Source organism: Helianthus annuus, chromosome 4 (assembly GCF_002127325.2).
Source record: "Helianthus annuus cultivar XRQ/B chromosome 4, HanXRQr2.0-SUNRISE, whole genome shotgun sequence".
Taxonomy (NCBI): domain Eukaryota; kingdom Viridiplantae; phylum Streptophyta; class Magnoliopsida; order Asterales; family Asteraceae; genus Helianthus; species Helianthus annuus.
In genome coordinates this window covers 183,208,285-183,280,373 of record NC_035436.2, presented here as the reverse complement: position 1 = coordinate 183,280,373, position 72,089 = coordinate 183,208,285, and the positions used below count along the sequence as shown (strand labels likewise).

The 72,089-nt window shown below is 38.4% G+C and overlaps 4 protein-coding genes, 1 long non-coding RNA gene and 1 other non-coding gene across 8 annotated transcripts in view; 4 read left to right on the top strand and 2 right to left on the bottom strand.

Annotated features, from left to right (window-relative positions):
- The window catches only part of LOC110933912 (protein FAR1-RELATED SEQUENCE 5-like), a 4,267-nt gene extending 2,826 nt beyond the window's left edge, over positions 1-1,441 (top strand). Inside the window, exons 4-6 of the mRNA XM_022177112.1 lie at positions 34-603; positions 655-1,132; positions 1,263-1,441. Coding sequence (XP_022032804.1) covers positions 34-603; positions 655-1,132; positions 1,263-1,441 — 1,227 coding nt within the window. The remainder of the gene's footprint in view (positions 1-33; positions 604-654; positions 1,133-1,262) is intronic.
- A 23,332-nt stretch (positions 1,442-24,773) lies between these two features.
- LOC110937294 (E3 ubiquitin-protein ligase RING1-like) lies at positions 24,774-27,429 on the bottom strand. Of its 2 annotated transcripts, none has more exons than XM_022179690.2 (2): positions 26,630-27,429; positions 24,774-25,120 (listed from the first exon to the last, which is right to left on the bottom strand). In XM_022179690.2, the coding sequence occupies exon 1, from the start codon at positions 27,348-27,350 to the stop codon at positions 26,649-26,651; it is 702 nt and encodes a 233-aa protein (XP_022035382.1). In that variant the 5' UTR covers positions 27,351-27,429; the 3' UTR covers positions 24,774-25,120; positions 26,630-26,648. The 2 variants fall into 2 exon arrangements, with proteins under 2 accessions (XP_022035382.1, XP_022035383.1); XM_022179691.2 differs by having other exon boundaries at positions 26,644-27,429.
- Positions 27,430-27,513: 84 nt separating this feature from the next.
- On the top strand, positions 27,514-27,595 carry TRNAS-GCU. Its single transcript has one exon. It is a non-coding gene; the product is annotated as a tRNA-Ser (tRNA).
- Positions 27,596-33,929: 6,334 nt separating this feature from the next.
- Positions 33,930-34,940, top strand: LOC110937295 (protein YLS3). The gene is made up of 2 exons (XM_022179692.2): positions 33,930-34,477; positions 34,582-34,940. The coding sequence occupies exons 1-2, from the start codon at positions 34,129-34,131 to the stop codon at positions 34,827-34,829; spliced, it is 597 nt and encodes a 198-aa protein (XP_022035384.1). The 5' UTR covers positions 33,930-34,128; the 3' UTR covers positions 34,830-34,940.
- A 1,349-nt stretch (positions 34,941-36,289) lies between these two features.
- LOC110937296 lies at positions 36,290-36,962 on the bottom strand. The gene is made up of 2 exons (XR_004890635.1): positions 36,617-36,962; positions 36,290-36,531 (listed from the first exon to the last, which is right to left on the bottom strand). It is a non-coding gene; the product is annotated as an uncharacterized LOC110937296 (long non-coding RNA).
- Positions 36,963-48,226: 11,264 nt separating this feature from the next.
- On the top strand, positions 48,227-51,710 carry LOC110937297 (vacuolar protein sorting-associated protein 32 homolog 2). Of its 2 annotated transcripts, none has more exons than XM_022179694.2 (8): positions 48,227-48,378; positions 48,519-48,635; positions 49,337-49,436; positions 49,912-49,997; positions 50,103-50,194; positions 50,713-50,827; positions 50,902-51,096; positions 51,496-51,710. In XM_022179694.2, exons 2-7 carry the CDS (start codon positions 48,564-48,566, stop codon positions 51,091-51,093), a joined length of 657 nt encoding a protein of 218 aa, XP_022035386.1. In that variant the 5' UTR covers positions 48,227-48,378; positions 48,519-48,563; the 3' UTR covers positions 51,094-51,096; positions 51,496-51,710. The 2 variants fall into 2 exon arrangements, with proteins under 2 accessions (XP_022035386.1, XP_022035385.1); XM_022179693.2 differs by having other exon boundaries at positions 48,237-48,378; positions 48,470-48,635.
- The last annotated feature ends 20,379 nt before the right edge of the window (positions 51,711-72,089 follow it).

Below are 72,089 nucleotides of genomic sequence, written 5' to 3'. Positions count from 1 at the left end.
ATAGTGATATCGTTTTTTTTCTTTATTTTCTAGATCAAGGGTAACGACAAAAGGAACGCGGAAATCAAGAAAAAATTCCACAAACTAGTATGGAATGTTTACATCAAACCAGAAACATTTGAAAAGAGATGGCATTTACTTATTGCTGAGTACGGTTTGCAAGAGCATTCTTGGTTGACTGAGATGTATTTGATTCGTGAACAGTGGATCCCAGGATATTTTCGCGAAATACCTATGTGTACGTTAATGAAGACTACTTCTAGGTGCGAAAGCACTAACCACTTGTTCAAATCAAACTCTAGTCCACACAATACGTTGGTACAGTTTATGTTGTGCTACGATACGTCCGTCGATGGGTTACGAAATGACCAACGTGAACTCTCTTATCAAACAGACACCACTAATCCAGAATACAAAACTAAATGGCCGATCGAACGTCATGCAAACGCAATTTATACTAGAAAGGTATTCTTCGATGTCCAAAAGGAAATTGTCAATGGTAAGGAGAATAGCTACATTGCTGAACGATCAATCTCAGATGGAGTAAACTGTTTCCTGATTGCTCACCAAGATCAAACATCAGAAGTTTTAAATGAGTTCAAGGTTAGCAACTAACACTTACAATATACTTTTTATTTAATACATTTTTTCCAGCAATTCACCCTTAAATTGCAGGTCACGTTTAACAAAGAAGATCTATCAGTTACCTGCAAGTGTATGGGATTTACCCGAAATGGATATCTATGTCGTCATGTGTTCTGCGTACTTGGCCATCATAACATACATAAGATTCCAACTCAATATATTCACCCAAGATGGAGGAGAGATGCTATTCCTAGCAGTGTGTATAGCATTGACAACAGGTTATCTATTGATCAAAGCAGTAGCGGAAGATTATGGCGCAACATATTAGATAATTTGGAAATGTGTAGAGACAGAGTGAGAGGCAAGATTGATAAATTAGAGGAACTCGATGCAGAAGTACAAGCATTAAAAGATAGGATCTTTGCAGAAGTTCCATATGATCCGGAAATTAATAAGAAGGATGTCGTCTACCAGGAAATTCTGTCGCATGCCATACCAGAGGCGCTCTCGTGTACTGCACCGAAGAAAATCCGTAACAAAGGCTGTGGTAAGCATAAACGACAGGTTGGCGCAAAGGAAATAGCAATAAAGAAATTCAAAAAAAAAGAGAAGAAAATGTAGTATTTGTGGGAAACGGGTAAGGAAGCATGATAAAAGGAATTGTCCAACTAAAAAAGGTAAACCAACGAAGGATGATTCATCTACCGAAGAAGTTGACGAGGAAGAAGACGATGACCATTATGAGTACGACGAAGAAAATGAAAACAGTACTGACGGTGAAGGAAACGAAACCGGTACTGATAGCGAAGGAAACGAAACCGGTACTAATGGTGAAGATAACGATAGCGACAGCTAGAAATTTTCTTGAACTTACAAACATTTTTGAAAACAATTTGTTAAACCTTTTATTTGTATTGTTTTTTTATTTTTATTTTAGTGTTTGATAATTTGTTATTGCGCTCGATGCAAACTTGTTATTGACTTTGTTTGATGCATAATAAGTGTTTTCGTGTTTGTTTGATGCATATTTGTTATTGACTTTCTTTTGATGCATAATACCACCTGCAATCACTTACAGTAACATTCCTGTTTGTTAGAAAAAAAAAACGTCCAAACAGACTTGATCAACATTCATGTTTGTTGGAAAAATCATAAGATGAAAAACGTACACTTGTGTACTGGTATGCTATTATGTATGTACACATGTGTATTGTATGTTTACATCACAAGTACACATATGTAACTGGTTTATCATGTTACAACTCTGCTCATTTTTTTACTATGTCAAATCGTTTAACCACATCCAAGAAAATTACACACCCTATACGTACATAACCAACCTTTCAAAGAGTTTGACAACCCAAATAACTTTCCTGATGTCTGATAAAATATTATTACAATGTTTCATAAAAGTAACAAACTACCAAACCATCATACGCTTCTACTATAGCAATCACCACATTTGGAGCTAAAGACAGATCACGAAAAATTCAAACCAAAAAACGTTAACTATTGTTAACCGATCTAGACGTGCTAAAAGCAACCTATTCCGTGCGTCCATTCATGTTTGGCTGCTTCATCCAACACGCGACTACGGTGCTTGTTAGCCTCTGAAGTAACTAGCTTTATTGCGTACTTTTTCCTCAAATTTGTCAAGCACGCCTTCTTCTCCCTATGGGTTAGTGGGAACCCACTATCCCACTTATCGGTGGTTACCCCAAACCACGTCTCCATATGCCTCCTGACAAACACTCCGCAGTCCACGGAGTTGTTGACTATCTTCCATTCAAACTCCAACCTTACCACGTCCGCAATCTGAATTTCTGCACTCTTAGGATGATTCACCATTTTCAAATACTTACAGAAAATGTCTTTCTGAAACCAAAACATAATGTAAAAACCAGTTAAATTGTGTTCACTAACAACTGACCTAGTTTAAGTATTTAACTGATACATACCACTTTGAAAGGCGTACTCTTTTGGAAGTAGTTGTCGCTGTTGATCAGGTGAATGGGGCTTTCGCTTGCGTCCATGTTGTCAATTACCGTTATCGCGTTGTTTTCCATATCAAAGCTCACCAAGTAAAAATGGTTATACTCGAGGATCGGAAAGCATATGACACAATACTCGGACAAACTCATTAACGATTCTTTTTTGTCAACAACCAAGAACAAGGCACTTTTGAATTTCTCAACACGCCCAGCTTCTTCGTGCTTCTTGTTCAATAACATATCCTCGTCCTGAACGCACAAAAAAAAACCAATTTATGTTTCAATATTCTGTCACGCAGACTATACCATAAACTACAAACTTATAATACACAGTTTCACTTACAAAACAATTTGTATGGCCGAACAATCGCGGCTTTATTCCTTTGACTTTATCAGCATCCCCGAAAATATTAGATCCGCTGATTCGCTCCTTTTCCTCATAATTTAGCATTGACGCAAAGCCATTTATTACTCCATCATTAATCCACTTACTTGGTTGTAAATCCAACATTTGAAAATGGTACAACCCAACGCCACTTTCAGTTTCGAAAACCAATTTTCTGCAAAAGATAACAGTATTATCAACAATGCGGTCAGTTAACCGTATCTACCACAAATAACAAGCTTACGAGTACAATTGTCTAACAAACCCCATACACATGTCTAACAGGTGTAAGAATGCAGTACGCGCTCACATAAATAACAACTTTTCACAGTGAACACATGTGTACTTCTAGTTAGTGTTTTATAGAACTATAGTACACATGTGTACAATATACAAATCTATTTTGTGCACATGTGTACTTCTACTTAGTGTTTTATAGTACACATGTGTACAATATACAAACCTATTTTGTGCACATGTGTACATCTAGTTAGTATATACCAACATATACCAACATATGCACGTGTGCACATTAAGTACTCATTCAGTTTTCTAAAACAAGAATCGGCCTTACGCATTCGTCCTCGCAACCTCGTTCAGTTCCGTTTCAACCGCATTTTTTCCCCATTCTTTTTCCCTGTCTTTTTTTTTTTGGTTGGGCGACCCTATCATACAAAAACAACTTCATTAAAAATATCTTAAAATATGAAAAATTTAACAATTCTCCCAGATGAAAAATATACATACTCGGTGTCGTTCGCGCAACTTGACAAATATCTCCATAAGACCTTTTCGTTTTTGTCCAACCAGGTGTTGATATTCACGGATCTGTGCAAGAACGGAGACTGCCCGTATTTCGATATCTTTTTCTTCCGCTTTCCCTTCCCTTCAGCCTCATTGACTTCCGCCTGCTTTTGTATGATTTGAATTTTTTCAGTCACAGCATTTTGCGAGCACGGGTCGTCTTGCGTGATACCAAGACTGAACGACGGAATGTCATTCAGCTTCTGCGTATCATACGCACCTTCCATAACGTCCTCCAAAACATCCACTGATTTCATCATAATCTGCGTGAACGTTGATGCTATATGTGGCGTCCCAAGACCATCTACCTCTTTCATCATTTCTATATATATATAGTAAATGATATATTTAGGGCATGTTTGGCTAATTTTATTTAACCTAAAAGGACTTTTTATGAAAAGGACTTATTGACTTATGACTTTTTGAAAAATGAGTTTTTAAAAAAGTGTTTGGATTAGCTTATAGAGTGGGAAAAACCAATAAGTCAATAAGTTGTTTTTTAAAAAGTGTTTGGTTTAGCTTATTGATGTAAAATGACTAAAAGAGCTCAAAAAGTTATAAGCTGCTCAAAAAGTCACACCATCCTAACTTCTCAAAAATGACTTTTTCTCCTTTACAAAAAGTCATTTTGAAAAGTTCTTTTAGGTTTGCCAAACACAAAATCTCCTTATTATCTATTTGAAAGAGCTAATAAGTCAATAAGTTGCAAAAAGCTTAGCCAAAGATACCCTTAATATATGCATTCATTTATTATACATAAAAGTTTTGGTGGTGGAGTGGAAAAAGACCACCTTAAGATAATGTTGAGGTCTCAAGTTCAAGTCTTGGCTACACCATCAAGGTCGTATAATTTTGGGCACAATTTTTTATTTCGCCCGAGACCTAAATTATTTTGAGAGTTTTCGAATACGGCTCTATTTAAGATCCCCCATTACCATCGTCTGGCCCACATGTAACTCACTCAGATCTACCTTGATAAACGGAGGGATTATGTCCGCAAGGCAAATGAACTTCATCGTTCTCTAGATGATTCCAAGAACTGATCAAGATTGAATTTGAGATATATACCCACTAAGTGAAATGGTGTGTAGATGAAGACCCAGAAGCTAGAATTTGATAAAGATTGAAAATTTGGTGTTATTTTGGGTACGGTGGAATTGAAGATGGAGATGATTGTGGTGGGTTAACAGTGGAGTTGGAGGTGGAGGTGGTGGTGGGTTTGAGGTGGAGGTGGATTTTACAGAGAAAGAGAGGGGGGAGAGAGGAAGAAGATGAGGGGCCCCACCCATTTTTATATCTTTTTTTTATTTTTTTAATTAATCAGGGGTAATTTAGTCATTTTGCACACACTTAACTGATAAATTTAACATAGGTTAGTGATAAGGATCACCTGAGTGCAAAAAATGACAACCACTAGGACCAAGTGTGTAATTATTGAATCACTGGGATCAAGTCTGCAATATTTGCAAACCACAAAGACAACCAGACATTTAACTCTATTATAAAAGATAAATCCTTTTAAGATTTAGGTTATATAAGTTAAGATAAGAGTTAATTACACAGATGGACCTTGTAGTTTATAGCTAGTTTCTCCTTTGGTTACTAACTTTTTTTTAACAGGTTCAGGTTTTATGGTTTCAATTTTGTAACACATTTGGGTACTAATACCAAACTTGGTTAATTTTTATGTTAAATTTTAGTAAAATGACTAAAATACCCTTCCATCTTAAAAAGGACCATTTATGTCATTACTCTATTATTAATTCCAAGGACCAGTTATGTCATTACTCTATTATTAGAAGGACCATTTATGTACATATCTCTCTTCTTTTCTGTTGTGTGATTCATGTAACGTTTTTTATATTACAGTACCGGATACAACGATTGAAGGAGGAGATCCTAATATTAATAACCTAAGTCAACTGCATATGCTTCAATGCTACAATCGAACATGTGATTCAACCTTTAGGTAAAACATATTTCAGCTTACTACATGAAAAAAAAAACACTAAAATGGTTAAACATATGTTTATAATCACTTTTATTCTTGTGGTATCATTACTGCACCTCTAGATCCCAATTTCTTCTTGTGTTTCATCTCTTGGAAGTTGAATAATCATTTGGTTTTTTCGAGAGTTGTTCCAACATTTTTGGAGGCCCTAAGCGAACTAAAAAGTCAGGGTCCTATTAAATTGGTATAAAGGAATTGAGATTGAGATTTGAGACATTGAATAACCATAGCGATGATTTTTCCCAATCTTGGCCCTAATTTCGCTCAATCCGCAATCAGTTTCACATTGGTTACTCAAAAGACGCCGCAAGTAACGAGGGTTGATGTGTTGTGTGAGTGGACAATGCAGACTCCTAGTGTAAATCCTAAATCTTGGGCCTAGAAACGTTGTTTAAATGGCAAAAAACAAGTCTAATATATGAAAGGAAATAAAATTGGAGATCCTTGTTTTTTGGTGGCTCTAAGTCTTAGCCTAGATTGATAAGCCTTACGGGCCGGCCCTGGTTTTTCCTTTTAAAGATATGGAGATGCATAACTCTACCATCATGATTGGATGCATAACCCTTTGAAGGAGCATCGTTCAATTGAAAAGACAACCAAGATTTTATAACATGGCTACCGATAGAATTTTGGCATTAAATTATGGGGGACAAACAAGTCGTAGTCTCCATAATAATCATATGCGACACAACGGAAAAGAAGAGAGATATGTACATAAATGGTCCTTTCAATAATAGAGTAATGACATAAACGGTCCTTGAAATTAATAATAGAGTAATGACATAAATGGTTCTTTTAAGATGGAAGGGTATTTTAGTCATTTTATTGAAATTTAACATAAAAATTAACTAAGTTTGGTGTTAATAACCAAAGGTGTTACAAAATTGAAACCATAAAATCTGAACCTGTTAAAAAAAGTTAGTACACAAATACAAAACTAGCTATAAACCATATGATCCATCTTGTAATTAACTCTTAAATAATATTTTTAAAAGCCATAGAATGAATTAAATATCAATCGTTCTTACCATTCTGTCAATACATTCCATCACTGAAGTCTAACAAGTAGGCCTTAACATTCAACATAAATCCACAAATAGAAGATTTCAACTTTGCCCGGTAAGGTAGTAAGCCGCCACATAGCCCTCCCTAGGCCACTAGGCCATAAAAATCGCATACTATATACTAAAGAGTAAATTACACTATTCCTCCGAAATTACATAACATCAATCTTTATTATTATTATTATTATTATTTTTATTATTATTATTATTATTATTATTATTATTATTATTATTTATACCTTTTATAGGAAGAATCTTATTTATTCACAAAATGTTATGAATTTACATCGATATAGATCGTAAACGGACAACAAGGTACGTCGCTACCCTTTTTAATAGTAAAACTAAATCTTTTAAAAACAATGTCCACAAATCTCGCAGTCATAACATTACTATGCATGACCCTTTGAACTCGACTAAGTAAGTCCACAGCCTCTGGCGGAAGGAAACCAAAAGTATCAAAAGAAAATGGGATAAACACGTGCTGGTTGTCAAGACACGATTTCTCGTGTTTCATCACTTTGCCCAAAGTCGTCTTTAAAGCAGCATGACCCACCGTGAAAGCACTACCCCCTAAGCGCACTTTCGTCACTTTGCCCAAAGCCGTCTTTAAAGCAGCATGACCCACCGTGAAAGCACTACCCCCTAAGCGCACAAGCGGGGAAACCCTTGTTAGATTTACACATGCATGTTTTCCTCCTACCCATCCAAAGACCAAAATGTCAGTTGGTCTAAGGGTAGATCTCCCTTCCAGTCGGTCAGTTAAGAAATTACCGGGTGTCTCTTTCTTAGCAGAAATACCAACGTGCTTGAATATTATTATTATTATTAGGGTAAATTACAATTTTCGTCCTTTATCTTTGTATCAGATTGCAATAGATAGCCTTTACCTTCAATAATTACAGCCACGGTCTTTTATACGTAAAACCCATTATATCTTAGGTCCTTTATCAGTAATCCGATTAAAATTTTCAGTTAAATCTAGTCATGTGACTTGCACATAAGAGTAGATCAGTAATTTTACTCATTTCTTTAAAATATATTTAACAAAAAAAAAACAATTAAAATACATTTATCTTTCAATGTTTTTATCAGTTACACCTTCAACTCACCTCCACCAAGATGTAACAACAATAATTCACAAATCTCATAACATTCAACAAAAAATCCGCCACAGTCAAAATCAGGTACCTTTATTGGTGAGGAATTGTTTGTAGAACCTCCTTTAATGGAAGATGACTTCATTGTTAAAGAAAAGCTGAACATCTACACATTTGTTGATTTGTTACTAAACGACGAACAAAACCCCTCCACTCGTATGCTCTCCCAGTCTACAAAACCCCTGCAATTACCCCTACCCACCGCTGTCCGAACGCCAAAACCACCGTAACAACATAAACCATATCCCTTGCCACATACATGTCACCCATCTACACGCCACCACCGTCGTTACCTTTAAACCCGAATCCCTAACCACCACTGTAACACCCCGTGTTACGAAAGTCAAAGTCAAGATTGAAGTCAAAGGAAGAAAAGATTGCTAATTGCACTCTGTCACTCCTTGCTTAATTATTGATTTGACTTCTTTGACTTGTAATCAAATCTTTATTTTGTTTGCTTTAGTTGTATTATGTGGAGTATCTGTGAATAATAGAGGTATAATCGAAGTTTATTGCATGTTAATCTATCGCTTTATCGTTAATCGCATCGCAATCGCATTCGCAACACGAATTATGCGTTCTAGATATTGTTTTACGTGTGTGTGCTATTTATGTGTTACTTGTGCATGTTTACTTTATGTTTGTGGTGATTAATCGAAATGCAAATCGCAACTCTATCGCAACGCAATTGAATCGCAAACGCTAAACGCAAGTTATTGATGATGATTGTATGCTAGATATAGAAATTGTGTGTTTAATGTTAATCTATCGCTTCGAACCTCGCTTAAAACGCATCGTAACGCTCAACACGCGAAATGAAACGCCAAAACATAACTCGTCGGAGCCACTCGATCGAAAGGCCAATCGATCGAATGGCCATCCGATCGGATTGCCATCCGATCGAGGTGCTATCCGATCGAGGTGCACCCTTTCCCTTTTTGGCAACCTATAAATACCCCTCCTGTCACATCATTTGATGTGACAGCTCCTCCACTCGACCAGCATGCTCAAGACCTTCTTTCTCTCGATTTCTCACGATTCTTGTAAGTTTTCAACTCAAATCTTGTACTTCTATGATCTACACACACTTCTTCATCTTTTTCACCTTTGAATCGTAACTTTTAACCGTGAAATCAGTGTATTTGAGGTGTTCTAGGGTGATGTCATCATGGAGTACTTATGAATTTCAAGTTTTGGCCTCATTACACCAAGAACAACTTAGATCTGAAAGATTTCCACATGAATAAACAATGTTTTCGCATAGATCTAAACATTTTCAAGGTTAAAAGGATTGAAAGAATTTTTCCAACTTTCTTTCAACTCTTTTACACTCAATGCACTCAAAACCGATAGAATCGGAGCTCGTTCTGACCATCTACTCTTACTTAGTGACGTGTTGGTTCAAGATCTGGTTTCTATCACAGAGACGACCGATCTCGGGCTAAACATGAACAACCGTCTCGAACAGTTAACTGATCGGACTAGGGTGATTCCTGTTCGATCGGATCACTTGGGTCATGATGGGGTTACTGTTGTTTAGCACGATGTCATACCGTCTTGATCAAACCGCAAAATCTTCAAAATTAACAACTTTCAAGATTGCAAAAAGATCAGATCGCGGGACGGATTGCCGTCCGATCGGATTGCCATCCGATCGAACCGCAATCCGATCGGATTGCACTTGAGGATTCAACACTTAACAATTTTTAACATATTCAATGCATAGTCAGTTCTAGCGGATTGCCACCCGATCGGTAGACCATCTGATTGGATGATAATCCTGCTATGAACTTGTTCTCTGAGAACTACCTTGCCGGACGGATTGCCATCCGATCGGACTGCCGTTCGATCGAACGACCTGAAAGGTAGAGATACTTCTCTGTTTTCAAAATGCTACAACGAAAACTTCAAAGCCATCATACACAAACACATCCTTACCAAACGAATTTCAATCCGACCGAATGGCCATCCGATCGGATGACCATCCGAACGGATTGACATCCGATCAAATGGCAAACCGATCGGATTACCATCTGATCGGATTACCGTTCGACACCTGGTTCTTTTGCATCGTTCTTCGCTTGTGCTATCGTTAACTGATCAGGCTAACCTTTCTCAGCGCTCCCTTCAATCCAAGAGAGTGTTTACTTGTTAAACACAATCTGTGAGTATACTCGATCCCTTTTTGCTTTACGCACTTTTGGGTGTTACATAGGTTATCTATATTCAAATCACAAACGATCACACAACGCAAACACTATTTATACGCTGACCATTAATGCGTGTTAGGTGTTATTCGATGAATGTTGTATGTTATGTTAACACAGTTATTGTTGCCTGACACCTTTGCAACGATAGTACTATAGTTTGGACTCAGCACTTGTCGTGGATAGGGGTTGTTAAGTGCTTTACTTCACGTGTCCCAGTGGGGATATGTGTTGCGCATTCTACAACTCGCACTCACGTCTGTACATATTTCTCTGTTGATAACCTACTAGCTTTCACTTTGCTACATGTTACATGCTGGTTATGCGTAAATGATTTCGAACTCTATTATTCTATTAAACTTGTATGCTCACCTTTACACTATGTGTATTGACCTTATTTTAACATATGTGGCAGGTGTTTGAGATGCTAGGATGTTGCTTTCTTTCATGGAATCAAGTAGGAGAGTCTAGAAACAAAGACAATTTATTTAAATCTGAGTTGTCGGAACATGCTTTGTTTTTAGAATATCGATGTCTGTAATAATTGATTGCTTGAAATGGTTATGGTATGGGACATAATATTAACTATTCAGTAATTTAGTTGTTATGGAATTTCTCTTGACAATCTGTTTCGCTCAGTGTCGCGCCCCGATGTTTCCGCCATCGGTTGGGGTGTGACAACCACCATTAAGTTTCAGATCCGCGAAGAACCACGATGCTGTAAGGGGTTTGGTTATGTTCTAGGGTTTCTGAAGGTTTTGCAACGTTGTGAAAGGTTTTTTCCAGATCCAAAGTCCGGCCACACCATCGCAATCGGAAAGGCCGGAAACTAAAGAGATAGAGAGATGGTGGTAGTTAGAGGCTTTCAGGTGGTGGATTGTGATGGTTGTCGGGGTTTGTGCATGTGGCGGAGAGCGGCTGTGGTGGTGGTTGAACTAAAGACTACAGATGATGGTTTTGGGAGATGGTGGTGGTGCTGGTTGTCGGGGATGGTGCTGATGGATGTTGCCCGAGATGATGGTGCTGAGGGATGTTGCCGGAGATGATGGTGATGGTTGTTACCAGAGGACTGGTCGTATTAATTTGTAGAGAGAATTTAAAGAGGAGGAAATAAGTTGTGGTATTTATTTATTTATTTTTTATTTATCAAGAAACATTTAAATAAAAGCATGAAATGACCAAAATACTTTGGTGTGTCTAGACTTAACTGAAATTTTTAACCTTGTTAGTGCTAAAGGACGTAAAGTGTAATGAGTTTTACATATAAAGGACTGTGACTGTAATTATTTAATTTAAAGGCTATCCATTCAATCTGATACAAACATAAAGGACGAAAATGTAATTTACCCTTATTATTATTATTTACACGAATTATTATATGTTTTCCTTATGTCTGTCACACATTTTGTTCTTTTAACTAGATTTTGCCCCACCCGTGTTGTGGGGCACTAAGCCGAATATCTGTCTTTCGTAACATCTACATCTGTGTTTTGGTTACTTGTACATAGTACTCATAACACGATCTCAAAAAAATTACATTGATTCAACCAATTAAAATAAAATATTGTAATACTTTTGCTTAAAAAACAAAAACAATGGAAAACTCTAATTTTAAACTGGGGGCAAAATTGTAATTTTTTTGGACAAATGAACGTGTGCCAGTCAGCCGTCTAGCATGAATAAAAATTACATCGAGTCAACTAAATAAAACAAAATACTACCACAATTTTGTCAAAAAAAAAAAACTAAAACGATGGCATGACTGTAATTTGACACTGGAGGCAAAATCATAATTTGACTGGGAAAACAAACAAAAACGATGGAAAATGTAAATTTAAATTGAGGGCAAAATCGTAATTTAGCTGAGAGAAAAAAAACAAAACTAATGGCAAAACTGTAAATTTAAACGGGGCAAAATCGTATTTTTGAACTGACGATAAAATTGTAATTTTTAGCTAGGGGCAGAAGCATAATATTATTTTGAACTGGGGCAAAAACGTACTTTTGAACTGATGGTAAAATCGTAATTTTAAAGCGGGACTAAAATCGTAAATTTGTTGGACCAATTGGGGAGTGCCAGGCAGCTGCCTGGCACTATTCCCCCATCTTGTGTTTGTAGTTATAGGTAATTTTAAACTGATGACAAAATCGTAATTATAAAGTAAGGAAAAAATCATAAATTGGTTGGACCGATGAAGGAGTGTCAAACAGCTGCCTGACACTATTCCCCATCTATATTCAAATCACAAACGATCATACAACGCAAACATTATTTATACGCTGACCATTAATGCATGTTACGTGTTATTTCATGAATGTTGTATGTTATGTTAACACAGTGATTGTTGCCTGACACCTTAGCAACGATAGTACTATGGTTTGGACTTAGTACCTGTCGTGGACAGGGGTTGTTAAGGGCTTTACTTCACGTGTCCCAATGGGGATATGTGTTGCGCATTCTACAACTCGCAGTCATGTCTGTGCATATTTCTCTGTCGATAACCTACTAGCTTTCACTTTGCTACATGTTACATGCTGGTTATGCGTAAACGATTTCGAACTTTATTATACTATTAAACTTGTATGCTCACCTTTACACTATGTGTATTGACCTTATTTTAACGTATGTGGCAGGTGTTTGAGATGCTAGGATGTTGCTTGCTTTCATGGAATCAAGTAGGAGAGTCTAGAAACAAAGACAATTTATTTAAATCTGAGTTGTCGGAACATGTTTTGTTTTGAGAATATCGATGTCTGTAATAATTGATTGCATGAATGGGTTATGGTATGGGACATAATATTAACTATTCGGTAATTTAGTTGTTATGGAATTTCTATTGACAATCTGTTTCGCTCAGTGTCGCGCCCCGATGTGTCCGCCATCGGTTGGGGTGTGACAGATTAGTATCAGAGCCATAACTATAGGGAATTAGGCAAGACTCGACCTAGTCCGGGCCGATGTCTTAGAAACGGCCTAGTCTATAGTCTAAGTACCAACAGACCGACTTGTACATGCCCTGTAGGGGTTTTTGTACGAGCATACTCGCTATTCTCGCTTGCACTCGCTAAACACTACGATGTCACTGCACGCTAATTTTCGAAAGATGAACGAGTGATTAGGTCGAGATTAGGTGTGAAAACCGCAAACTCTCGACTAAATCGCTTGTTCGACCCGCATTTTTACCTATAAACAGGAAAATTTGCGTTGAATCAGGAGTGAAATCCGTACTTTAATGCAGATTTCCCTCTCTATTTTATCAAAACAGGAACGAACTCGTTAAGTTAGGGGTGAAACCCGAACCTCGACGACTTGTTCCATACTCATTTGTGGTTTTACAAAACTCTCACCAAAGTCTCGACGGACTCCAACGACTTGAAGACACACTGTAACTGAAAGGATGCGTGCCGATCGCCCAAATCGAGGCGAGAACACATTCCCAAAAGCCAAAGTGTGCCCCAAAAGTCCTTGTGAATAGTCGAATCACTTTGGGTAGTCGACGTCTATCAAGCCTTAGACAATCTATACTCGATTTCAAGCTCGCAATCGCTGATTTTATGTGTTTCGATTCTGAGCCCGCAACTGCTGACTCTGATATTTGCCGCTTTAATAAGGATTTTATGTGAATTATGTGGTTTTAGTTGTTTATGTGTTTCGATTTTTGGTGATTTATACGATTTTCGCTGTTCGCTTTGTCCACACACACAATTCGCACTACACATCTATCTCAAAACGTTAACAAATCGCTACTTGTGGATGATCGCATGCTATGCTACTCGCTATCTCGCTATTCGCACTCGCAACTCTCGAACGCCTTACGCAGTTTTGAAGGATAGGTGAATACGTGTAATATGTGAAGGTGAATATGTGCAAAATATAGTGGATTGTTTGCCTCTGTGCTTATGTGAACTATGTGCTTCTGTGCTCTATGTGCTTATGCGGTTCTGTGGTTTATGTGCCTACGTGCCTATGTGTTTACATGGTTGTTGTGTTCCTGTGCTTTATAGAGTAGCTTCGGGTGATGCGCTAGACTATGCTAGGATTAATCGAAATTGTGTTTGAGTCCTACGGCGATGTCTATTACAGACAATGTCGTCATTTGGATCATTTCACTCCCGATCTGCTCGCCGCAATCATGAGGATAAGTGCATCGCTTCTTTGGTGGCTAAGCAAAATGCAAAAGTCATTCAGCAGATCGTTAGTGAGCTGAATGAAAACGGTAGCAAGTCTTCTGAAGAGTCCCGGACCGATTCGCCTAAAGCTACTTTTAGCTTCAAGCAGTTCAAAGCCTGCGGCCCGAAAGAATTTACCGGCGAAGATGGGCCTACGGCCATGTTCCAATGGTTTGATTCGATCGAGGTCACCCTGCGCCAGAGTGGCTGCCCTAATAATCTTCGTACTCTCAATGCCACTGGCGTCTTCCAATCCCGAGCTCTAGATTGGTGGACGGCCGAGAGAAACAAGCGCGGAAATGATGCAGCTTATGGGCTGACGTGGGATGAGTTGAAGGACGTTATGATGCAAGAGTTCTGCCCTCCCCACGAGCGCCAAAAGCTGAAGGACGAGTTCTGGCATATCAAGCAGAAGGATGGTGACAACACTGGTTTAACTGCTCGCTTCAGGCAGCCAAGCATAATCTGTTCAGGTCAAGTTACTACGCCCGAAATCACCATCAAGAAGTATATCCGTGCTCTTCCGGATTGCGTAGCTGATTTCGTTCAAGCTGCAAAGACGAAAACTATTGAGGAAACCTACTTGCTCACTGCTGAGATCAACGACAAGCGAGTCAAGTCTGGTTACTGGGATAAAGCCTCCAAGAATCTGCATCAAGCTACCCCTGTTCCATCCACTGTAACCACCGCCGCACCGAAGTCTTCAAAGTCCTCCCGTCGCAAGAGAAAGAACAACAACAGTAGCAAGAATTGCGCTATCACGGCTGTCGCTCCTCTCCAAGCAGTACCTGCCCCACCGCAGCCTCAACACCGCCAAGTAGCAGCACCGGTCACCAACGCACCACCGGCTAAGCGTGCGTACAATGGTCCTCACCCGGCTTGCCTTACTAGTACTTACCACCATCCAGTGGGAATCGCTTGCAGATACTGTGTGCATTGCAACATGTACGGCCACTTCACCACTAACTGCCGTACGGGTCCACGTCAAGCTCCAGCTCCAACTCAAGGTCAAGCTCCTACTCAACAAGCTCTACTTCCTGCTCCTCAAGGCCAAAAAGCGGCTCCTGCACCCGCGATCCATGCTAGAGCTTGCTTTGCGTGTGGTGATCCCAACCACGTCGCAAACATGTGCCCAAATCGAGTGGTGAAGCAAGAGCCACAATAGCAGCAGCCCCAGCAACAGCAACAACAGCAGCAGCCAGCAGCCCGCGGACGCACTTTCAACATCAATGTCCTCCAGGCTCAAGCAGACAACAACGTGGTTAATGGTACGTTCCTTGTGAATGGTATATATGCTTCGTGTTTATTTGATACTGGAGCCGATAACTGTTTTGTATCGTTTGAATTCGAAAAGCTCCTAAATCGTAAGCGCGCCCATCTTCCCTCGACGTTCGATGTTGAAATTGCCACCGGAAAAACCATCGCTGTCAATTCTGTTCTTCGTGATTGTACTCTCGAACTCAACAATCACATCTTCCCTATCGATCTTATTCCGATGCAGCTCGGTAGTTTTGACGTCATAGTAGGCATGGACTTTCTTCGCGAAAACCATGCTGAAGTTGTTTGCTTCGATAAGATGATTCGATTCTCGCTCGCTAATGGTGATCAATTGTGTGTTTACGGTGAAGTCGCGTCGAAGAAACTCCAACTCATGTCGTGTGTCCAGGCTAGCAAGTATCTCCGCAAGGAATACCAAGCTTTCTTGGCACATATTGTAGTCGCGGATAAAAAGGAAGTTAAGGAGGTAGACAAGGTGCCTGTAGTTCGAGATTTTCCCCTTGTATTCCCTGACGATCTTCCGGGATTACCTCCAAGTCATGATATCGACTTTCGTATCGACCTCATTCCTGGAGCCAACCCTGTTGCTAAATCTCCTTATCACCTCGCTCCGTCCGAAATGCGCGAACTCTCGAATCAACTCCAGGAATTACTTGACAAAGGCTTTATTCGCCCTAGCACCTCTCCTTGGGGCGCACCAGTCCTTTTCGTCAAAAAGAAGGATGGGTCATTCCGGATGTGCATCGACTATAGGGAGTTGAATAAGCTGACAATCAAGAATCGTTATCCCCTGCCTCGCATCGATGATTTGTTTGATCAATTGCAAGGTGCTTCATGTTTTTCGAAGATCGATTTACGCTCAGGCTATCACTAGTTACGCATTCAGAAGGAAGATATTCCGAAGACCGCTTTTCGCACCCGCTACGGCCATTATGAATTCGTCATAATGCCCTTTGGTTTAACCAATGCACCTGCGGTTTTCATGGATTTGATGAACCGTGTGTGCAAACTGTTTCTTGACCGCTTCGTCATCGTATTCATCGACGATATCTTATCTATTCGAAGTCGAAAACCGAACACGCGCAATATCTACGTTTGGTTCTCGAGCTACTTCAGGGGATTCGACTCTATGCCAAATTCTCCAAGTGTGAATTTTGGCTGGAGGAGGTTCAATTCCTCGGTCATATTATCAATAGTTAAGGTATTCACGTCGACCCCGCAAAGATCGAAGTTGTTAAGAGTTGGGTTACACCTAAGAACCCATCTGAAGTCCGTTCTTTTCTCGGACTAGCGGGCTATTACCGCCGATTTATCGAAGGATTCTCTAAAATCGCTGTGCCGCTTATCTCTCTCACGCATAAGGACAAGCCTTTTGTTTGGGGAACTAAACAAGAGACTGCCTTTCAAACTCTCAAGCATATGCTCTGCAATGCTCCCGTCCTCACTTTACCCGACGAAAACGATGACTTCATTGTCTATTGCGATGCCTCGAACCTTGGTCTTGGTTGTGTTCTCATGCAACGAGACAAGGTTATCGCTTACTCATCTCGTCAGCCCAAGATCCACGAGAAGAACTATACAACCCATGATCTCGAGCTAGGTGCAGTTATCTTTGCGTTGAAGATTTGGCGATACTACCTTTATGGTACCAAGTGTACGATCTTCACAGATCACAAGAGCCTACAACACATCCTCAGCCAAAAGGAACTGAATATGCGCCAACGCCGCTGGATTAAACATCTTAATGATTACGATTGTGAGATTTGTTATCATCCTTGCAAAGCAAATGTCGTTGCCGATGCTCTAAGCTGACGAAGCTATTTGCATAATATTCGTTATATCCAAGCGCAACATAATCTCAAAGCTCTTATCCGTGAAGCCCAACATGCTTGTTTCACCGAACGCACTTTGAAGAAGGAAAGGATTCTGAACGATGGAGCCCAGTTAGTGAATAAGTTGAACGGGATATTCCATTATCTGGATCGGATTTGGATTCCCAAGCGCACCGACTTACGACAGATTCTGATGGACGAAGCCCACAAATCCCGATATTCTATTCATCCCGGTGCCGATAATATGTACCAGGACCTTCGCTACAAGTATTGGTGGTCGGGCATGAAGAAAGATATCACTCTCTATGTTTCGAAGTGCCTGACTTGCTCGAAAATCAAGGCCGAACATCAAAGACCCTCTGGCTTGTCCAACCCGAGATTCCCATGTGGAAGTGGGAGAGTATAGCTACGGACTTCATAACGAAACTTCCACGCACGCCATCAAGTTACGACAGCATCTGGGTTGTCATTGACCATTTGACTAAATCTGCTCATTTTCTGCTGATACAAGAAGACTATAAGGTAGAGAAATTGGCCCGAATCTACACCGATGGGATCATTTGTCGACATGGGACGCCTCGCGACATCATCTCTGACCGCAATGGTCGGTTTACTTCGTGTCTATGGGAAACGTTTCAATCTGTTCTCGGTACTGCGCTTAATCTAAGTACTGCTTTTCATCCCCAACCCGATGGTCAGACTGAAAGAACAATTCATACCCTTGAAGACATGCTTCGCTCGTGTGTCATAGATTTCAGTGGTAATTGGGATGCCTACTTACCTTTAGTCGAATTCTCATATAATAACAGTTATCACTCTAGCATCCAAATGGCACCATTTGAGGCATTATACATAAGAATATGTCGATCGCCTATTGTATGGCACGAGATCGGAGACTCGCAAATAACCGGTCCTGAGCTGTTGCAAGAAACGACTGACAAAATCCTCCAAATTCGAGACAATCTGCTGAAAGCTCGGAGTCGTCAGAAAAGTTACGCCGATAGACGACGCAAGCCCCTTGAATTTGACGTTGGCGATCACGTACTCCTAAAGGTATCACCTTGGAAGGTGTGATCAGATTTGGCAAGAAAGGAAAGCTCGCGCCTCAATATGTTGGACCCTTTAAGGTTCTGGAAAGGATAGGAAAAGTGGCCTACAGACTCGAACTACCGGAGGAACTTAGCAACGTCCACCCGACTTTCCACGTTTCGAACCTTAGAAAGTGTCTGGCTGGGCATGATTTACAAGTTCCACTTGAGGATCTACAAGTGGACGAAACATTACACTTCGTGGAGAAGCCTGTCGAGATCATGGACCGAGAAACCAAGAAGCTCAGGCGCTCGCGCATTCCCATTGTGAAGGTTCGCTGGGAAGGCAAACGCGGCGCAGAGTTCACCTGGGAACTCGAAAGCGACATGAAGGCGAAGTACCCGCAGTTGTTTGTTACGGCCAAGGCCTAATTTCGGGATGAAATTCCCTAAGTGGGGGAGGCTGTAACACCCCGTGTTACGAAAGTCAAAGTTAAAGTCAAGATTGAAGTCAAAGGAAGAAAAGATTGCTAATTGGGCTCTATCACTCCTTGCTTAATTACTGATTTGACTTCTTTGACTTTAATCGAATCTTTATTTTGTTTGCTTTAGTTGTATTATGTGGAGTATCTGTGAATAATCGAGGTTTAATCGATGTTTATCGCATGTTAATCTATCGCTTTATCGTTAATCGCATCGCAATCGCATTCGCAACACGAATTATGCGTTCTGGATATTGTTTTACGTGTGTGTGCTATTTATGTGTTACTTGTGCATGTTTACTTTATGTTTGTGGTGATTAATCGAAACGCAAATCGCAACTCTATCGCAACGCAATTGAATCGCAAACGCTAAACGCAAGTTATTGATGATGATTGTATGTTAGATATAGAAATTGTGTGTTTAATGTTAATCTATCGCTTCGAACCTCACTTAAAACGCATCGCAACGCTCAACACGTGAAACGAAACGCCAAAACACAACTCATCGGAGCCACTTGATCGAAAGGCCAATCGATCGAATGGCCATCCGATCGGATTGCCATTCGATCGAGGTGCTATCCGATCGAGGTGCACCCTTTCCATTTTTGGCAACCTATAAACACCCCTCCTGTCACATCATTTGATGTGACAGCTCCTCCACTCGACCAGCACGCTCAAGACCTTCTTTCTCTCGATTTCTCACGATTCCTGTAAGTTTTCAACTCAAATCTTCTACTTCTATGATCTACACACACTTCTTCCTCTTTTTCACCTTTGAATCTTAACTTTTAACCATGAAATCAGTTATTTGAGGTGTTCTAGGGTGATGTCATCATGGAGTTCTTATGAACTTCAAGTTTTGGCCTCATTCCACCATGAACAACTTAGATCTGAAAGATTTCCACATGAATAAACAATGTTTTCGCATAGATCTAAACATTTTCAAGGTTAAAAGGATTGAAAGAAGTTTTTCCAACTTTCTTTCAACTCTTTTACACTCAATGCACTCAAAACCGATAGAATCGGAGCTCGTTCTGACCATCTACTCTTACTTAGTGACGTGTTGGTTCAAGATCTGATTTCTATCACAGAGACGACCGATCTCGGGCTAAACATGAACAACCGTCTCGAACAGTTAACTGATCGGACTAGGGTGATTCCTGTTCGATCGGATCACTTGGGTCATGATGGGGTTATTGTTGTTTAGCACGGTGTCATACCGTCTCGATCAAACCGCAAAACCTTCAAAACTTAATGACTTTCAAGTTTGCAAAAAGATCAGATCGCGGGACGGATTGTCGTCCGATCGGATTGCCGTCCGATCGGATTGCACTTGAGGATTCAACACTTAACAATTTTTAACATATTCAATGCATAGTCAGTTCTAGCGGATTGCCACCCGATCGGTAGACCATCTGATTGGATGATAATCCTGCTGTGAACTTGTTCTCTGAGAACTACCTCGCCGGACGGATCGCCATCTGATCGGACTACCGTTTGATCAAACGGTAGAGATACTTCTCTATTTTCAAAATGCTACAACGAAAACTTCAAAGCCATCATACACAAACACATCCTTACCAAACGATTGTCAATCCGACCGAATGGTCATCCGATCGGATTACCGTTCGACACCTGGTTCTTTTGCATCGTTTTACGCGCCGTTCTTCGCTTATGCTATCGTTAACTGATCAGGCTAACCTCTCTCAGTGCTCCCTTCAATCCAAGAGAGTGTTTACTTGTTAAACACAATCTGTGAGTATACTCGATCCCTTTTTGCTTTACGCACTTTTGGGTGTTACATACGTTATCTATATTCAAATCACAAACGATCACACAACGCAAACACTATTTATACGCTGACCATTAATGCATGTTATGTGTTATTCGATGAATGTTGTATGTTATGTTAACACAGTGATTGTTGCCTGACACCTTAGCAACGATAGTACTATAGTTTGGACTCAACACCTGCCGTGGACAGAGGTTGTTAAGGGCTTTACTTCATGTGTCCTAATGGGGATATGTGATGCGCATTCTACTACTCGCAGTCACGTCTGTGCATATTTCTCTGTCGATAACCTACTAGCTTTCACTTTGCTACATGTTACATGCTGGTTATGCGTAAACGATTTCGAACTCTATTATACTATTAAACTTGTATGCTCACCTTTACACTATGTGTATTGACCTTATTTTAACGTATGTGGCAGGTGTTTGAGATGCTAGGATATTGCTTGCTTTCATGGAATCAAGTAGGAGAGTCTAGAAACAAAGACAATTTATTTAAATCTGAGTTGTCAGAACATGTTTTGTTTTTAGAATATCGATGTCTGTAATAATTGATTGCTTGAATGGGTTATGGTATGGGACATAATATTAAGTATTCGGTAATTTAGTTGTTATGGAATTTTTCTTGACAATCTGTTTCGCTCAGTGTCGCGCCCCGATGTTTCCGCCATCGGTTGGGGTGTGACAACCACCATTAAGTTTTAGATCCGCGAAGAACCACAATGATGTAAGGGGTTTGGTTATGTTCTAGGGTTTCTGAAGGTTTTGCAACGTTGTGAGGGGTTTTTTTTCCAGATCCAAAGTCCGGCCACACCATCGCAATCGGATAGGCCGGAAACTAAAGAGATAGAGAGATGGTGGTAGTTAGAGGCTTTCAGGTGGTGGATTCTGATGGTTGTTGGGGTTTGTGCATGTGGCAGATGGCGGCTGTGGTGGTGGTGGTTGAACTAAAGACTACAGATGATGGTTTTTGGAGATGGTGGTGGTGTTGGTTGTCGGGGATGGTACTGATGGATGTTGCCGGAGATGATGGTGCTGAGGGATGTTGCCGAAGATGATGGTGATGGTTGTTACCAGAGGACTGGTGGTTTTAATTTGTAAAGAGAGTTTAAAGAGGAGGAAATAAGTTGTGGTATTTATGTTTTTTTTTATTTATCAAGAAACATTTAAATAAAAGCATGAAATGACCAAAATACCTTGGTGTGTCTAGACTTAACTGAAATTTTTAACCTTGTTAGTGCTAAATGACGTAAAGTGTAATGAGTTTTACATATAAAGGACTGTGACTGTAATTATTGAAGTTAAAGGCTATCCATTGCAATCCGTTACAAACATAAAGGACGAAAAATGTAATTTACCCTTATTATTATTATTTACACGAATTATTATATGTTTTCCTTATGTCTGTCACACATTTTGTTCTTTTAACTAGATTTTCCCCGCCCGTGTTGTGGGGCACTAAGCCGAATATTTGTCTTTCATAACATCTACATCTGTGTTTCGGTTACTTGTACATAGTACTAATAACACGATCTCAAAAAAATTACATTGAGTCAACCAATTAAAATAAAATATTATCATACTTTTGCTTAAAAAACAAAAACAATGGAAAACTCTAATTTTAAACTGGGGGCAAAATTGTAAATTTTCAGGACAAATGAGCGTGTGCCAGTCAGCCGTCTAGCACGAATAAAAATTACACCGAGTCAACTAATTAAAACAAAATACTACCACAATTTTGTCAAAAAAAAACTAAAACGATGGCATGACTGTAATTTGACACTGGAGGCAAAATCGTAATTTGACTGGGGAAACAAACAAAAACGATGGAAAAAATGTAAATTTAAATTGAGGGCAAAATCGTAATTTAGCTGAGAGAAAAAAAAACAAAACTAATGGCAAAACTGTAAATTTAAACGGGGCAAAATCGTAATTTTGAACTGACGGTAAAATTGTAATTTTTAGCTAGGCAGAAGCATAATTTTATTTTGAACTGGGGCAAAAACGTACTTTTGAACTGATGGTAAAATCGTAATTTTAAAACGGGAATAAAATCGTAAATTGGTTGGACCAATTGGGGAGTGCCAGGCAGCTGCCTGACACTATTCCCCCATCTTGTGTTTGTAGTTATAGGTAATTTTAAACTGATGACAAAATCGTAATTCTAAAGTAATGATAAAATCATAAATTGACTGGACCGATGAAGGAGTGTCAAACAGCTACCTGACACTATTCTCCATCTTGTTATGTAGTTACAGGTAATGTGTGTGGACGCTAAATGCATTTTGCTGGCTGTTTTTGAGTCTAACATCACTGCCCTTTACAATTTTACATTTCTGATTATTTAAAATCACCCTTTATTGACTTCATATTTTCTTCAAGCATTTCACCAGATAACTTGGGGGCAGTTAAAGTTTTTTGTTGATTTAGAAGGAGGGTTGGCCCAAGCTTTTGGGGGCCCAACAAAAAAAGAGGCCATTTTTCCAAAATTTTGATGTCTTCATAAAGGCAAATGGGTTAAGTATATGCCATCGTAATGAACAATAAGTACACGGCCTTTTAACACATCAAGCAACAATGATAGAATGACGAGAATTCAAATGATTTGGTGTAATTAAACATGAGAGAATTACAAGTTACAGAAAGTTAAGAAAAGGAACATAGCGAACAAAAGAACATTACAACAATCTAACTGAAATAATTTTTACTCAAATGTCCACATCAACATATGCTACGTTTAACATCAATTTTCATAGCACAAAAGTCTCATTTACAATAGAGGATGATAAATCTCACTGGCAATGGAAGAATAGGTGATGATGATAATCGAACAATTATAGATGAAACATCCATATTCGTATGCAGTAGCTACTCATCCGCGTTTTACAAACCTAAGCCCAACTTCATATTTAATACACAAAAAAAAATTGAAAAATGAGGCCCTTGGCACAAGCCTCACCTCATTCTACTATAGGGTTGGCCCTGTTTAGAAGAATAGGAATCTAATTTGTTGATCATTACTTCCAATTTTTTTTAAAGAATCTCTAATTCCACTTTCTTGGTTCTTGGTGCAGAATGTCGATTGTCCTTCCTGTAAATCGCTTTCTGAGTTTAATTCATTCCTATAAGGCTGGAGGGTGTGGGGCGCCACCCTTCGCCACCTGGACACCTATAGCGCCCCCCTCCGCCATCCACCACACCCCCGGCGCCATAGCCGGGGCGCCATTGAAGCTCCGCCACCGCTATGGCGAGCGGCAACACCCATATGCACATATTCAGGTGGGGCCCACTAGTTTTAAACCAATCAAATTTTTTTTTTAATTTTGTTTAATAAGGGGCTCCATCCACACCCTACAAATTAAAGAGGGGCTCCATTGTTGACGTGGATCCTACGTGGACTTGATAAAGCCCCATGGGGCTCCAACCACACCCTATAGCCTAAGGGTGTAAGGGGCGCCTTAACCTCATACCCCCGAGTAGAAGTGATCAGGTCCGGGTAGGGCGGATACACCGCCGCAACCTAAACGGTTCTTGTAAGCAAAATAATTGTTGTTAAAAAACCGGGTTTTGTTGGACAACCGGACCATCAACATATACATTTGCAGTGGAAGTTTTTGTATGATTTGCAGACATGTTGATGTGAATAAACGAACAACGAAAAACAATACTGAATATGCAGTGAATAGAGAGAATTAAGAGGACAATTTCGGTAACAAGAAACTGTCTTGATAACCAGTAATGTTTCCCGGCAATTAACTATATAAACTACATATTGGCGGTTAATCTTGGCGGGTAACTGCCTTGGCAGTTTGGTTTGAAAGTTCAACCCGCTTATCTTCCTAATCCGCTTATCATCCTAACCTTACAAGTTCACATCCTAATTACATAACATACATACATATTCGAATATTAGAACATAACTAAAGTTTAATAATAAAGTAACATTAATACTTCTAACAGGTTTTATGTAAACTGGTTTCCATGCTTTTAGTTCAATAGTTTCAAATTAAAATTCCGGTCGTCATGGTTTCATCGTCTTCTCTTCTCAATTAAAGCCACACAGCTAACACAGACTCGGATAGCGGAGACAACATAATCGAGAAAGATAACAATAAACTATATATAAATCTTACAATGGTATTCTTTATCAACCAAAACCTATGCCAAACATGTTTACAGGAAGTAACAATATAGCAATCGCTTGCTCACCACCATGGCATCATCTTTAGGATAGATCACTGAATTACATAGCTTGGTGCAGCAACGAAGCCCAACCATCGTAGCAGATCCATTTCACCAAAGGGTAGGCGATGATGAGCTGCTTTAATTAACCTACACAAAAATTGGTTAAACCAAGCATTATCGATCCATAATGTGTCAATACTCAATAGGTCTTGTGCAGGCACAAAATTCATAGTTGTAACAGATTTAACTTGCCAAAGATCAACTTCAGACATAATTTTAACGTTGAATGAAACATTTAACTGCTGAAGAATACGAACGAAATGTATTTGTAAGTTGTAACATCGGACCCCTCGTATCAACCACTATTGTCCATTTTGCCACTAAAGCTCACAAATTTGTTTGTGGGTTTACCCATCATTTGTTGACCGCACTTGAGCCCGTCTAACTGTGGTTATCTCTTATCCACAACAAATGCATACAAAACATGTCGCTGACATTTAAGGGAGCGCATTCCTTACGAGCCCAACATCCCTCCAGCACACAACCTATATAGGATTTGTCTAGAGTGCTGCTACATGCATGGACAAACCTCATATAACATACGAACTTCTTGAGAATGATGGTGGTCAAACAGAAAGCTTTTAACTTGAAATCTTAACCCACGAGAAAATATCTCAGTAAACTAATATGTGAGACATCCTAAATTTGTCCAATAATCAAAACCTAATCACGAAATTTAGATTCTTTCCAACCCTAAGTGGATGCAACATGTAAGTCTAAACAATCTTAACCTTCAATTTCCAACAACCTATGCAATTAATATCGCTGATATATCACCGATGTATCGGTTATCGATCCCCTGGTGAGATATCAGTGCAAAAAATCGGTTAGAATATCGGTACCGATATTATCAACGATATTTGACCGATATATCACTGATTTTCCCGATATCAGTACCTTTCTTAGTTCTACCATTCATCTTTCTTCTTATTACTGCTATTAGTGTTTTAAGTCTTAATTGTTAATTGTTAGTGTTAAATGTTGGTGTTTTAAGTCTTAGGGGCTGTTTAGCAACTTCTGAATGGGTAAGTACTGAACCAGTAAGAGGTCTGAAGCATTAAGTGCTGAACCAGTAAGATGTTTGAACCATTAAGAGCCAGTATAATGCTTAACCGTTCAGAGGCAAATGTCTGACCAATTCAGATTAGAGGCCTTAACCATTCAGACTCAGTATAATGCTTAACCATTCAAAGGCAAATGTCTAAACCATTCAGGCATCTGCTAGTGTAACAAACAGTCTGAACCATTAAGTGCTGAACAAGTAAGAGGTCTAAACCATTAAGAGCCCATTAATAGCTAAACAAACAACCCCTTAGTCAGTTCCTGCTTGCTACAATTGTTGGTGTTTTGCAAGTTGCAAAAGGTTAATTTTTAAATGGTAGGAAAGTATACTGAATTGTTAGTGTTAAATAGTTATATATATAAATTCAACATGATACTCAAATTATTGATATCCCGCCAGTATCCCACCGTGATTACGGATATCTCAAATATCGGTCCTTGACCGATATCTATTTTTTTACCGCATTATCGGCTTAGCCAACAACTAGGTAACATATTATTATCAATTACAGCTAAAGTTAGATCAAACCATACCCAAATATACATACACAATTCAAGGCATCCCAACATCAGCATCATTCGCACCATCAACCGCTCGCCCATTCAACGGCCAATCCCGCCAACCCGACACATTCCCACGCCCACCCGTTCTATCCGAATCAGGCAACACATCAACCTCAACCGTCTGCGCGATCACACTAAACCGATCCATACTCATACTCTCATCATCAAAATCCTCCAATCTAAAAACCCTAGACCTGGTCCTCCTCCTAGCCTTGACATCAACCGTCTCTTTCGGCATCTGAAACCGACAAACCGGACACGAGTTGTTATTAATTAGCCACGGAATTATACAATCAGGATGGTACATATGTTTACACGGCAACTGCTTTGTAACATCGTTGATTACGAACGGGTCTTTGCAGATAGCGCAGAGAATGATTGGGTCGGTGTGGAGGAGTGCGGGAGTGATGGTGACTGTAGGGATGGAATTAATGGCGGATTTGGATGTAGGGGAGTGGTAGCGTGGTGTGGTGGTGGTTGTGGGGTTGTTTGAGTGGGTGAGATGGTGGAGGAGACGGTGGAGGTAGGGGCTGTCGAGGAGGAAGTTGTCGTCGGAAGTTGTGACGGTGGGATTCGACGGTGGATCGAGATGGTTAGGATTGGGGTTAGGGGTGCAGTTGGGGCACAGGGGTTCGGTGTTTGGGGGGAGATCGGTGTTGCATGAGTTGCATCGGTGGGTTAAGGGGTTCATGACGGTGGTGGTTGCGGTGGTAACCGGTGGTGTTGAAAAGCAATAATACGATTGTTTGTTTTTGTTTCAGTTTGGTAAGTGTTGTAATGAATGAATGATGTATCGTTTGCACTTGGTGTTATTGATAGTATTTAAGTTTAGAAAGTAAAGCCAATGACATGACGACGCTTTGGCCGAGTGGTTAAGGCGTGTGCCTGCTAAGTATATAGGGTTTCCCCGCGAGAGTTCGAATCTCTCAGGCGTCGACATATTTCTTTTTATTTTTTCCTCTAAACGAGACAGCTCGGCTTGGCTCAACCATAACTTTTCGAACAACGCTATTGTATATGTTTCTTACTACAAATGTGGTCAAACAATATTGGATGTGTTCCTTATAGTCAATATTGTTGTTATTAGCACTAGTTTACTGAAAATTATTAAAGTGATACAAGTATTATAATTGTTTTTTTAGTTAACCTGCTGTTAAATTTGTGATGATAATTATTAGCTAGTATAACGCCTCTATTTCTTCTGCATTTGTGATGATAATTATTAGCTTGAAGTTAAACGAGTCTAAGAATAAGCCATGAGCCGAGCTTGGCTCAAGCTCAGCTCAGTTACAAAATGAGCCCGTTCGACTCAGGTTATTTCAAATCAAGTTTTTAAAGATATTTTTTTTTCGAGCGAGCTACGAGTCACGAGTTTTTTGAACAGCGCTATTGTATATGTTTCTTACTACAAATGTGGTCAAACAGCGCTAAGACATTTATTGTGAAAGTCAAAACTCCTAGGTTTCATGAATGTTTAATGACAAGTAACAAGTTGTGTTGAATCTCTAGCTTGGAATACTTTTGGTGATCAGTAATGGCATTGCCTGTATGGTAGTCACTAAAGATCACAAGTCTAATGTTTAATCCCCTTTTGGAATCAACTGTTACATAAGATTGCATTTGGCTGAAACTTGTCTTGTGGAGGTCAAAATTCTAAGAAGTCAACAGCCTGAGATAATAATGATTGGAGTTAGCGACTTGATTAATTGTTTGGTTTGAAGATAAGTTTGTGCAAAAGTGGGTGAATCCAAAGTTTAATTCTATTTTTTTCAGCCCATACTAACCCAGCAAAAGAATAACTCTATTTTATTCAACCCATAAATCTCACCAGTTTAAGAGAAAGTCAATACCTTAAATTATGTTAAGTTTTTACTAGAAGTCAAAGACATATAATTATAACCTACACATACATAGTAGCCTTTACAAGATTCAAACACATTAAAATCTTAAAAGGACACCGAATATAGTGGCGAAGCTAGCCCACTAATTCAGGGTATCCAAAAAAATTACCGTGCAATCATACAATGATAAAAAAACACGATAATAAATAAAGTAAAACAAATACGTAATAGATTTGTTCTCTTCATGTTATAAAGAAAACTAGAAAAGTATAAGTTTTTTTTTATAATTTAGCTTATCTAAATATTTAAACCCTAACAAACCTACAAACTACAATTCTACATAATCAATAACAACAACACAAGAAATCAAAGGACAAGAAACACTCACAAATCACCAAGGTCAACGACGACAACAGCGATCAGACTTGCAGTCTGTAGCATAGGCGATATCAACAACGTGTAACTCGTCTCTAGTCGTCCAATGACCATCTGTTTCCAAAATCTAATTCCACCTTAATCTAAACTTGAGTATTTTATTGTTTTGGACTATGGGGTTTGTGCTAAATTGGGCCTTCTTTCGATTAAACTATTCTTAATTTGGACTAACTTTATCATTTGGGCTTATTAATTATACAAGTTGGGGTTACAAAAAGTTTGGGCTTATAAAAATTTGGAATTTTAAAAAATTCAAGTTTCCTATTTTTTCCAGAGGTATCCTCGTATTTGTTCAAAGGTATACTTTGTATAAAACCGGAAAAAAAATATTGACAGGATTGAGCCGTGGCCCTAATAACACTATAACTCTGCCGCTGACTATCCCGCACGCATTTAGAAACAACAAATGCACACACATGCTAAAAATCCATGAACAATGAGCCTTACACAACAATGTTTGAGCATGGAGACGAGGTTATGGAGGGCGATGGCGTGTTGGAGTGATGACAACCATTGAAGACAACACCAGTAAGAGAGAATTTGAAGATTGGTTAAAACGAGGGAAATGCTAACCATGTGTTTGATTTGTAACGAGTCTCGTAGTTTCTAATGATAAAAGGTAATGATGATAATGGTGAAGGCGATGGTTATCATAGTAATAGTGATAATAGCAACATACATTTGGGTCAAAGCACAAAAATAATAAAAAGTTGATGGCAAAACCACTAAGTGAAAAAGGGAAAAAAAGTTCATAAAAAATTATATGAATCATGTACATGTACCCTTAGAATCTTGCTACAATGATATCATTTGTACACCTCAATGCAAAACCATGTATAACTTAAACCATTACGATTATATTAGTATCTTATTGCTTGGAACTTTTAATATTCTCACTTACAAAACTCCATCCATATTGGATTAGTTCTTAATAGGGATGAGCATATGCCACCGAATACCGATCCCATATCGATCCCGTACCGATCCCGTCCCGATCCGGTTCCTGATCGGTATCCCGATCGGTATCTACTTTTTGGCGTTTTCGGTATCGGTACGGTATCGGTATTATACCGATACCGACCCTCAAAATACGGTATAATACCGATACCGTACCGTACCGATACCTAACCGACATGTTTCGGTATCGGTATCGGTACCTAGTTTGGGTGAAATTCGGGATCGGTATTAGGCGGTATCGGTATCAGTTCGGTATCGAATACCGATATGCTCATCCCTAGTTCTTAAAGCCCCATGCTTAGACTCAGGGGGTGTTTGTTTTTTCTTCAAACATCTTCAAGAGGGCTGATGTCTGCAGGCGCGCAGACATTACCCTTGAAGACTGTTTGTTTTTTTTTCTTTAAACAGATCTGAATTCAGCTTTTTTCATCTTAAAAAATAAGCTATGGACCCCTTACTTAAAACATCTTCACACCTCCATCTTCTCCTCCCTCAAACATCAGCCCCTCCCACCGCCGCTCCTCCTCCTTCTCCGACCTCCCTCTTCTCCTCCGGCGACCCACCTCCTCCTCCGGCGACCTCCCTCTTCTTCTCCGGCGACCTACCTCCTCCGGCGACCTACCCCTTCTTCGACCTCCCCCCTCCTCCGGCGACCTACCTCCTTCTCCGGCGACCTCCATCCTCCTCCGATGACCAGCTCTTTCTCCGACCTCCCTCTTCTCCTTCGCTGGATCGAAGCGGAATGTGAATGTTTCGTCATTTTTGATGTGTTTCAGACCGGTATCAACTTATAAACACAAACAGTCTTATATTTTCAGCTTGCAGATCTTCAGACCACATCTTCAGTTGCAGACATAAAAACAGATGAAATCAGCTTGCAGACAATTTATGTCTGCAAAAACAAACAGCACCTCACTCACCTTTTTATCTATCTAGTACGAGTTAATATTGTATTTTTTATTTATCTAAATTCATTTTGTGATAACCACATTTTCTTTAACAAGTACATGGTAAAAGAGATAAAACCATGAACACTAATATGGTTTAAGGGTGGCCGGAGCACTCCATGGGTAGAAGTATGCAGGTAAGGTACCCTCACGATAACACCGCCGCCACCCCCTAGGGTAGGCCATGCGGGTTTCGGTTAGACCGTGGGGTATGGTGGGGCTTGGGTTGAGGCATTTGTTGACACGTGGAATGAGAGCCCCCCACCGCCTGGTTACGTGTCCGCGAGGTATGGCGGGGCGTGGGTTGGGCTTGGGTTGGGTGTCCCCAAACCGTTTGAATTTTAAATTCAAAATTTGAATGTCCGCTATGACGTGGCGGGTGAGCGAATGGGAGGCAGCCAGCTAGCATGGCCATACCGCCCCACGCCCGGCTTGAAAGCCAAGCCCCAAGGGCCACGCCCCAACCCAAGCCCACCCGGGATGGTGGCTTGGGCATTTTCCCCCAACCCACGCCCCATACCCTATGGCCTTACAGGTTAACCTACTAGCGCTAGGGTAGTGTAAAGGTTTGAGGGTTAGGATGTTTAAGGTTGTGTGATTGGTGGGTGGAATAAAAGAATGGAGTCCATGATTCTAGGGTATTTGTAAGTAGGTGACGCTAGTGTTTTGTGTTTCTAAGGTACCTTAGGTGTAGAATTGAGATAAAAATGCAGGATTGGTCAGAGCTAGGGTAGTATCCTTGAGTATCTCTTTCTCTCTAAGACTAAGAAGCAACTAAAAAAATTGGTTATTTTTAGTACATACTTTAAGCAATTATGTAAATCATAACGACACACGTCCAAATAAAAGAAAACATATATTTCTAAGAGTTAGGAACCTAAAAATATATATATATTTTTTTCAATCAAAGCGGTTGTTGGTAAAAATAATTTCCCCCTTTCCCTCATCCTGCATTGAGCGCTCCAAGAGGGGAGTGGAGATGATAAAATAATATATCGACAAGTCACAACGTATCATTATTGGTTTTAATGGTGGGCGGCCAATAATATAGGAATGGGATCACAAAATAGCTTTTGAAGACACGTTTAATCCCATCAACCACGCGTGACCATACAAACCAAGTGACCATAATTAGGGCTGCAAATGCTGGCAATTGGGTACCTGTTAAGATACGATTAGACCTGTTTCACTAAAAAATACACCCTTTGACTTTTTTAATTTTTAAAATAATTAAAATTACAATGTTAGGATCTATCATTTATTCATCTTTGTACATAAAACGTAAAACTGTTTTATAAACATGAGGTAGAAAGTAGTTAAACGAGTTGTAATCATGTTTGAAACTTATGTTGTGTGCGCCGTCAGAAACCTGTTAAACCTGTTAAGATACGATTTGCCAGCCTTAGCTGCAAACGAACCAAACGTTTGGCAAACAGTTCGTGACGTGAATTGTTCGGCGAGAAGTTTGTTTGTGTTCGTTCGTTTATTAAAAAAACAAACACAAACAAGAAATTTTGTTCGTTTAGTTAAATGAACAAATATGAACAGAGGTCGTGTTCGTTTGTTTATGTTTATGAACGTTCGGTAACGTGTTCGTTTGTGTTCGATACTTCATTAGTGTTTTTAGTTTTTGTATTTAATTAAATACTTCAAAATTCCGACAAATTAAAAATCTAATAAGTGTCGGTGTATTATATATTATGTTCGTGAACGATTGTTTGTGTTCGTTTGTTTCCATTTGTGTTCATGAACATTAGTTTGTGCTCATTTGTGTACGTCAATGTTCGTTGCCTAAAATTAACAAACAAACACAAACGAACACGAACAAGTTCATTTCCTTAACAAACAAACACGAACATAAAATCTCGTTCGATAAGTGTTCGTGAATGATTCGCGAACACATATATTTCTTAACAAACGAACACGAACAAGGTCTTTTTCGTGTTCGTTTGGTTCGTTTGCAGCCCTAACCATAATACAACGAAATAATTGGAAAAAAAAATATAATCTACATTCAGTGACGGATCTTAATGTTTGTCACAATAATGAAAATTTTTAGTGATCGTTTGTCTATCGTTATATAATAATTTTTCAATTTGGTTCTTATTTTTTATCGGGTCAGATAAAAAAAGATGTCAGATAAAAAAAGATGATCAAACAAAATTTCGTATAATCAATGAAAATTCGTTAAACTTCATTACAACTAATGAAAATACTACACCTATCAAATTCGTCCGAGTTGGTGGACAGTTATTAGTAGTCTGCGGCTGAATTCTGTCAAGAGTTGGGTTTGCTCGGCGATAATCAGTCTCGGGGGGTAGGGCGAACGGTGATCAGTATTTTTTCTGTAATTTATAAGGAATTGGTATTTATGACGCGTGCGATACGACAATACCGTTAAACCGAACAAAAAGTAGATGTAAAATATTGACAGTTAAATTTATACCAAAACATAAAACATTCTTGTAAATAAAAAACAACTAAGCCGAAACAATAAAAAAACCCAACTAATACGGAAAATTAAAAAAAAAAAAACTAAAAACCTTAATGATAATAATATTAATAACAACAGCAAAAACAAAAACAAAATCAAAAGTAAGGCTATATTATATGGAATGGATCCCTTAGAGGCTTCATTGCGCCACATACACATTGAGCTTCATGGTCTCTTCTCAATAAAACCACATAACATTCAAAATTTCGGAAAATGGAAAACGTGAACAGTGGTTGCCATGGTTTAATTTAACCAACCGAACCACGGCAGATGAGACAAGGGGACGGTCTAGCATGGTTGTCAGGTCCTAAGTAGCAATTCATGACCCATACCACCATCCCCATACCCTATACCTTTACTCTTCGGCCATTTTCACGATATTTTCACGAAATCATTTTTTGAGGCTGTCATCCCACAAAGCATGACATCATTTGTAACAGAACAAAAAAGTAAACAAAAAACATGTAGTGTCTAATAGCTCTTGAAAAGTAACCATGTCCTACCACAAACCTTAGTGGGTTGGTGAAGTGCTTCGACTCCACGGTCACTTTTCACGTTGCACCCTTTTTATGGAGCTCATAATACTCCCTACCTTCGCTCGCACCAAACTCACCACTCGCAAATATAAATAAATAACTAAATAAAGAAATAAATAAATAAATACTCATGACAATATTATTCTAGAAAAAGCTAGTGTGAGAGAGAGACTTGATGTCCATGTCCCTATTTAAACTCACAACTCTTGTCTCAACCAAACTTCACTAGTGCTTCAACCTTCTATCCCCTTTCATTCCAATGGGTTTACAAAGAATTAGTGTTCAATTATTATGGTTTTGGTTCCTACTTTTGGCACTTGTGTCGATCTGTCACGTGACATCGGGTGCAAATGAAAAGGACAAGGAAGAGTGCGCTGAGCAATTAGCGGGACTAGCCACTTGTTTGCCGTACGTTGGAGGCAACGCAAAGTCTCCAACACCGGATTGTTGTAGTGGCTTGAAACAAGTGTTGAACACCAACAAGAAATGTTTGTGTGTGGTGGTCAAAGATCGAAATGATCCGGATCTAGGCCTCACGATCAATGTCACTCTCGCGTTAGGCCTCCCTACAGTTTGTCATACCCCAGCCAATATTACAAAATGTCCTGGTAAGTATATAACAAAAGGACTTTAGTTTAAGGGCATGTGGTATCATGCCCTTAAACTAAAGATAACTTATATGTATCTAAAATCATCACCTTATGCAATGCAGAACTTCTTCATTTGGCTCCGAATTCAACGGATGCACAAGTTTTCTATCAATATGGGCACTCTTCTAGTGGTGGTGCTTCGGCTAGTAGCCCCACGGCTAGTGCTAACGCGTCAACTGGCGGTGGTGTTGGAGCAAGTACTAAACGACCGAGTGGTAGTACGACTGGCACGGGAACAACATGGTTGAAACAAGAAGTAATACTTATGGGAGTCGTGTCGTGCATATTAACTTTAACTTTTGTTATGTAACTTTTTAATTATCTCTGATCACATTTGTACGTTTGTGTATATTATCGAGTGTATCATTGTTATTTAAATAATATTTACATTTCGATTTGAAATGGATTTTAAGTTGCATAATACTTTGTTTGCAATGGTAACCATCTAGTTATGATTTGTACTTGTATTATAAAGAAATTAAAGAACTCATGTGGTCTTAATTGAAAGTGATATTATAACATCTGGTTTATCATACCAATTAATGTTGTCTCATATGTTTTAGTGGAGCTTAATAAATTTGTTTTTTGTTACTCGAGTGAAAACTCCTTGAAAATCTATTTTTTTATTACTTCCATCGAAGCACATTTTAACTTTACCCCAGCCCCAAGCAATTTGATAAACGGTAAGTTTTTTTAATAGCGTTTGGAACTAACTTCAATACCCGATTGAATCTTTCTGAGACGGGATGTCAATCGTCTATACTGATTTTGACGTTCCAGGTTTAACTCACCAAGGAACACCAACAAGAAAGAAACCATCACTATTGAAAACCCCCCTTAAGCCAGATTTCAAACGAACTTGAGACCTCTAGAGATCCCAAGCATTAACCATCACCCAATCCATTAAACCAAAAGACTATTTGGCTAATAAACATCAAGTTATTCCACCAAAAACTAGTTTAATACCCGTCCGGTGGACGGGTTACGTTCAACAACGTAAAAAAAAGATAATCAATAATAAGTATACACAAATTTAAACAACATTACAAACAAAAACACATTCTTCAATTTATAAAAGAAAACGAACGTCAACGCTTTAATACCCGTGCATTACACCTTTTTAATATTGTGATGTTAAAGGATAAAAGAAACGTACCTCTTCCCAATCTAAAGGACGTGTTTAGATATCTACTTAAAATAAAAGCAATCCTTGTAGGATCACTTGGTGATGTGCTCTATCATTAAAGCAGAGAGATACAAATGAGAAATGTGGCGTGGAATGAGAAAAGAGAGAAAAAAATAATAGCATCAACCTATGGGTTTTCAATGCTACTTGACACATATTGGCTCTGTATTCAGTGCTCAATGTTGATCCTTCAATAATTTGTAACTGGACCAAGAGCATAGAATATTGAAGACAAGAAAAAAGAGACCAAAAACTCAAAATTATATGGACAGTTAACTGTAATAATATGGTTTCGGTTACTAACGGTTTGGTTCACGGTTTGACTCAAAAACCGTCGAAACCGGACCGTGAACACCCCTATTTTGATGTGCCCATTGTTTCAATTCTTTTGAGTGCAGAGACACCCCATCAGGCACAAAGTAACAAAGAGCAGCTTGTACATTACACATCGAACAGCACATCATTACAGAGATATAGAAAACCTATGATCTTAATTTCCTTCACAAGGAAAGCAATTCAAACATCAATCAGATAGACTTACGTAACTAATCAACATAAAGCATCACTTTTATTAACAAAAAGAGTAGAACTAATTAAACCTTCTCCAATGATAATTAAAGCAACAACGCACACAGATAGCCAAACAGATGCATAAACTAATGAAAAGTCAAGCGTATAAAACACAATATAGTTACTGGAACCAAAATAAACCTTCTAGACATTGAAGCAGTTGACGGGACGGATTCAAGAAACTTTTCATCCTCGGATTTGGTGGCTGATCGGAGTGGATACCAAAGAAGTTTAGCCCATTCTCCTCTCTTGTTTCCTGTATAAAAAACAAATTTGCAATTTAGTCGACAAACAACAATCTCAATCTGCGCAATTACGACAAAGAGTGCAAAACTAATCACCAGAAACAGAAACAGACGATTGATCTTTCAAAGTATCCTCCATGTGAAATGTGAAGATATAACGGATGAAATTGAGTTTACGACAACCGGTTAAAATTAGGAGTTTAAAAGGTTGAGATTTAGTTTTACCGAGATCTAACATGGAGATCGATTTCAACGACAGTTAGACTTAATGGGATCGTTAGATCGATTTCAACGACAGTTAGACTTAATGGGATCGATTTCAACGACAGATTGGATGTATATGGTCCGAAACTATAAGCACCATAGCTCACAATTCTGCGTTTCTCTTAATAAAACGAAACTTTATCAAAGGGAAAACAAAATAGAAAACCAACACTGAATTAACAATACCTTATATGTTCCTCAAAAACATGGGTAGTTGGATTACCATAACACCCTTACTCAAAGCTAATGACCCCTTTTTTTCTGGTTTATAACCAAAAGTGTATTTGCAGTTTATATTTTGCATTTTGCAGCTCTACCATTTGCTTGTAAATTGGGCAACCAGCTGCAAACAACACAAGAGACAAACTTATTTACTTTATTAAGTTGTGTCACGGTAGCTGAATAATAACATTTTTCCATGGCATCAATAAAGCTGAAAAAATTTTTAAATAAAAACATCAAAAAGATGTACAGTATATGTTTTTTATTAAAAAAACACATTTAATTATTTTTAAAAAAGAATCAAATAATGGGCAAAAAGCAAGCGTGGGTTAACTAACTCAACCCTGCTTAGCATATTTCGATTGAAGCCTTGAACTCTAGAAAATGACTTGCTTCAACTTGCACCCATTTTGAATCGTAACCCAACCCACTGGACCTGCCCATATTGCCACCTCAAATGAAAATCGAAAAAGGATAAGTAACCAAATAATAAAAAAGAAAATATGAACGCTTTCCAGTGACTTACAAGTACAAGCTGGTGGATCCCAGTCATGAGAAAGAAAATGCTTGCTTCCACTGTGGTTTCCTATTGCTAGGTGGCCAAACTAACTCAACGGCTATTGGTCTCAAGGTTCCAGATGGAGTTAATGACCCATATAAAGTTGTTCTCATATCTTCCATCGCTATGACTTCAATCACATATGCAGCAGCACGTCATGGTAATTTATAATGAAAAGCTTGTTATGTTGTAAAGCTTGCATGCGATGTACATAATAATTGCTCTTGATCTACAATATAGTCTATTTTTTTATAATTGTAATTTCTTTTACTTCTTAATCAATAATGACACGTACCTATTGTTGTCTCAGCTGGCCGATACACCTACAGGTTGAGTTTACTTTTTCAGAGGCCATTCCTACACAGATCTGTAAAAGAGAAGTATTGGCTTCATCATTCAAAGTCACATGGGTGTGGACCAGCAAGGGTCTGGCTACAAAATTCTTGTTCCTTCCAACGAATCAAACATAACCCCTGCAATATATAGTAAAATTCTGTTGTTTCAGGATACCCCAAGAAGCCACATAAATCTTCTGCCTCCCACTCTTGGGTGATCACATGTCAAGTAAAATAATTTCTATGAACGAATAATAAGTAAAAACTTTAAATAGACCTCCAGAGACGCCTAAAGTATGCATCTTTTTGTCATACCCAAAGGAATCTCTTCAGTGACGCAAATAAATCCGGTCGTCGATTATTTCATTCCGGTTGAAAATCTAAGATAATTTACAGTTTCACCTGTAACAACTCTCACTAAAATTAATACTTAGTAAATTAATTATCTATTAAGGGGAAACCATAATTGAGAAACCCAAGCAATTCTACACTAACCCTAAAATTTTCATAACAATCGGAATCAGGATCAGGGCCCCTAAAACTCAAGGGGGTTAAACCCTAACTGATAATTATCCTTCGAAACTCGTTGTCTAAATTCTGAAATTTCAAATCAACAACTCAGCAGGCCTATACCCACGACAAGGCTACCCTAGGCCATAGGGACTTGCCCCGCGACACGCGACAGATGTCGCGCACTCCTTCGCGACACGCGGGGGTGCATAATTTCAGTATATAAGGGTGGGTTTGGCACTTGCATTCTGTTGATTGTTCGACGATCAAATTCCAAGCCTATGTTAAGTTATAACAGAAACAGTTCACAACACACACACTAATCTCGAAACGCTGCCGCAATCAGGGTAATAACTCGATCGCTATTACGATGCAACGTCCGATCGATTGAAACTATCCAACGATTGTTTAAGTGCCGCTCAAATTGAGTTTATACTTTGTTATTCATCGTGATTTCGACTTGAATGTTTGAGTGCTGTTCGAACTCGGACTATACTCTGTCATTCGTTGTGAATCCGCTGAATTGTTAAGTATTGCACTTTGTTAATCGTTGTGAGGGTTTAATCTCGTGAATTGACGTAACTGCTGAATTAGTTACTAACCCCGTTTGTGTGTGCATTGTTATTTAAATTAGGTTAAAAGCCTAATCAGTAAAGCTTATACTCTGCTCGTTAAATCTGCAATGTGAGTCATTCTCTTTTTATCAACTGTTTTACAAAACTCCAAGTTATTTTCAAAATTATAATTACAGGGATTAAGTCTTTGTAATCACCAAGTTACAGCCGGTATGTGGGGTTTTGTATACATTACTTGATAATCTTCAACATTGGGGCAGCCAATGGGTGATATGACCATAATCACAGACACCACTGGACAGGTGGGCCAGTGGGTCGAGTGATAAAGTACCGTGGGTAGTTGGTTTGATATCAGAAACATTGTAATCGCTCTTAATACTGTAAATTATAACAAATGTGTCGTTTTAGTAAAATGAATGATTCACTCAGTATTTCCCCGCTGACAAAACCTTTTTCAAACATGTTTCAGGTGATCTGTTGTGAGCAAAGAAAAGTGCCGTGAAGCACTACCAGCTTAGAAAAGTGACTCAATGTAAATAAATAAAGAAACATGTTTTGAATAAAGATTTCCCTGTGAAATCAGCTTAATGTAAATTATGGGATTATATCTCTAAATTATGTAAACGGGCAGTTCGAAATATTGAAAAGATCCTGTTTTAAAAAGTCTTCCGCTGTCGCCTAAATTAAAATACCACAGGATTCCTATCCCGCGGCTCCTGAGACGGGTCAAACCGGGTCGGGGGCCGTGACAGGAAAAGGTGGTATCAGAGCCACTGTTTTAAGCTTACTGATTTAAGCTCATTGTTTTAAGCCTATTTAAGTAATTGGAAAATACTTAGGAATTCTGATTGCTATTCTGTGAATATATGTTTTATTAACTGATTTATTTGTTAAAATTACAGTATGGGTAAACAAAAGATTTCCGCTATCTACCACAAATTAGATAGTACACCTAAAGAACAGGGAACCTCTTCCTCCAAATATCCAGCCAATTTAGAAGAAGGGATTTTTGTCCGTAAGATAAACTATGAAAATCCTCTTACCCCAGAGAAAAGAAATTCGATTATTAGAAAGGGTCAGGGGAAAAAGAAACCTCAAATCAAGAAAGTGAGATTTAATCCAGAAGTCCAGGAATTAGGCAATAATCCACCTTGGGAAGACAATTTAGATGAAAAATGGGCAAATCTTTATATGCTAGCTACCGTAGCAGAAAATGCAAACCTCTAAACTATCAATAAGCCTGGTCTAGTAGAAAATTACTACCCATAAATAAATAAATCCGAGTGTGTTCTCTTTCCTGTTGTCCTTTGTACAAAGTAGTGTGCAATAAAACTTCAATGTTTATTTGTTAAACTTTGTTCCAAAGTTTTAACTTAGCATTTTTGTGCATTTTGCATATATGCTACACAGCATGAGTGAGCTATCTGAAGCATTCCAGAATCTTAACCTCTACCCAGTACCAATTGAAGTCTCCCACGACTTTACTGGATATGTTGCTGATATAGAGGAACCTCTGGAATTCCAAGCTCCACCGCTGGAAAAAGCAAAACCTAAAAAGAAAAGAAGATATGTAGGATGGAGGAAAGTGCGCAGAAGAAAGCCAGCCACTAGGAAACTTCCTAAAATAGAAAACCCTGTGAGCAAAGGAAAAGAAATAGAGACCGGAGAGAGTTCCAAACCAGCAGAGATAGAAATAAGGGAAGATATTAAGCAAAAGGGAATCGAGATCAGAGAGAGCTCTAAACAACCCGAGGAGATCACATTTCAAGACGAAATAGATCGTCTACTATCAAATTGTGATGTCATAGAACCTGTCAACAATAATCTCTACTCTTACCCTGCCACAGCTCAACTCCCAATAAACCTAGAACCAGCTATTCCAGACCCACTAATCCACACACGACCTTTAGTCCAGATGGAAGAATGGTGGACAAATGACTGGCAATTCCAAAATATGATCAACAGTCCTTATTCCTTCCTCCCGCAGTTTGATCCAGAACCTATCCCCAATCCGCCAATGAGCTATGAAAACTTAGCCGAACTTCGACAGTTTGGTGAAGAACTGATAGGAACAGGGAATAGGATCCGGTAAATGGGGGAAAAAATCTCCTGGAAGTACGACGAGAGGGAGCGTCGCTACTAAAACTGCCAGTGGACCAAAAGATAGGGGGTTGGAAAGTATGTTTGTATAATAACAGTAGTAGTAAAATCTAACTCTGTAAGATGGGAAATAAAACATTGTAAGATAAACAGAGTGTATGGAAGCATATATAATCTATAAAACAAAATCGAAGTCGAGGCATCGACAATTTTGGTTATAGATGTGTGTTGTACGATTTTATGTGTTATGTGTGATTGTTTTGTTATCAACAATTAGATACTAATAATTCATACTAATTAGCAGATGGAAAACGCTAATAATGAACCAGTTAATGAAGTAAATCAATCTGAGCAAAATCAGGAAAACCAGTATATGACTAGGCAAGATATCGAGAACATTGTTGCTCAAGGGATAGCCAATGCTATTCCAGAAATTATGGCTGCTGCTCAAAAACCTGCCGAACCACAACAATTAATTCCTAGTAAACGTACTTCAGAAGATAACGGCAGTAACAGCATAAATGGAGGCGGCAATCATGATAATCAGGAACCACGACAAGCCCCACTTCCTAAGAAAATGAAAGCTGCAACGCCTGGTTGCACTTACAAAGAATTTCTTGCCTGTAAACCAGCAGAATTTGCAGGTAATGAAGGGGCAACTGCAACACTGCGTTGGTTAGAGAAAACCGAAGCAGTAATTGCAATAAGTAAATGTGCTGAAGAAGATCAAGTGATGTATGCGTCGAATCTATTCAAAGAAGGGGCGCTAGAATGGTGGAACAGAGTGCTACAAGCAAAAGGAAGGAGGGTGGCCTATGCGATGAACTGGGAAGAATTTAAGAGTCTTATAGAAAGAAAATTCTGTCCCGAATACGAGAAGGAACAAATGGCCAACAAGTTCCTAAGTCATCGTATGATAGGCGTAGACTGTCGAGGATATACTTCGACATTCTTCGAATATGCGAGAGTGGTACCTACCCTGGCTTCGCCAGAACCAGTACTTATTTCCCGTTATATTTGGGGATTAATCGGAGAAATCCGTAACATCGTTAAAGCTGCGAGACCACGCACTATTGACGATGCTGTGGAACTAGCTAATACCCTAACTGATGAACTGGTGCGCACAAGAGAAGAAGATCGAAAGAAGGAATTAGCTCAGAAAATTACCCAAGGATTTCGTACGGGTAATGATAACCGTTTCAAAAGAAGAGGAACAGGGCAATCCTCAAACCCGCCGTTCTGCAGAAATTGCAAAAGGAAACACTTCGGAAGATGCAATATAACCTGCAATTTTTGCAAATCTGTGGGACATAGTGAAGAAAACTGCAAAAAGAAAACCATAGTCTGCTATAATTGTGGAGAAACAGGACATTACAAAGCCGAATGTCCTAAATTGGTTAAAGCCGCAGATAATAAAGGCAAACCAGCTGAAGGAACAACCAAGAAGAACGCCCGAGCATTTCAATTGACTACTCAGGAAGCCAAACTGATTCCTGACGTCATAGCCGGTACGTTTTTAGTTCACGACGTTTATGCAAAAGTATTATTTGACTCTGGTGCAAACCAAAGTTTTATCAATACTTCATTCTGTCAAGCTCTTAACTTACCCTTAACTACCCTTAGGCAGATCTTTACAGTCGAAACAGCAGATGGAAATTCTGTTAACATAAATAAGATTTTGCAAGAAGGAAAAATAGAACTTCTAGGCCATAAGTTTTCTGCAAACATGTTACCTATGAAATTAGCCGAATTCGATGTAGTGTTAGGAATGGATTGGTTAGTAGCCAACCATGCTCGAATCCTTTGTGATAAGAATTCCGTAGAAATCCGTACCCCTACAGGAGAAGTAATTTTAATTACAGGAGATAAACCACGAAAGCCACTGAAATTCATTTCAGTAATGAAGTTGGCTAGTTATTCAAGAAAACAAGAAGTAGTGTATATGATTTCTGTAATCATTAACGCCAACAGTAAGGAACTCCAGGACATCCCTATAGTTTCAGAATACCCAGACGTCTTTCCAGAAGAATTACCTGGGTTACCACCTGAAAGAGAAGTAGAGTTTAGAATTCATCTAATTTCGGGTACTACACCGATAGCCAAGGCACCATATCGATTAGCACCCACCGAAATGCTAGAATTGAAAAAGCAATTAGACGAATTACTAAGCAAAGGATTTATACAACCTAGTTCATCCCCTTGGGGTGCACCAGTGTTGTTTGTGAAAAAGAAAGACGGATCAATGAGAATGTGTATCGATTATAGAGAACTAAATAAGGTTACAATTAAGAATCGGTACGCATTACCTAGGATTGATGATCTTTTCGATCAATTGCAAGGCGCTAGATATTTCTCTAAGATAGACTTGCGCTCCGGATATCATCAATTGAAAGTACAAGAAGAAGACATACCTAAAACTGCTTTCAGAACTAGGTATGGCCATTATGAGTTTACAGTCATGCCTTTTGGATTAACGAATGCACCCGCAGCATTCATGGACATGATGAATCGAATCTGTAAACCATACTTGGATAAATTTGTAATCGTATTCATCGACGATATACTTATTTATTCCAAAAGTCAGGAAGAACATTGCAAGCACCTGCATGCACTCTTAACTTTGTTAAGAAAGGAAAAGCTTTATGCCAAATTCTCGAAGTGTGAATTCTGGCTGCAGGAAGTACAATTTTTAGGTCACCTGGTGAATCACGAAGGAATTCACGTAGATCCTGCCAAAATAGAAGCAATCACTAAATGGAAGGTCCCGCAAACAGCTATGGAGATTAGAAGTTTTCTAGGCTTAGCTAGATACTATAGACGATTTATTAAGGATTACTCTAAGATAGCTGTGCCTTTAACTAAGCTAACTTGTAAAGCAGTTAAGTTTGAATGGGGACATAGACAAGAAGAAGCTTTTAAGATTCTAAAGCACAGATTGACAAATGCTCCAATTTTAGCTTTACCCGAAGGAACAGAAGACTTTGAAGTATATTGTGATGCTTCAAAATTAGGATTCGGATGTGTGTTGATGCAGCGCAAAAAGGTAATTGCGTATGCCTCTATGCAGTTGAAGAAGCACGAAGAAAATTATACAACGCACGACTTAGAATTAGGAGCCATAATTTTTGCCCTTAAAATTTGGAGACATTATCTGTATGGAAGTAAGTTTACTGTTTATACAGATCATAAAAGTTTAAGATACATATTTGGGCAAAAAGAGTTAAATATGAGGCAAAGAAGGTGGATGGAAATCCTAAGCGATTACGACTGCGATATTCAATATCACGAAGGAAAGGCAAACGTAGTCGCAGATGCCTTAAGTCGTAAGTAACAGGAGAAGCAAAAGCGAGTCAGTGCCCTTAGATTAAATCTACAAATAGATTTAATGAAACAATTGAAGAACGTTCAGGAAACAGCAATCAAGGACGATTCTGAAGGAATGAAAAAGGTTACCTAAAGGAATTAGAGCAAGGAAAGGATGGAATTTGGAGATTCCACAAGAAACGAATTTGGGTACCTAAGCAGGGAGAATTAAGAAATAAGATTTTAGAAGAAGCTCATAAATCTAGGTACACTGTACATCCAGGAAACAATAAGATGTATCAAGATTTAAGAAATAATTTCTGGTGGTTAGGAATGAAAAAGGATATAGCTGAATACGTATCTAAATCTCTTACTTGTTCACAAGTTAAGGCTGAACACCAGAAACCTTCAGGATTGCTACAACAGTTAGAAATGCCTGTATGGAAATGGGAACTCATAACAATGGATTTTGTTACTAAGTTACCCAAGACCAGAAAAGGTAATGATGCAATTTGGGTAATTGTGGATCGATTAACCAAATCAGCTCATTTTCTACCAATAAAGGAAACCTTTAGTATGGAAAGGTTAGCCAAGTTGTACGTAGATGAAGTAGTATCTTTACATGGAGTCCCACTCTCCATTGTGTCAGATAGAGATAGTCGTTTTACTTCCCATTTCTGGACCAGTTTCCAGAAAGCAATGGGAACCCGACTAAATTTGAGTACGGCATATCATCCTCAAACAGATGGACAAAGTGAAAGAACAATACAAACCTTGGAAGACATGCTTCGAGCATGTGTAATTGATTTTGGTGGTAATTGGGATAGTCACTTACCCTTAATTGAATTCTCCTATAACAATAGTTATCATTCAAGCATCGAAGCTGCTCCATTCGAAGCACTGTATGGACGCAAGTGCAGAACCCCAGTTTGTTGGGCAGAAATAGGAGAAAGTCAATTATCAGGTCCAGAAATTGTGCAAGAAACCACTGACAAAATAACTCAGATCAAGGAAAAACTGAAAACGGCCCGAGATCGTCAGAAAAGCTATGCAGACAATCGCCGTAAGCCGTTAGAATTTCAAGTCGGAGACAAAGTACTTTTAAAAGTTTCTCCTTGGAAAGGAGTAGTACGATTTGGTAAAAAGGAAAGCTAAGTCCAAGATACGTAGGACCATTTTCAGTAATACAACGAATAGGACCAGTTGCTTATCGCTTACAACTACCAGAAGAACTAGCTGGAGTACATGATGTATTTCATGTATCCAATCTCAAGAAATGTTTATCAGACGAATCCCTGGTAGTACCTCTTCAAGATGTGGAGGTAAATGAAAAGTTAAAATTCGTAGAGAAACCACTGCAAATAGAAGACAAGAAAGTCAAGTTTCTCAAACACAAGCGACTAGTGCTAGTCAAAGTCAAATGGGATTCAAAGAGAGGACCAGAGTACACTTGGGAGCTAGAATAAAAAATGAAGCAGAAATACCCTCATCTATTTCAATGAATCTCGAGGACGAGATTTTTCTTAAGGTGGGGAGGATGTAACAACTCTCACTAAAATTAATACTTAGTAAATTAATTATCTATTAAGGAAACCCTAATTGAGAAACCCAAGCAATTCTACACTAACCCTAAAATTTTCATAACAATCGGAATCAGGATCAGGGCCCCTAAAACTCAAGGGGGTGAAACCCTAACTGATAATTATCCTTCGAAACTCGTTGTCTAAATTCTGAAATTTCAAATCAACAACTCAGCAGGCCTATACCCACGACAAGGCTACCCTAGGCCATAGGGACTTGCCCCGCGACACGCGACAGATGTCGCGCACTCATTCGCGACACGCGGAGGGTGCATAATTTCAGTATATAAGGGTGGGTTTGGCACTTGCATTCTGTTTATTGTTCGACGATCAAATTCCAAGCCTACGTTAAGTTATAACAGAAACAGTTCACAACACACACACTAATCTCGAAACGCTGCCGCAATCAGGGTAATAACTCGATCGCTATTACGATTCAACGTCCGATCGATCGAAACTATCCAACGATTGTTTAAGTGCCGCTCAAATTGAGTTTATACTTTGTTATTCATCGTGATTTTGACTTGAATGTTTGAGTGCTGTTCGAACTCGGACTATACTCTATCATTCGTTGTGAATCCGCTGAATTGTTAAGTATTGCACTTTGTTAATCGTCGACAACCGTTACGGAGCACTAAGTCAATCGGGTAGCTTATCTAATACGTAACCGGGGGTTAAAATACTTACAACGAGGCAGAACTTCGTTGTGAGGGTTTAATCTCGTGAATTGACGTAACTGCTGAATTAGTTACTAACCCCGTTTGTGTGTGCATTGTTATTTAAATTAGGTTAAAAGCCTAATCAGTAAAGCTTATACTCTGCTCGTTAAATCTGCAATGTGAGTCATTCTCTTTTTATCAACTGTTTTACAAAACTCCAAGTTATTTTCAAAATTATAATTACAGGGATTAAGTCTTTGTAATCACCAAGTTACAGCCGGTATGTGGGGTTTTGTATACATTACTTGATAATCTTCAACATTGGGGCAGCCAATGGGTGATATGACCATAATCACAGACACCACTGGACAGGTGGGCCAGTGGGTCGAGTGATAAAGTACCGTGGGTAGTTGGTTTGATATCAGAAACATTGTAATCGCTCTTAATACTGTAAATTATAACAAATGTGTCGTTTTAGTAAAATGAATGATTCACTCAGTATTTCCCCGCTGACAAAACCTTTTTCAAACATGTTTCAGGTGATCTGTTGTGAGCAAAGAAAAGTGTCGTGAAGCACTACCAGCTTAGAAAAGTGGCTCAATGTAAATAAATAAAGAAACATGTTTTGAATAAAGATTTCCCTGTGAAATCAGCTTAATGTAAATTATGGGATTATATCTCTAAATTATGTAAACGGGCAGTTCGAAATATTGAAAAGATCCTGTTTTAAAAAGTCTTCCGCTGTCGCCTAAATTAAAATACCACAGGATTCCTGTCCCGCGGCTCCTGAGACGGGTCAAACCAGGTCGGGGGCCGTGACATCACCTATCATCCAACTTGAGTCAAATTCTACCGATTATAAGCTTTCTAATTAACAGATAATCAAAAATAATGAAAAACAAAGGTAAAACGAACCTCGAATTGGGTTCCACAGATGTCTAATTTGCCTTTTCACCTTCATAACCTCATCCAAAACACGTTTGATTGAAGCGTTCACCTAATACTTTCCAACAATGGAGTACGATTTATGGTGGAGCGTTCACCTGCTGAAAACCCTAAACAAAATTTGGGCCACCCTCTATCATGTAATATATGTTCTTCGTTGCTTGATTTCACATCCGTCTCTTCTTTTGTGTTAAATGCATTGTGATCACACGGACGAACCTTCTGATTTCACCAATTTAGATGTGAATTCGAGAAGGAAGAAAAATATTAGGGCTTTGTGTATGAAATAAGAGTGAGGATGAAGGTGATCGAACACAATTTTTGCTACAAAAGGAAGGATTATGATGAGCGTAGGTTGCATATGAAGTTATCCGCGAAGTGGGAGGAAAATATGGGGGCTGTAACTGCCTGTAACTGGTTGGGAAACATTTGTAGGCGTGATTTGTGGAGAACATGGTCAGGAAAATATGGAGCTTAGGAAACTGTCGTGAACTGCCATTCTAGCAGTTGAAAATCTGAGTTTAAACGGTCAGGATTTGATTTCAGCAAGATCCAATGGTAGAGATTCATTTGAAAGGTAGTTAGACTTAATGGGATTCATATATATATATAATTAATTTTGACAATTGGCTTATGACTTTGACCATTAGAATCGGGTCGGTTTTGTTCAAGATCGTGACCCGCACCACATCCCTACCTTTATACTTTTCCTTTAACGGCATGTCAAACTAATCGATTTCGTTTGCTTCTTCTTTGTTCCTCTGATCATATCAATCTATTCAACTGCAATTCGTAAACGATTTAAGGTAATCTGTTGAGATAATTGAAATTTGCTTCTATCTACTGAATTTACATATACATGTATATTTAATGATCAAATTTGGGCGTTTTTAATAGGGTTTCAGTTCGGCGATCGTAGATCTAATTCCATTAATTACCTTTATAGGAATTGAAGATCGTCACTCTGTTGATTCAACCGAAGCAAGTAATCATGTTTACTCGAGTTTTTGGAAAACCTAAGCAAGAACCTAATGCCGTAACATCATTAGACAAATTAAACGAGGTATAAATTGTTTTTCAAATATAAATTAGATATATTTGTAGTCCTTTTTCTGTTATTTCTATGATTTAAACTATATTGATTAGTTTCTAGTATTTTGTTACCTGATTTAATGGAATTTATCCTGAATATTCTGATCCAATTGCTTAATTTATTTTGATTTTGGTATAAATTGTTAATTAACTTGGATCTCTTACCATTGAGAAAGTGTTGATGCATGTGTAATCTGTATGTATTTTTTGACTTAGGGTTATAGTCTTTGTAGTATTTTGTTACATGTTTAATGGAATTTCCTTAGTATATAATATTGTTATATGCTTAGATTTTTTTTTTTCTTATTTTTTTATTTTATTTTTTTATTTTTTTATTTTTTGTGGTTCCGGAACCGAGGGATAGGATTGTGAATTTGCTAGTTGTAATATCAACGTAGTACAGGATAGCAAACATGACTTTGACTATCGGTTGATAAATGATACTATATTTCCTGATAGAATATGCGTTCCGTCACAACGTCAACCGTTGAATTCAAACATTAACTAAATCATCAATCGACACTAACAACATGTAACAGTTGAGATTCGGTTAACTAAGAACCCATGTATTGTATTATAAAAGAAAGGGAAGATTTTGATGATTATCCTTCTTCCTTTAAGGAATGTGTATGGTGCATATTTAGACGTTTGTCACATCTTGTTCTTTTGTAGACACTTGAAATGCTGGAAAAGAAAGAGAAAGTGCTTATAAAGAAGGCTTCTGCAGAGGTGGAGAAAGCCAAGGACTATACTAAAGCAAAGAACAAAAGGGGTATAATCAGATTTTATTGAATCTTTTTTATACACAAAGCAATAAGTCTTTCTGTTGCACGATTATGGTTCACATAATTTTTTACAAAGAGGAATGATGCATGCGATCTGTTTGTGTACTTTGATTTCATTTTGCTGCAGAAAAGAGCGTTTGTAGAAAAATATCTTTTTCGTTTAACAGATAAAAAAATCTATGGAACTGTTGATTTTTTTGTTTTGTTAAAATTTTGAATGCTATTCAGCGACAATAAAATTCTTTATACACAAAGCAATAAGTTGCTTTATTAATCTTTATGTTGCACGATTATATGATTCACACAGAGAGGAACGATGCATGTGACCTGTTTGTGTACTTTTTGTTCATTTTGCTGCAGATAACACTGTTATAGAATAATATCTTAGTCATTTACCATATAAAAAAAACTTATTGAAGTGTTGAATTTGATATCTTTATTATATTTTTGAATGTTATACAGCGGCAATACAATGCTTAAAGAGGAAGAAACTCTATGAACAGCAAATTGAACAGCTGGGGAACTTCCAGTTACGTATTCATGACCAGGTGAATTTTATTTTATTAAGTGATGTCAAATTAATATGAATTTTTATGGATTGTGTATGTACAAAATTTGTAACACTAATAATATTCGAAAAAACCGAATATCAGATGATCATGCTAGAAGGTGCAAAAGCTACCACAGAGACTGTTGATGCGTTGAGAACTGGTGCATCAGCAATGAAGGCCATGCAGAAGGCAACGTAAGTACCGTCTGCTTATCTTCAAAATTAAGCTTTAACAGTTATACTATGAGGTTAAAAAGCGATAACCCTTGTATGTTTGCTCATACTTGAAATAATGCAACTTTTTTAGTATAGCGATTTAGGAGTTTTTTATGCATTTTCAAACGCTTATGATGGTTTTCAACCCGTTTGACCTGTTTTCTTCTGTAGTTAAAATCTTTTGGCTTAACTAGTTTGACCAGTTAGATATAAAATAGAAAAATAAACCCAAATCTCGCCCATTCATAGGTAAATGGATCGAAATTGCCACCTTGCTCATGGCAGTTGATATAATTGATTGTAAGTTTGTAACATCCAAGTGTGATGATGAGAGATTATGCTCCACAGATATTATAAAAGCTTTTGCTGAAACATTTTTCGGTAACATGCATGAGGCATTCTTATTTCATTAGCCTCACAGATTAGCTTCCATCGACACAGTTGACTTTCTTCTTTTTCTTTGAAATTTATTATATATAAAAATTATCATGCCGCAGAAATATTGACGACGTTGACAAGACCATGGATGAGATAAACGAACAAACTGAAAATATGAAGCTAATTCAGGAGGCATTGGCAACACCAATGGGTGCCGCTGCTGATTTTGATGAGGTACAACTAAAAAAAAGTCATAAAACCTACAATTGAAGAAGAAACATATCAAATAGGTTTTTTTTTCCAAACAGGATGAACTGGAAGCTGAACTTGAGGAACTAGAAGGAGCTGAGTTGGAGGAACAGCTTCTTCAACCTGCCACAACCGCCCCTGCTGCTCCAGTGCACGTGCCAGCTGGCAAGCAACCAACACGTCCAGCACCTCGCCAAAACACTGCTGAGGAAGATGAACTTGCTGCGTTGCAAGCAGAAATGGCACTTTAAAAGGTTAGTTGCCTTGTCGATTAAGGTGGAAACATGGGCAGGTTGGTTAACGTGTCAAAACAGGTCACAGGTTGAAACGGGTTGTTTTTAGTGCGGGTCAGGTTGACCCACAAACACTTTTTATTATTATCATTTCCAAGATTTCATAATGGCGTTAGTTATGATCACAAAAATATTTTTTTACAATGAGAATCTGAATTCTTGAATAAATCGATTCAGAAGGCTTTATACACTAAAAATAGACATTGGATGACTTTCGACCTGTGACCCACTTGACCGTTCCTTTTTAGCGAAACTTTTTAATTTGAGATAAGGCCCAACAAAAACTGACTCATGCGTGCGTAAACGAGTCAAAATGGTGAGTGTTAAGTATTAGTGATTTATCTCTTTCAATGGCAACAGAGGTCTATTTGCGGATGGCTGGAGTTTTACTCGAAACACCATGAGAAACAGAAGAAATGTGTTCAGTTATATCTTGTACAGTTGTGATTGTAGACTAATAATAAATAAATATAAAGTTGGAGAGTCTGGAGCATGTAAGTGAAAGATTTGAGTGTTGTATTATACTTTAAGATCATAAAGGTCCATTGAACACAACTTCTTACATTTCTTACCTACACATAGTTCTCAAGCATATTTCTCACTCATCTTGTCTAAAATTAAAAAAATATATATATATGAACAAATTATTTTGACTGTTTGTTTATGTATATAACTAGTAAATTGCCCCGCGCGTTGCCGCAACGTTTTATAAAAAAATTATGTTAAACGTAAACCAACTGAAAACGTACATAAAAATAAGCACGTCAAAACGTCGACCGGAAAAATTTATGTCACACACAAAAAAATAAATACATTAAACACGATTACAAAGTCTTTATAAAAAAGAAAAAGGTAATAATAACTTTAAAAGAAAAATGATCGGATAGCATATGTAAGTTGTTTCATTTACACCTGTGATCCCCACACGTCTAGAATTATAGCCATGGTTCCTGACGTTGGTGGTTAGTTTTTGGTGTTAAGTGAATGTGAAATGACAAAACTACCCTTTATATTGAAAACCTAATACCAACCCCCCAACCCCACCATTCTTTCTTATCTGGTTTGCTCAGATCTTCTTCAACAAATAGTCGACAACCACCATCCACCGCACCGATGAACAGCCTCATTTTCCGGTGACCAAAGGTTTTGGCGACCAAGACGACCCGACTTAATTGTTCCAGTTTGCAGGTTCAGATTATATATGTGAGCTCTGTTTAGATCCGGTAGGTGATATAACAATTCAAGAGCTACATATCATCGCCCTTCTTCTCCAGCGAGAGACACCATCACCGACAACTACCACTACCTCGCCCGGGCATGTTTAGCTAAGCTTTTTGAAACAATTTATTGACTTATTGGCTTTTTAAAAAGTTATAAGCTCCAAAATGATGTTTGGCAATCAGAGTGTATGTGAGGGGAAAAAGCCAATAAGTCAATAAGTCACTCCATACTTACTTTTCCAAAAAGCCAATAAGTCAATAAGTTGTTTCAAAAAGCTTAGCCAAACATGCCCTAAAGTAAATAGGTTTTTGTTCACCACCTCATCGATACCACTAGTTTCTATTCATGAATTGGGTTTGGTTAATAAAAAAATCAAGAGTAAACTACATGGATAGTCCTTGTGGTTTTTCAAATTTTTGGATTTGGTTTCTAGTTTTTCAAAAGTACACGGATAGTCCTTGTGATTTGTATTTTTTAACGCATTTAGTCCCCCAACCAACAAATATACAGGTTTCAGGAGGTCCGGACTAAATGTGTTACAAAATGCAAACCACAAGGCTCGTTGCAAAGCATAGGGACCATCCATGTATTTTTGAAAAGTCAGGGACCAAATCCAAAAATTTAGAATACCATAGGGACTATCTGGTACTTTACTCAAAATTCAATTATGAATGGAATTTACTTAATTTAGTTTACGGATTTAAAATAATTTGGTTTCCTTCGAATTTAATTTTGAACGGAATGGATTTGATTTAGTTTCACATAAAGAAGAAAAAAAGGTAATTTGAATATCATTTTAGTATACAGGTGAACTTACGTTGTGATGAGAATACGAGAGTGAGGAGTGGTGTTGCCGATGGGGTGAAGGGATTTTGTTTTTACTGTTGGGAAGGGAAAAGAGGACGGCAGTGGTGTGACAATCGGTGGAGTCAACGGTGAGGAGAGTAGGTGGAAGATCTGAGCAAACTAGATAAGAAAGAATGGTGGGGCTGGGGTTGGTTTATTAGGTTTTTAATATAAAGGGTAGTTTTGTTATTTCACACCCATTATACCCTTATACAAAAAGTAATTTAGGACACAATGGTTTGGATCGTACTCATTCAAAAAGTCACAACCCTTCAAACTAATATATTACACCCTTTACAAAAAAAAAGTCACAACTTTTAAATTTATCATACCCCTTACAAAAAGTCACAACCCTTAATATACATACAAATACAAAAAGTCACAACCCTTTAAATTACATTAAAAATATCACACTCCTCTAAAAGTCACAACCCATATAAAACATAACAAACCATCATGACAGTTCATAAGATATATAAGATGCAATGGTTCACTACACTTAAATATGGAAGTTGTGACTATTCGAAAAGGTGTGGCACACTAATACATAATGACATTAAATTTATCATGATCATTTTTTCCTATTTAGAACTCCCTCTCATCATCAATTGGCATCAGAGGCCTTCGTTCCATAATTCAAATTAGGGATGAGCTCGGTATCGAACCGGTACCGGAACCGAAAGTACCGGTACCGAAAATCCTCAAAAGTGGGTACTGCTACCGGTACCGAATATACCCGGTACGGTACGGTTCGGTACCGGTACCGGTACGGTACCGAAAATGTCAAAACTCGGTACCGAAAAGGTACCCGGTTCGGTAAATTCGGTACCGGTACCTGGTCCATTTTGCTCATCTCTAATTCAAACCAAAATAACGGAACCCCAACATACTCTCCTATTTTGCGATTCACTTATAAAATCAACAAAGAGAAGATTAATTGCCGATTCATTCTTGATCATCATCATCAACTGATTATTAAGGATCAATTATAACCCATCACAATTTTAAGAACCAACTTGGAGATTAGTGATTCCCGCGAAGATTCCGATATTCAAAGTACGAACAAGAAATCACCAGAAAATGCCAACTAACGTTTAAAATCCTAATCCCTTAGAGATCCACTAATCATGTTGTTCATAAAAAAGCTAAATTACCAAGTCTCTGTTTTTGTTTTGGAACCCATATACATAAAACTCTCAAACTGTTTTATTCAACCTTCGGATTTATTTTTAGCACCACCTACTCTCGATATATTGTGACACAAAATTACACGCAGGCACGTACAATAATCAGTATGCATAATATTCATATTATCATATCGAAGATACTTAGAGAATACAATATGCATCATGCATGCCAATACACACTAACTGAAATAGAACTAACAATAATAATCAATCCTAACATACAACCATAATGTTCACAATCTCATATCTGAGATACGTTCAAGAAGAAGAAAATTAATCAATGATTCAGGTTGCAGGCAACAGAGACAAAAATGATAACGGCCACCAAAAACACCGGAATCGACGGTGGTGCCCAAGTCCCATTCCCAGCGGCAGAGGCAACAAGCATCCGGACAACCGACCCAAGGCGCCAACTGATTTCCGGCGAGAAATTCCGGTGAGTCACAAAACGAAATAGTGAATCGCGAATTCACAGATTTATGGTGAAATTCTTAGGCTCTTCGGTATGGTGCCGGAGATGACGACGTCGCCGGAGCAAGACCGAGGGGGTGGCGTGGGAGGACGGGCGTCACCAAGGGGGGCCCACATGCTTTGGTCCGTCGCAAACGGCCAAACTCCGACGGGGAGGACGGGACGGAGGGGGACGGAGGGGTGGCGGCGTGGGACGACGGTGGTGATGTGGCGGCGCCGGGGTGGAGGACGGATCCATACCGTAAAGCCTTAAATCCCTTAAACGTATTAAAAACGAATAAACAAATTGATGTTCGAATACAAAAATAACAGTTTCTGTTAGTCTATTCTTCTAATCCATTGAACTCTTTTTTGAAAAATTCAAACAAAAAAAAACTTCATAAATTTGTTGAAGTGTTCTGAATAGGAAGCAACATCAGAATCATTTTTTGATTTCAAAAATAAACAAAGTTTAGGAAAATTAAGAGCACTGAATCAAATACTTTCAAATAAAAAAACAAATTTAAGTTTTTTGTTAAACTCATATTGGATGAAGAAGGGAATCCGAGTCTAAAGGTCAAATAAGGAATCAAACGAAATAAAAAAGGTTGAAATCTTTGAAGCAGATCATAATGGACGAAAGGGATTTTAACGGCAAGTTTTAGTTGAGCAAAATTTTGACTTTTGTGAAAGTCAATATTCAGATTATATTTGCGGCAGTTTATTTTTGAAAGTGGGTTCAAAGGGAAACAACAAAGAAAAATCAGATTTAATATATAAAATATTTTGTATGAATTAGCATTTAATTAGGAACACTAATACTTTTTATATAGTTATGTAAAATTCAGAATTTAGTACTTTGATAAAATAAAAAAATTAAGTTTTGTTTTTAAAAAACAATAAAATAATGATGTTTTAAATAAACTTGAGAAATTTCGCATCTAATATATAGCGATACTAAAACATTCATAACATTCATGATCAACATCCCGCTGCAACGCGCGGGCTTACACCAACTCGTTTAACACAAAAACTAACCTCATCTGCGTCAGGGACTATCCGAGAACAAATGTATAAAAATTGGGGACTATAGCTGTAATTTTATAAGTGTAAGGACTATATGTGAAAATGAAGAAAACCACAGAGGCTATCCGAACATTTTTCTCTTAAATTAATAGTTAATTTCCCGGATGGCCCCTGTGGTTTCTCATTTTTTCACCTTTAGTCCTCAACTTTTTCAAATTACACGTATGCTCCCTGTGGTTTGATATTTCGTTACTCGGATAGTCCCTCTGAGTGGATGTTTGTTAGTTTGTTTAGTTAAGTTGGTGTAAAATGACTTAACTAGCCTTATCATTTAAAATACTAACTAAATTAAAACATTTGTAATTTTTTTTATTCAATTTCATTCATACTTGCCAAGTTACATAAAACAGAAGGTAGGCGGGCAACAAGCTGCGTCGCCACCCCTTTCTGAATTGCAAACCCTAATACACCAAAGACAAAACCCCGTCCCCCTAAGGCTGAGCAATTGTTGTAGATGACCCGTTGGACCCTGGTCAGGAACTGGATAGCTTCTTGCACTAGAGAGCCAAATGTGTTAAAGGCAAAAGGGACAAAAACATGCTGGTTCTCTACAGATCCTGGTGAGATTAGGTTCGTTTGGAGTGAAACTATGGGTTGACCAATTGCAAGGTCAACTGGAACAAAACAGAAGAGCTAGAACCGTTGAATACGGACCTAATGGCACTGTGTATACCCTTATCAAGGTTTCCGGTTTGGTGTGAATACCGAAGACGGGTGCGGTAGGGTGTCGTGGAGGTGGGATTTCAGGTTTGGGTGGTGTTTGATGTAAAAAATGGTGATGGTAGAGGGGTTAAGTGATAGAGGTTGAAGATGAAGTTGGGGGTGAGTGGTAGGTAGGCCCCACTTGATGTTTTTTAATATTTTAATTTAATTAGTATTTTAAATGATAAGGGTAGTTAAGTCATTTTACACCAACTTAACTGAATAAACTAACAGACATCCACTCAGGAGACTATTCGAGTAACAAAAGATCAAACCACATGGAGCATACGTGTAATTTTAAAAAGTTAGGGACTAAATGTGAAAAAATGAGAAACCACAAGGACTATCCGAGCAATTAACTCTTAAATTAATTATTACCTTTTTCTTTTTAAATAGGAGTAAAATGCTCGGATGGTCCCTAAACTTAGTTTAGGCACATACAGATTTCCCCTAAACTTAGTTTTCAATTTGAATCGCGAAACTTAGGTTGTCGGTTTAAATCTTGACATTAGAGATCATTCAAGTTAATCAATAATTAAATTCAACTAATTAAAACGTGCATCCTTGCCTAGTGATTCGAGAGGAGAATTAGATTTGCTAGGTTATTAGCTAGTCGTTGTTGGGTAGATTGGGTGAACGATAGCTCGGATCCGTTTATTTCTTCGCGTCTAAGGTTTCCTAGGATTTCAATTTTCAAAGCTCCTTCTGCTTCACAAATTGAGGATTGTGACACCTTAGTTGTCACATATTCGATATTTGCGGGATCGATAGCTCGGGCCGATTCATCTTAGCACTTCACATTTTGCCCACTTTCTTGCACGGTTTATTATCTCTAGCGGGAGGTTTATCGGGTAGATTAGGGTATTCAGTCATTATCCGTAGTCAGAGTAATATTGCATGAGTCTAGGGATTCGACACCTAGGTAGTTCCTTCTCATCATATTTGTTCCTAGATGTCGTTTTCTGAGTTAGCCCGCCTGTTGCTTTCAGTTTGCTGTCGTGTTTTGTTTGCGTGACATTCTTATTTATTGCTTATTAATTCAATTAGGTTTTAGAAAATCATAAAAATTGTCACTTTAAATTAGCTAGGTTTTCGACGGAGGTTCATTATCGAGATTTTTCCCATAGTGTCTACGGATTGACATCCGGTCTTATCTACTTGCTACACTGCGACCGGTGCACTTGCCGATTGTGTGTGGTTCAGTTAGTAATTCCCTTTTTAAAACTTGTTTGGATTTAATATATATACTTTTCACACATCATACATCAACGGGTGAAAAGATCACAATTAAAGGAGATAAGCCAACCAGGTCAACAAAATTCATCTCTGTGATGAAAGTTGCAAGTTATGAAAGGAAAGGAGGAATAGGGTATATGAACTCCATAATCATTAACACTAAAGGAAAAGAATTAAAAAATATTCCTGTAATATTTAAATTCTCAGACGTTTTTCCAGAAGAATTACCTGGATTACCGCCAGATAGAAAGGTTGAATTTAGAATTCACCTAATACCAGGAACGGCACCAATTGCCAAGGCACCATATCGAATAGCATCAACAAAAATGCAAAAACTGAAGAACCAATTGGACGAACTTCTTGATAAGGGTTTTATACAACCTAGTTCATCACTGTGGGGAGCATCGGTGTTATTTGTCAAAAAGAAGGACGGATCAATGCTTATATGCATTGAATACCAAGAATTAAACAAGGTTAGGATTAAAAATCGGTACCCACTACCGAGAATCGATGATCTGTTCGATCAACTTCAAGGAGCTCGATTCTTTTCTAAGATCGATTTACGTTCAGGATATGATCAATTAAAAGTACAGGAAGAAGCCTTTAGGATTCTTAAGCAAAGGTTAACCAACACACCCATACTCGCATTACCAGAAGAAACTGAAGACTTTATAGTCTATTGTGATGCATCTAACTTAGGATATGGATGTGTGTTGATGCAACATCAGAAGGTTATAGTCTATGCCTCTAGACAACTTAAGAAACATGAAGAGAAGTACACAACCCATGATCTAGAATTAGGAGCCATATTTTTTGCCCTTAAGATTTGGAGACACTATCTTTATGGTAATAAGTTTGTTGTCTTCACAAATCATAAAAGTTTAAGATATATCTTTGGGCAAAAAGAATTAAATATGAGACAGAGACGATGGATGGAAATTCTTAGTGATTATGATTGTGATATATTCAGTATCATGCAGGAAAAGCTAATGTAGTAGCTGATGCTTTAAGTCGAAAGTATCATGAAAAGCCAAAACGAGTACGCTCTCTCAGGTTACATCTACGGGTAGATTTAAATGAGCAAATTAAAGAAGTATAGAAAACAGCAATCAATGACGATACTGAAGGTTTAAAAGGTATGATTAAAGAATTAGAACAAGGAACATATGGAATTTGGAGATTCCATAAAAAAATGATCTGGATACCTAAACAAGGAAACCTACGCCACAGAATTCTAGAAGAAGCTCATAAGTCTAAGTATACGATACATCCCGTAAGTGATAAGATATATCAAGATCTAAGAAAGAATTTCTGGTGGATATGAATGAAAAAGGATATAACAAACTATGTTGCTAAATGTCTAACCTTGTCACACCCCAACCGATGGCGGAATCATCGGGACATGGCACTGAGCAAAACAGATTGTCCAGAAGTTTCCATAACATTTATCATTACTATTCAATTTAAATAATACGTCCCATACCGTATCTCAAACAGTAAAATAAATTATTACAGACAAAAATCCAGGCAAATATTATGTTCCCGACAACTCAGATTTAAATAAACAGCAATTGTTTATCTGCTTCTAGAGACCCTTAATTTGACTACTACAGACAACTATTTGTTGGGCTTTAGAGCTTTATTCTAGCCTCGCTTTCCTTTAAGCACCTGTCACATACGTTAAAATAAAGTCAATACATAAAATGTAAAGGTGAGCATACAAGTTTGATAATAGCATAATAGAGTTCGAAATAGTTTACGCATAACCAGCACGTACACAGAGGAAAACGAAGCATGTTAATTATCGACATGGATCTATCGATACCAATGATTGCGGGTTGACTGCCCGAGGCAGTTCGTAATACATGATTACCACCGTAATCCATGCAAGTAATTGTCCTTAACAACCCCCGTGTGAACGGGTGCTGAGTCCAAACTATAGTATTATCGTCGTTAAGGCAGGTAGACAGCATTCCACGTGTAAATATAACAACAAGCATTCATTTAGTCACGTAATACATGCGGTAACAGTTAGCGTTTAAAATGTTGCGTAGTGTGTTCGATGTGATTTCGTATAGGTAACGTATGTAACACTGATGTCTGTCGTTAGTGACATGCAAAAACCAACTAAACTATATAGATAGGATAAGTCGGATATCGAACCAGAGGAGGATTGTGGAAAGCGTGTAACGTTAAATATTTATTAACAACTAAAAAAAATAAACTGATGATTGTTTGATTTGTGGATTAACTAAATTATGAATTAAGAACTCGAGGTTTTAAACAATAGGAAAAAGAAAGATTCCTCCGAATTTCAGGTTTGCAGACAATTTCAGTTATGTGTTTAATCAAAACATTCACATAGACATAAATGTTTAACCTAATTAACCAATTGTGATAACCAACGACTAAGTACTCCAGTCAATACATAACGGGAGGTTATCGAATGATTATCAATTACAATTACAAACCCTAACCCCATGTCAAATATATCCCAATTACTAGAACTCTCGGGAACTGAATGCTTAGAAATCAAGGTTTAAATAAATGCAACCAGTTACAATCAGTCAATTAAATCCATGGTGAAAAGCATCGAATGCTTAGATCACCAAGTTACAATGAATAAAAACACATAAAAGTACCTAATTACACAAACCCTCCATTCGGAGGATACCAATAGGAGATTAGCCGCTCATGTTGGTGGGTTCATCTGCTGCCGTTAAGATGATCCCCATCGTGATTGTATGCGTGGGTATATATTACCCTCCTTTGTGCGTGGATCTTCAATTATTAAATTCAATCCCCATGTCAAAGAAGTCAAGGCCCTCTTTTTCTTTGTTCACGTGATGCTGGCTAATGATATGATGGATCGATCATGATGATGTCGGCCCATGTCTCTAAGCCCTTGTGTCACACCCCTATTTTCCACGTGTCACTGGTGGGCCCGGTGGGGGTTCCGTGACGTAGTTGATATCGTCATAGTCAAACAATACAATACAAAATATAAATGCACAGCGGAAGCAAAAGATAGATTTATTTCAACCAAATAAAATTGTAATATCAAGTATCATAAACAGTTGAAATAGATCCACAGGCAGATCAAAACAAAGAGGAAACTTTTATTCAACAGACTTCATGCATCCTAAGCTTGCGAGACTTTTATTGATGCTAAGGAGTGGCCAGCCTATTACGCGTAGTACCTGCAGTTAGCCTTTTGGAAAATACGTCAGTTTACACTGGTAAATACAATTTAACCGACCCATTTTGAAAAAGGTTTAAAAATTGACTTGACTGCCCGCGGCACAAAACTTTTTATAACTTGGGATAATTATTTTCTTATAATCTTGTAAATGAATTACATGTTTGTTATGCGTTCAATTTTCCGGGTCGTGCCGGGTTAAAGATTAATAGACACACCACTTAGTATAGTTCTGCCGCGAGACTTCTCTCGTACCGACGATTATACTTTATTGATTTGAATGCACTACGGGTGTACGTCTACACCCGTGTGCTAAGGTCGTGGCCATTCTTTGAATGATGCCAGGGATATCTGGGACATGGTCATTAAACCCCCAAAGGCGTTAAACAAACAAAACAACATTTTCAAATGGGTTGTTTTGACAACACTTAACCACCAACCAGTTAAGGTCAATTACCCGACCAAGCGGTATTTTATATACCGTACCCCAATCCCGTATAAGGGAAAATAAGTTAAATGTATTTACCTGAGCTAAATATAAATTTAATCCCGGCCGTATCAAATCAACAAGTACAGATAGCTTTTATTGGGCTCCTATATCTGGAATGAAGGTTTTTAATAACCTATTAGAATCCTAACGGGTCTTTTAATTTAGCCTAAGCTTAGACCAGTTAGTTTTAAAGAAAGAATACGGTTCAATCACACGGAAGGCGAAGACCGGTTTAGAATGTGGTTTTGACCTGGCAAGCTTGCATGCTTGTGTAATATGGGTAACATAATCATATTCTGGATTTTGAGGCAGAAATGATATGGTTTGACCCGTTTCGGCTAAAATGGGTAAACTAGTTACATAAGCCGGTCCGAACGCGTAAAGTGCGTAACGAGTAACCATAAGAGTCATATACAAGTTTCCTAAGTTAATATGCCTTAAACATGTTGTGATATCAGTAAGATACCTTCCATTATGCCCCAAATGGTTTTAAACCCAAACTATGCCTCATAAGGGCATTTTGGTCATTTTAAAGGGTGTAAAAGAGTTTAACTAATATTTTGATTTACAGGTCTGAATAAATCAGTAAATATACTCATTTTATTAAGTTATAACAGTAGGGTAATAATCATATGTGAAATTTATCAATCTTAATCATTCTAAGCACCGTAGGGGCGTTTTGGTAATTTCACATATGCCTAAAAGGTCAAAACTGAAATCCTGAGTTTAAAACATTAGCCTACTGTTAAAATATAAAAATTTACTGATTACATCAGTGGGTCTCAACCCCATTTGTTTAAAAAGGTTTTATTACATACTATGCGTTAAAAACGCTTAAAAAGGCGATTTGGAGCCAATTCCGGGTTTGGTATAGAAAGCTGATATATTTTTTTTAAATTCCAGAAGGCTCAAAATACTTTATTTAACATACTAGATCAGTAGAAAAAGGTTTGGGGTCAATAGGGTTTATAAAACTCATTTTATAGCCCAAAAGGGCAAAACCGACATTAACCGAATTGAGCTTAGAACACTAAGTTATGCTCAGCCTAAAATTGAATAAAACTCTTTAAAAATCCCAAAAATATTATTTTATAACATTGGGTACAAAGTTTTGTATAAAAATTTGGGTTTAGATAGGCTATATGCAATTTACGCCATTTAATTACTAAAGAAGCTTCTAATTACGCTAATGAGCATAACTCTTAATCTATACCTCAAACTGATGTCAAATTTTAGGTGCAAGCTTATAAATCAGTTGCTAAGGTGTCTACCCTTTGTTATTTTCAAAAATCATATTTTAAGGTCATTTGGGCATAATGGTCAACATATAAGCATTTAACGGAAACATGCATGTGAATATGATATCTAATGAACCAAGTTGTGTAATCACAGAGGGTTATACTAACATGTAAACTTGGCTTAAATGGGTCAGAACTGAAAGTCAAAGCAGAAGTCAAACTATGCGTATGTGATAACCAATCCATACCTATCACTATATCAAAGCCTGCTAGCTTAAAAGGTAACAAGGACAAAGGAAAAGAGTGGTTCCTAATGGATATGACACATCCATCTAATACTGTCGAAATGGTTTCTATGGTTCCATCAGCTAATTCACCTTCATATTTCACACTTAAAGTTTTGACAGGCACTTTCAGCAACTCACAAAACTTATTATCTACAAAGGATTCATCTGCTCCAGAATCAAAAAGTATCCTTGCATAGATATCGTTTACGAGGAAGGTACCTGTTATCACATTGTCGTCCTGAACAGCTTCCTTTTCATCCATGCGGAAGACCCGAGCATTGGTCTTCTTTCCCTCCTCAGCCTTCTTTGCAAGCTTTGGGCAGTTGGTCCTAAGATGCCCCTTTTCATTACAGTTATAGCACGTAGCATCCTTGATTTTCTTACAATCCAATGCCTTGTGGTCTAATGACTCGCAAATCCCACACGCTTTCGGCTGGGACTGGGACTTCGACTCATACCTGCACCTCCCAAAATGGTGCTTCTTGCAAACCTTACATTTGGGTTTATCACCCATCTGTTGATCACCTTTCTTGGATCCCGACCCTTTCTTGTGGTCGTTGCTTCCCTTGTGCTTCTTATCTGAGCGTCGTGAACCGTCGTCCTCGCGTTTCCTTTTCTCGGCATCCGCATTTCTCAGCGATCTCTGTCTAACTGCGTCCAGCGTGAGGGACAGAGATATGTCAGCTGCTGATCTGAATGTAGCGGGCCGAGAGGCCTTGACACTTGCTTTTATTTCTGGGGCCAGACCCCCAATAAAACGGGCCATCCTCTTAGGTTCAGGTGTCACAAGGTAAGGAACTAACCTTGACATAGTATTGAAGCTTGTGAGATAAGCCTGGCAATCCAGGTTCTTCATAACCAGAGATAGAAAATCAGACTCTATCTTTTCAACCTCATGCTGAGGGCAGTAGGTTTCCTTGATGAGGGTAACAAATTGTTCGCAAGACATGTTGTACAAATGTACCTTTCCGATGGTTTGAATCAACGATCTCCACCATGTTAGGGCTTCACCCTTGAAAGACTGTGACACAAACTTCACAGTGTCTTTTTCAGCACAACCACTTATGTCTACCATCGTGTCCATCTCATCCAACCAAGTCATGCAATCCACCGCCCCTTTCTCCCCAATAAAATCTCGGGGTTTACATGAAACAAAGTACTTGTATGTGCAACCTTTGGCACGAGGCTTATCATCAAATACAATCCTTTTGGATGGAATGCTGTTTTCGTTGGAGGAATGTCTGTCATCATCTTTCTTTGGTTCCTCTTTCTTAGGCTTAGGTTGGACAGAGGGTGGCTTGCTATGAGCTTCTGAATGTGTCTTGGGTTTAGAATGCGGTGTAGACAGGGTTCTACTTCGAGTCTCACTATATTCACTATACTGGCGTTCCATAGCCTTTGCAACAGCATTGTCAACTAATGCTTGCAGTTCTGCGCCAATAACCTGTATTTTAGCATTCTCGTGGTTTTCCACCGGACGACTGTTCACCTCGTCCGACCCAGCCATGTAGCTTCAAGTGCTACATATAGAAAATAATGGGCAAGGTTTTATTTAGTAGCTTTTACAGAATTTTATAATTTTATTAACCATGGTTTTTAATTAGCCATTTCTGGTTAATTTGCTATTCATTTATTTATTCAGGACCTTTATTATAATCCTATATCACATTTTAATATTAGCATAAAAGTCTAGTCCCAAGGACGGTTTTAATTTATAACTAGGATTTTCACAGAATCGAGGTATTTGGGTCTGAATAGCAGTTCAAAACCCTCTTTAAACAGTGAGTTGCAGACTTCTACTGTCTCTTAGTCCCAGAAGACGTTAATTATTACCCGTAGGCACTTCATCCTTAAGGGATGGTCATATAATTACAGGGAAAATAAATTAACCCATTTTAAAGATGGCCTGTGTGATTTTTACTGCATCACAATTTGCCCAGCATGTTAACATACTTACAGATGTTAACAAAATTTGGAATCTTTTGGACAGGTTCTACCATTTTGGCCATGTCTATAATGACACATGGCTAGGTTTTACCCCTAAGATTCTCTTTTAATATTAAATGCAGAACAATCCTAAGTTGAGATGTTAATTATAGATCTAAATCTAATTATGGAGATACCATCTTGGCCTTGTCTTAAAATGACACATGGCTACGTCTTGTCCTTTTTAGATTTTGCCACTTTAATATATATAATGGTAGATCTTTTAATTATAAAGTTATTTTCGTTTATTTTATGTTTTATGCACATAATTAATAACAAGTAAAATGAAAATTTAAATTTAACATCTCATAAATAATTCAACAAGTACATTTTTGCCCTAAACGGGACTTCTACAAAAATAACATGCCCACGCAGGGGCGAAAAACAAACAAACCCACGCAGGGGTCAACTAAAAGACATGCCCACGCAGGGGCAGAATACTAAAAGACAAGCCCACGCAGGGACTGAGTACAGAAACAAAAAGTCCGCGCAGGGACTTGATTACAACTCAATAAAATAAACAACAAAGGTCTTTAATGACCCCTTCTTTTGGACTTCCCCTTGAGTAGGTCTGACAGACCCTTGAAGAAGCCTTGCCGCTCCCTGCGGTCTTCTCGAACTTCTTGCTCAACTTGGTTCAACCTATCGAGAACCTCTTGTTGGCGCTCCGGTGGAATTAGCTGCGGCTGCGGCGGCTGGTACAGAGGTTGAGGAGGTGGCGGACGCTGGTACCCATAAGTTGGGTAACCAGTGGTCCAAAGACCACCATAGGGTCCCTCTGGGTGACGAGCATTGTAGTCCCATGCCTCCTGGTATGGGTCCACATTGGCATAGTTGTAGCTGTTGTGGCCCGGTAGCTCGAACGGGTTATATGCCGCTGAACCGGCATAAGCAGGGATTGGTTTATCAAAACCCAATGGTGGCACCACAGGTGCAGAGTTTGCCTCCGTGACGGGGTTTGATGGTCCCCCTATCTGCGGGTCTTCTTCTTCCTGGAGTGGCAGATAATGACTGCCACTTGAAGGCTGGGGAGTGCTGATGCGACTCCCCCTCGCACGGACATCCGCGCGTTTGACCTCCTCCGCCTCGGTAGTTCTGTAAGCGGTTGCTCCACTGGTGGTGGTGGTGGCGGAGTGACTGCCACAAATCGAGAATCCTCGGAAGGATCCTGCCGCTGTTACTGCTGCTGGTATGGAGACGAGTGTTCAGAGAGCGTAAAATACCACTCGTATTGGGCGAACCTCGCCTCGTAGCTGTCAGGACCACGGTAAGGCGATCCATGAAAAGATGACCCATCGGAGATTTCGATGGGGTGGTTCGGGGTCCCGGTTGCAGGCTCCACGGGATCTGTATCTTTATCCATGTCATTTTCACCCGAGAAGTGATCCTCGGGTCCTAGTGGCTTAAAACCCACGGGTTCTTGAATGAAATTAGCCGGGTTGAACCGGCTTTGGAAAGCAGGGGTAGGGTCACGAAAAGAATGGTGCGAGTTTGACCGCTGCAATGGTATGAAGGAAGGCGGAGGGTTGTCGGGCTCGTTTTCGGATTGCGGCCCGAAAGAATGCAAATAGGACAGTGAGGAGCTTAAGGAGACCGATCGCCTCCCGGGTTCCACATATACCCTCCATGGCTCCTAAGGGCTAGTGCTCATTGTAATAGATGGTGTACGCCGGTGCGAAGGCCCGGCTTCATGGTCATGGCCCGTAACTGGGCCCTTGCCTCTTCCTCTCAAAAACCTTGGCGGCATTCTTAACCTGCAAACATGAGCAAAGATACGACAACAAAAATATAAAATAAAGACCAATTAAAACAAAACAAAACAGAGTTTGTCCTATGTTCTTTGTCTAGACTCGGAACTCGAGGAATGTGCATTTATTTAACTGAGATTAAACACAAAAGGCTAGTGTTTAATTCACTCAGCGTTGGCTCTGATACCAACCTGTCACACCCCTATTTTCCACGTGTCACCGGTGGGCCCGGTGGGGGTTCCGTGACGTAGTTGATATCGTCATAGTCAAACAATACGAAATATAAATGCACAGCGGAAGCAAAAGATAGATTTATTTCAACCAAATAAAATTGTAATATCAAGTATCACAAACAGTTGAAATAGATCCACAGGCGGATCAAAACAAAGAGGAAACTTTTATTCAACAGACTTCATGCATCCTAAGCTTGCGAGACTTTTATTGATGCTAAGGAGTGGCCAGCCTATTTCGCGTAGTACCTGCACTTAGCCTTTTGGAAAATCCGTCAGTTTACACTGGTAAATACAATTTAACCGACTCATTTTGAAAAAGGTTTAAAAATTGATTTGAATGCCCGCGGCACAAAACTTTTTATAACTTGGGATAATTATTTGCTTATAATCTTGTAAAAGAATTACATGTTTGTTATGCGTTCAGTTGTCCGGGTCGTGCTGAGTTAAAGATTAATAGACACACCACTTAGTACAGTTCTGTAACGAGACTTCTCTCGTACCGACGATTATACTTTATTGATTTGAATGCACTACGGGTGTACGCCTACACCCGTGTGCTAAGGTCGTGGCCATCCTTTGAATGATGCCAAGGATATCCGGGACATGGTCATTAAACCCCCAAAGGCGTTAAACAAACAAAACAACATTTTCAAACGGGTTGTTTTGACAACACTTAACCACCAACCAGTTAAGGTCAATTACCCAACCAAGCGGTATTTTATATACCGTACCCCAAGCCCGTATAAGGGAAAATAAGTTAAATGTATTTACCTGAGCTAAATACAAATTAATCCCAGCCGTATCAAATCAGCAAGTACAGATAGCTTTTACTGGGCTCCTATATCTGGAATGAAGGTTTTTAATAACCTATTAGAATCCTAACGGGTCTTTTAATTTAGCCTAAGCTTAGACCGGTTAGTTTTAAAGAAAGAATACGGTTCAATCGCACGGAAGGCGAAGACCGGTTTAGAATGTGGTTTTGACCCGACAAGCTTGCATGCTTGTGTAATATGGGTAACATAATCATATTCTAGATTTTGAGACAGAAATGATATGGTTTGACCCGTTTCGGCTAAAATGGGTAAACTAGTTACATAAGCCGATCCGAACGCGTAAAGTGCGTAACGAGTAACCATAAGAGTCATATACAAGTTTCCTAAGTTAATATGCCTTAAACATGTTGTGATATCAGTAAGATACCTTCCATTATGCCCCAAATGGTTTTGAACCCAAACTATGCCTCATAAGGGCATTTTGGTCATTTTAAAGGGTGTAAAAGAGTTTAAATAATATTCTGATTTACAGGTCTGAATAAATCAGTAAATATACTCATTTTATTAAGTTATAACAGTAGGGTAATAATCATATGTGAAATTTATCAATCTTAATCATTCTAAGCACCGTAGGGGCATTTTGGTAATTTCAAATATGCCTAAGAGGTCAAAACTAAAATCCTGAGTTTAAAACATTAGCCTACTATTAAAATATAAAAATTTACTGAATACATCAGTAGGTCTCAACCCCATTTGTTTAAAAAGGTTTTATTACATACTATGCGTTAAAAACGCTTAAAAAGGCGATTTGGAGCCAATTCCGGGTTTGGTATAGAAAGCTGATATTTTTTAAAATTTCAGAAGTCTCAAAATACTTTATTTAACATACTAGATCATTAGAAAAAGGTTTGAGGTCAATAGGGTTTATAAAACTCATTTTATAGCCCAAAAGGGCAAAACCGGCATTAACCGAATTGAGCTTAGAACACTAAGTTATGCTCAGCCTAAAATTGAATAAAACTCTTTAAAAATCCCAAAATATTATTTTATAACATTGGGTACAAAGTTTTGTATAAAAATTTGGGTTTAGATTGGCTATATGCAATTTACGCCATTTAATTACTAAAGAAGCTTCTAATTACGCTAATGAGCATAACTCTTAATCTATACCTCAAACTGATGTCAAATTTTAGGTGCAAGCTTATAAATCAGTAGCTAAGGTGTCTACCCTTTTATATTTTCAAAAATCATATTTTAAGGTCATTTGGGCATAATGGTCAACATATAAGCATTTAACGGAAACATGCATGTGAATAGGATATCTAATGAACCAAGTTGTGTAATCACAGAGGGTTATACTAACATGTAAATAGGTCCAAAAGAAGCTCTAAGGCAATCCTAAACTTGGCTTAAATGGGTCAGAACTGAAAGTCAAAGCAGAAGTCAAACTATGCGACTTTTGGTTCCAAACCGAGCCTAAACTGAAAATTGTCGAGTTGAACATGTTGGGACATGTTCTTACATTAATTACCAAGTTATATTAATGATCAAACAGGTTGCATGTATCCTACATTGCTAATTATGCATTAATTTGAAAATGAACATTCTGTTGACTTTTTAAGGTAAGCTTTGACTCGACAATTAACATAGTTAGAGTGGGAGTTTGAGAATACCCTTTTAAGGGTTTATTACCCACATAATTACCTACTTATAGGCATTTTTAATTCGAGATTTGAGTGAACAAATTTTAATTAATCATGAAGTCAAACCTTAATTACGACGGTTTGACTTTTAGCTAATTAACTAAGCTAATATGAATTTAGAAGGGTTAAGTATACTTACAAGAGTCCTATTTATGATTAGAGATCACTAGGAAGGTTGCTTGCTGACCAGAGAGCTCCAGAAAATAAGTTGTGAACTTTTGCAAATGAGTGCACAAAATGGTTACAACTTGAGCTCCATATATAGCCAATTTAATCTCACAAGATGATGCCACAATGGTCTACAATTGTTACCAGATGTTTACAGGTGCCCCTATGCATGAAAAACCATTGGAGGGAGCTCTGGTATAAGAAAACAACCCTTTAAAGTCGGTTAACAGACCTGACTGGCAGCTGCCATGATTTTTCTGTCGCTGTGTCTCTCTCGCGGGCCGCGTAACCCTTAAGGGTTTCTTACGCGGGCCGCCTGGCCTGCCATGACCAGCCAAACAAGTTTCAAACTTTGCAATTTTAGTCCCTGGTCCTTTGTTACGTGGTTTTAACTCTTGTTCTTGCATTTTTGCCCTTTTAAACTTATTTTTAAGGGTTCCAAAACATGTATAAACATAGGCAAGTCCTTGATCAACTTGTAATCACCCGAAAAGTCATAAATTTCAACGTTGACGCTTTTAAGCCTTCGTACACAAATTTGACCATAACTTTCTCATACGATAACGAAACTTTATGAATTTTTTTACCACATATTCTAGTGAGCATAATTTACCATTACAAAGCTTCGGGTCTGCTAAAAGGTCACTCAGAGGTATACTTTTCACATGTTGACACATTTAGCCCCCGTGGTTTGTAATTTCTCACTTTCTTTCATATTTAGCTTCGTATGATCCATGATTTATTCGTTTGAAAGTATAAACATCTTGTAGGGCTATTTTTAAATATAATAATCCATTGTTGACACTTTGGACCCTTATATTCATATAGTTTCCTTGTTTGTCAACTTTAGTCCCTCTAAAGTATTCTTTCACACGTTCAGAGCTTATGACACGTGTTCATACATTATTGGACATGAATTTTCAAGGTGTTACATCCTCACCCCCTTAAAAGAAATATCGTCCTCGAGATTTACGGAAACAATTGAGGGTATTTCTCTTTCATTGTGGACTCTAATTCCCACGTATATTCAGGACCTCTACGGGCGTCCCATTTCACCTTGACAATAGGCACAAGCTTTCTTCGAAGCCTCTTTACCTGTCGATCCTCAATCGACACAGTTTTTTCCACAAATTTCAAGATCTCATCTATGTGCACATCTGTATGCGGTATGACTAGCGATTCATCAGCTAGACATTTCTTCAGATTACAGATGTGGAATACATTATGAATACCACTAAGCTCTTCTGGTAAGTTTAACTTAAAAGCCACTGACCCTACACATTCGATGATCTTGAATGGTCCTATATACCTTGGGCTTAACTTACCTTTCTTGCCAAAACGCATCACCCCTTTCCAAGGTGATACCTTGAGCAAAACTTTATCACCAACCTCAAACTTGAGAGGTTTTCGCCTTTTATCAGCATAGCTTTTCTGTCTATCCCGGGCAGCCTTTAGGCGATCGCGAATCTGGACAATCTTGTCCGTTGTCTCAAAGACTATATCAGGACCTGATAATTGAGTGTCTCCTACTTCTGCCCAACAGATGGGGGTTCTGCACTTCCTACCATATAATGCCTCAAAAGGCGCAGCCTGAATGCTGGTATTATAGCTATTATTATTGGAGAACTCGACCAATGGCAGATGCTTATCCCAACTACCACCTAAATCAATCACACATGTTTATTTGAGAATGATGATGTTATCGATGATTATGTTGTTTTTCTCTTGTCTGCCGTCAATTATCAAGCCCACTTTCTACTTAGTGATGATGATGTTTATTTGACCAAACCCTCTAGTGCACTTAATTTCCACCAAAAGTGACTGATGTCGGCCCAATAAAAAATCTCCAATGTTTTCCTTCTCGGCTCTGTGTATATCGGCTCAATCATATTGATGATGATGTGATAACTTCACAAGAATATTAATGATGATGATGATGATGATTGGCTCCTTCCTAGAAGTGCACGTGATGCTCTAATCGGCTCTGTGCGTGTGGTGATGTTATGTGTTTTCCTTTTGTTCACGTGGCCCCACTCAACTGTCCAATCTTTTAATTCTTTTCCACCAAAATATAGCATGCATTCCACTTTTATTTTCAACCGTAAGTTACGTGTACATACCGTACACTACAGTTTAGACTTGCTGTGTTCTTTTTGTTTGATACACCTCTCAACCGTAGGCTACATATGATGATCGTAAGTTACGATCCCAACATTCTGTTTCTTTGGCTTTGCATGCATTTCAACTATAAATAATTGACCAACAAGCCCCTAGACTTCTCACTTTTATATCTCTCGCAATTTCAAGTTAACATTCGGCTCGAAACCAATCCCGAACAACACTATTTAGTGTGTTTATCAACTTCAGCCATTCCGCTTTATCTCTAATCACTTTAACTTCA

Coding starts and splice junctions, on each gene's coding strand:
- LOC110937295 (XM_022179692.2), top strand. CDS start 34,129: ATGGGTTTACAAAGAATTAGTGTTCAATTATTATGGTTTTGGTTCCTA. Junction 34,478..34,581: donor CAATATTACAAAATGTCCTG/GTAAGTATATAA, acceptor TATGCAATGCAG/AACTTCTTCATTTGGCTCCG.
- LOC110937294 (XM_022179690.2), bottom strand. CDS start 27,350: ATGAACCCCTTAACCCACCGATGCAACTCATGCAACACCGATCTCCCC.
- LOC110937297 (XM_022179694.2), top strand. CDS start 48,564: ATGTTTACTCGAGTTTTTGGAAAACCTAAGCAAGAACCTAATGCCGTA. Junction 48,636..49,336: donor CATTAGACAAATTAAACGAG/GTATAAATTGTT, acceptor GTTCTTTTGTAG/ACACTTGAAATGCTGGAAAA. Junction 50,828..50,901: donor CCGCTGCTGATTTTGATGAG/GTACAACTAAAA, acceptor TTTTCCAAACAG/GATGAACTGGAAGCTGAACT.